The sequence below is a fragment of the Juglans regia genome, chromosome 5 (assembly GCF_001411555.2).
Source record: "Juglans regia cultivar Chandler chromosome 5, Walnut 2.0, whole genome shotgun sequence".
Classification (NCBI taxonomy): Eukaryota; Viridiplantae; Streptophyta; class Magnoliopsida; order Fagales; family Juglandaceae; genus Juglans; species Juglans regia.
Genome location: NC_049905.1, coordinates 18,517,620 through 18,589,708, shown reverse-complemented (window position 1 = coordinate 18,589,708; position 72,089 = coordinate 18,517,620). Strand labels below are relative to the sequence as shown.

At 34.5% G+C, this 72,089-nt stretch overlaps 3 protein-coding genes and 2 pseudogenes across 5 annotated transcripts in view; all 5 read left to right on the top strand.

Moving 5' to 3' along the window:
- Nucleotides 1–501, top strand: part of LOC109001073 — a 2,204-nt pseudogene extending 1,703 nt beyond the window's left edge.
- A 3,572-nt stretch (nucleotides 502–4,073) lies between these two features.
- On the top strand, nucleotides 4,074–5,897 carry LOC109001044 (annotated as a pseudogene).
- A 17,914-nt stretch (nucleotides 5,898–23,811) lies between these two features.
- Nucleotides 23,812–33,449, top strand: LOC109001076. Its single transcript, XM_035690302.1, has 4 exons — nucleotides 23,812–23,933; nucleotides 28,730–29,498; nucleotides 30,740–30,858; nucleotides 32,958–33,449. Exons 2-4 carry the CDS (start codon nucleotides 28,806–28,808, stop codon nucleotides 32,983–32,985), a joined length of 840 nt encoding a protein of 279 aa, XP_035546195.1. The 5' UTR covers nucleotides 23,812–23,933; nucleotides 28,730–28,805; the 3' UTR covers nucleotides 32,986–33,449.
- Nucleotides 33,450–43,211: 9,762 nt separating this feature from the next.
- LOC109001075 (cytochrome P450 705A22-like) lies at nucleotides 43,212–45,604 on the top strand. Its single transcript, XM_018978199.2, has 2 exons — nucleotides 43,212–44,148; nucleotides 44,674–45,604. Exons 1-2 carry the CDS (start codon nucleotides 43,240–43,242, stop codon nucleotides 45,367–45,369), a joined length of 1,605 nt encoding a protein of 534 aa, XP_018833744.1. The 5' UTR covers nucleotides 43,212–43,239; the 3' UTR covers nucleotides 45,370–45,604.
- Nucleotides 45,605–65,091: 19,487 nt separating this feature from the next.
- Nucleotides 65,092–72,089, top strand: part of LOC109001074 — a 7,297-nt gene continuing 299 nt past the window's right edge. The window contains exons 1-9 of one of the 3 annotated variants that reach the window (XM_018978198.2): nucleotides 65,092–65,227; nucleotides 65,379–65,897; nucleotides 66,005–67,027; nucleotides 67,764–67,882; nucleotides 69,228–70,079; nucleotides 70,165–70,471; nucleotides 70,801–70,966; nucleotides 71,833–71,941; nucleotides 72,080–72,089. The exon at nucleotides 72,080–72,089 is cut by the window's right edge and continues 299 nt beyond it. In XM_018978198.2, coding sequence (XP_018833743.1) covers nucleotides 66,206–67,027; nucleotides 67,764–67,882; nucleotides 69,228–70,079; nucleotides 70,165–70,471; nucleotides 70,801–70,966; nucleotides 71,833–71,941; nucleotides 72,080–72,089 — 2,385 coding nt within the window. In that variant the 5' untranslated portion in view covers nucleotides 65,092–65,227; nucleotides 65,379–65,897; nucleotides 66,005–66,205. The remainder of the gene's footprint in view (nucleotides 65,228–65,378; nucleotides 65,898–66,004; nucleotides 67,028–67,763; nucleotides 67,883–69,227; nucleotides 70,080–70,164; nucleotides 70,472–70,800; nucleotides 70,967–71,832; nucleotides 71,942–72,079) is intronic. The other 2 variants (XM_035690210.1, XM_018978197.2) reach the window with 2 other exon arrangements.

Here is a 72,089-nt window from a genome sequence, read left to right as displayed (position 1 = left end):
ATCCCAAAATACCATGTTGGCAATCAATCTGTACAGCATAATGCGAGACCCAGAAGTTTGGGACAATCCAAATGAGTTTTGACCAGAGAGGTTCTTGGTTTCTAATAATTCTAAGGTACTACATAAGCACCAAAATCATGAAAATGAACTTACAGGCCATCAAAGTTTGATTGATTTTGTTCCATTTGGGGCTGGAAGGAGTGGGTGCCCTAGCTCAACTTTAGCATACACCACAATAAATCAAACAATTGCGGCCATAGTTCAATGCTTTGATTGGAAGGTTGGAGGTGGAGGAGATGATCATGATCAGCCGCCGCCTAAGGTGGATATGGAAGTTGAGAATTCTGGCTTTGGTTTAACCAAGGCTCAATCACTTGTATGCCTTCCTATTGTTCACTTCAACCCCTTTGCTGCTAATTCAATGTAAATTCAAATATATGGACTAGAATAATTGCTCAAAGCATGCCCTACAAGGCTACAACAAGTTGAATGTACGTATAATATTTCTCCGGCCAACTTGCAGGATATATGTAATGTATTATTCCTGTAGGATAAGAAATAAACCATGGCCTTCACAAAAAAGCATGTGTTTTAATTTTGTTTGTTTGTTTTTAATAAACATGTTGCTTGTAATTTATATATATATGAGCACCAAAATGATCATTGGATGAATATTTTGAGTTAATTGCGCTCGCTCTTTCTATGTTCGAGTTCTCAAGTGTGTGTACGTGTGTGTATATATATATATATATATATTATATGTAGTGAGTATGTATTGATCATTAGATCAAAAACATAAGGAAAGCCCTACCCTAAAGCTTGAAGTTCTTTTTTTTTTTTTTTGTTCCAAACCACGAAAGTACTACCATATATAAAGCCTTTTTTTTTTTTTTTTTTTTTTATTATTATTATGGTTTACTGGCCTGAAATGCTTGTAGGAAAGAAAAAAATGATGACTTTAAAAAGCTCTCCAGTCTTTTTACTCAACCTTGAGCAATGTATTGTTTTTTTCAACACCTTGGCCATTTGAGTAAGGAAAATAAATATTTATGACGAATTATTTACGATAAAAACAAACTGATCATTTTATCAAGAAATAACAATAATTTTTATAGAAAATAACTGATCACAGATAAATAATTTTCATGTAGTGACTTTTTCATTCTTTTGTTGCACCTTAAAAACTATCACATGTTGCATGTGTGGTGCTTATTGGAATACATAAATATGTTTTTATTTTGATTTTCATTCTCATCAATAAATCCCATATATAGTTGTAGAAGGATGTATGCATAGATGATTAAATTCCAAATTAAATCATTTTTGCCGATGGTCTTTGGACCAAATGGCAGTACTAGCGCTGGTTTCTCAATGGGAGAGCCAGGGTTCAATCTACCTCCTCGTTATAAAAAAAAAAAAAATCATCATTGTTTCACTTGTGTGTGTGTATATATATATATACACATACATATATATATATATATATGTGGTACTATTTGTTTACATCAATGGTCTTATTCTTTGATATGCGTGCACATGTGAATGGCTTTTCAGGCTTGTTTAGGGCCGAACTCCGACTCTGAGTTAATATTTTGCTCCGATTCGGATTCTGATAGGAGGTCGGAGCTCAGAATGAAATCGGAGTCCCATTTTGAATGGAGGTCAGAGTTTCGAATTCTGATCCGAGCTTTGACTGTCTATTGAACTAAAAAAAATAAAAAATAAAATAATAATACTTAAATAAATAATGTGATCAATTTATTTTGTTAAATAAATTATATGCAAAAATAAACCATTAAGACTAATATGATCACCAAAGTCCAAGTCAAAATCTGTAAAAAAAAAAAATACTGAAAAGAAAAAATACAATAATTTAAAAACTAAATAACATGTATGATGTAACTATAAGTTATAACAATTCCATTTATAACGTAATAACAACATTGACATAAATATTAAATGCTCACGTCATTCAAATCTCAATGGTCTATTGATCTGTGATCATGCCTGAAATGAAGATAGAAAGTTGCAATCAATAAATGAAAAAAAGTTGATAAAAAAAATTGAAAACAGTAAAAGTAGAATTTCATTCTTGCCAAGAAAGGAGGTTCTCTCAACTCCATCCCAACTCTCAAGGGGCGTCCGTCTCAAACTCTTAGTCATTGGCAATTATGTTAGGGTTCACAATTAGATCTATAAAATCATAAAAAATAGAAGTTATAAATATTAAAAATAATTAAATAATCATTTAGAAACATATAAACTTATCCGATTCAAGCCTATAACTCTGGGTATCAACGCCAACGATATCTAGTCTAATGTGCGTTTCACTTATCCAATTCTGTGTGCAAACAAAGGCCTCCATGGTTGACGGTGACAATGAACTCCGATAAGCATCCAACACGCGACCTCTAGTGCTAAATGTCGACTCTGAGGCAACCGTAGTGACATGAATGGCTAGTACATCTCTGACTACACGAGAAATGATTTGATACTTGATGGAATTAACTTTCCACCAAGTTAATAGCTGAAATACATCATCAGGTGCATTGACAGCTTCTATAAAATATCGTTCAATCTCAGATGTACAATGCATAATATTCTTTGTTGACATGAGTTGAAAAAAATGAGTAAATACGAGATCCACATGAAAAAATAGTTAATTTTTTTTATAATAAATTACACTCTTTTTCAAAATGATTACATGACCTTTATACACTCCACAATTATATATAACATTACTCTTTGTGCTGTAATTTCCTCATGTGTAATTGCATAGTCCCAGGCATTTTGTAGTCTAGCTGTAAACATTTAACCAAAGACGGCTCAATACGTTGTAGAGTTTAGAGCAAAGATTTTAAGTGAGACTCTTTGTACTTTAAAAATGAAACTTTAGTAATTTATTTTAATTCTATTTTCTACATTATATTTTTATTTAAAAATTATTTCTATAGTTTTGCAAAATAAAATTACTAATTAAGATTTAATAGCACCTTTTCAATTAATAACAAACTTAATGTTTGTTAAAAAATATTTGTTTAGAAAAGATTTTATTAAATTTAGTTTTACAAGATGCACTTTAGACTATTTAGAAGCAATTATAACCATTATTGTCATTAAATTTCTATACATAACCTATGCATTTGGAAAAAAAGGCCCTTACCTCTTCAAAGGATTACACAAAATCCCAATTTTATGAATACTTGAAAATTCGATTTTGTTATTTATAATTTTCATATTATATATTAAAATAATAAATTAATAATAACAAAAGACAAGTGTATTCTTAGAACAAGAGTATGTGAAATAATTATTATGTGAAGATACTTTTAAAATTAATAATGACGTAAGATCTATTTGATGTTTTTGATGTTCTCTCATTGAATTAATCAATTTTTTTTCTAAATATTGGGGCTTTCTTTTGTTTTTTGTTTTTTGTTTTAAATCTACTTGGATTATTTTTGGGGGCCTTTAATTCTTTCACTAGCGCCTAAGTTTCAGAGTCGACCCTGCATTTAACTTGTAATATCGTACTTTTTTTTTACCCTAGCTATAAATATTTGACTTGTATCCTATTTAAATTAAGGGCAGTGCTAGCCGGCCAACGTTTATTAATATTAGTATAATTTTTTTTTCATTTTCTAAACATTTTTTAACAACTTTAATTATTAAAAAAAATATATATACAATTTTAATAATAATTACTTCTTTAATTATTAAATAAATAAATAAATAAAATACTTGAACGATAAATTTAAGCGGACCAAATATCATTTTCCTTAAATTAATCAAATGAAAGGTCTACACAAATGGAAAATTATTATTTATGAGTTTTACTATTTATCATTCCCACATATCACATATCAAATTTTTTTTTTTTAATTTTTTTAAATTAATTAAATTTTTCTACTTATCATTTATATACTACACACGTAAAATAAAAAAACAAATTATATATGGTGTGTAATTGTGGATAATGAGATGAATTTTTCATTATTTATTATTCCATGATTGACTTATTGTAGATCAATTTGTCACGCACACACACGTGCATGTGTATATAAGAGGCACGTATGTCATCATGTAGCTATGCAGAAAGATCGAGACTGCTAGCTACAAAGCCATGGCTTTCCCTGAGTTCCCTGACTAACACCCAATACTATTTTCTCTGCTTATTCCTATGGGTCATTTCTATCTTCCTACTTCGATCCGTTTTCGGAAAACCTACGAAGAAAGTCCACCTCCCTCCAAGCCCACCAGCCCTCCCACTCATCGGCCACCTACACCTCCTTGCAGGTTCTTCCATGTACAAATCCTTTCACAAACTCTCCCTCCAACATGTCCCCCTCTACGGCCTCCGGCTTGGCCCTTATCGGACCATGCTAGTAGTTTCATCGGCCTCCGTCGCCACCGAAGTGTTTAAAGCCAACGGCCTTGCTTTTGCAAACCGCCCCGCTCTTGCTGTCGCAGATGAAACACCTTATGCGGGTGCCGGATTCTTCAATGCTCCCTATGGCAAGTACTGGAGGTTCATGAAGAAGCTTTCCATGACACAATTGCTTAGTACTACGCAGATTGAACATTCACGCTCTATTCGACGCGAAGAACTTGTACTATTTTTGTGCAGACTGTTCGACAGTGCTCAGAGAAGTGAGCTGGTTGATCTGGGAACTGAGCTCTTGAGATTTACAAACAATATTTCCACGTGCAAGATGGCGCTGAGCTTGAAGGTTTCAGGTGATAGTAGTGAAGCTGAGCAGATTAGGGCGTTGGTGAAGGAGTCTTTTGCAGTTAGGGTCCAAGCTTTATTTAGGGGATGTCTTGGGGCCTTTCAAGAGGTTGAGTTTTTGGATGTATGGGAAGAAGGCTGTAGATGTTACCATGAGGTACGATGCGATTCTGGAAAGGTTATGGAAGGAGCACGAGGAAAGCGGGAAGCGAGACAATGAGGATTTCATGGTTATACTAATAAAGGTATATAAAGATGAGAAAGCTGAATTCAAGATGACCAGAACCCATATCAAGGCTTTCTTGCTTGTAAGTAGTTCTTTCAAATTGATATTGTACGTAGTTTTACATACATATTTTTGATGTCCCATTCGTTATTATTAATGTTCACACACACATATATATACACAGACAAATAAATTAATGGATCAGCTTCAATTGATATATAATATTTGAATAAATATAGATAGAAGTCACTATTGAGAACATCCATTTTGCACACATAATGTGGCATCATGTAGACTACACATCTCCCCAAGTGAGTGTTGGGAACAATTAACTAGAAGCAGCCACGCAGTGAGTGCAAAGTGTGCATTGCTATAGTGACTTCTCTCTAGCATTACTCATAATATTTATTGATCAATACTTTTCTTGTTTAGGATCTTTTCATTGCTGGCACTAGTACCTCGGCGGATATCCTGCAATGGACAATGTCGGAGCTCATCAATCGTCCTCAGATGTTCAAGAAGCTTAGAGATGAAATAGTTTCTGTCGTTGGCACTGGTACTAGACTGGTTGAGGAAATGGATGTCCCAAATCTCCCTTACTTGCAAGCAGTAGTCAAAGAAACACTAAGAATGTACCCACCAATTGTTGTGACAGCAAGAGAGTGCCGTGAAGATTGTAAGATAAAAGGCTACGACATATCCCAAAATACCATGTTGGCAATCAATCTGTACAGCATAATGCAAGACCTAGAAGTTTGGGACAATCCAAATGAGTTTCGACCAGAGAGGTTCTTGGTTTCTAATAATTCTAAGGTACTACATAAGCACCAAAATCATGAAAATGAACTCACAGGCCATCAAAGTTTGATTGATTTTGTTCCATCTGGGCTGGAAGGAGATCGGTGCCCTGTGTTGAACATGTCATCTCCAGCTCACAAATGATTCAGCAAGACTCCACCAAATCATCTCATCCACGGGAAGATTTGGAGTCACGTAGACTAGGCTGAGATTTTATTCTTGTAATTGGGTTGTAAGAATCTGATTGGTTGTATTGTAGTGCACTGAAATATTCTAACAAACTCTGTAAAGCATTCGGTTACAGCAGTGCACCAGCTGCTTGATATCATGCGCCTATGTACTTTGTTAAGGTTGCAATGTGTCTATAAATACTCTACTGTACATCCATAACATTTCAATGCAATTAGAATATTTTTCCAGAAAACTCTTTTCCTTCCTTTCTTTCAAAATCTATCATGGTATCAGAGATTGACTACGACTAGCGTCTATCCATGGCTGGCGAAAATCCTCCTCCCTCCTCTGATAAAGACCCACCCACTACCTTTTAGTTTCCAACTAATCTTTCTCATATTGTCTCTATCAAACTTGGATCTGATAACTACCTTCTCTGGAAAGCCCAGATTATTCCCTACCTCCATGGCCAAGAGCTGTATCAATTTATTGATGGTTATTTACCCCCACCACCTCCGATTCTACCAGCCCCCTCTCCCTCATCATCCATTTCTTCCTCAACCCAAACCAATCCTGCCTATCTTCACTAGTGTTGCACCGACCAATTCTTACTCAGTGCTCTTCTCTCTTCCCTTACAGAAACTGTTCTGGCTTAGGCTTTAACCTCTTGCACATCCAATAAACTCTGGATAAATCTTGAAACAATGTTTACCTCCCAGTCTCAAGCTAAAATTTTCCAAATCAGACATCAACTCACAAATCTTAAAAAGGGTTCTCTCAATCACAGACTATTATCGCAAGGTTCATCTCCCTTCTGACACTATGACTGCTGCGGGCGAACCATTGAGAGACTCTGAAGTTGTTTCCTATCTTCTAAATGGACTCAACTCTGAGTTTAAAACCTTTGTTATTTCTGTAACTACCCGTGCCACCCCAATCTCAACTGCGGAACTTTTTAATTTACTTCTCACCTTAGAAAGCCGCATCTCTCTTACATCAACGCAACCAGGTCTGCTTCCTAACCCTTCTGTTAATCTCACAACCAACTCCTCTCAAGCTCCCCGAGGCAAGCAACGTGGTGGTCGATATGGCCATTGCAATGGTCGCACTCGTGGTGGTCTTTCCTTTACTCCTTTTCAACAGACCTCTCGCATCTAGGACTGTTCATCTGACCCGATCCTACCCGAAAATAGCCCTTCCGACTAGACCCGACTCAGGGGTATTCCGTTTGGCCGAATGGCCAATTAGCCAAATACCCGACTTAAAAATATTTTCGAAAAACGGGTATTCCGACCTGACCCATTTTTTTTAATTTTTTAATTTTAAGTATTATTATTATTATTATTATTATTTATTTTTAAATTTTCTTTTATATATATTTTTATATTACCATCCTATACAAAAATGTTAGAGGGGGTTAGAGAAAATCATCCACCAATTTAAAGATGCATGAAGATTAAGAAATAATGCTAATATTTGACTAAGAATGTGCCACGTCTCCTACTAACCAGGTTACTTTATCAAATCCCCTCCCTCCTAACCATATCTCTGTTACCCTTCTCTCAATATTTCTTTCTACTATTGTCGTTCTCTCCAAAGCTATCTTTCTTTAAAGAACCTTTGAAAAGGATGTTGAAGTTCTTTGCTTCGATTTGCTAACCTAGCAAGACTCATCGAATTGCTTTGTTTTATGTTTGTGTTTTCACATTTGCTGATTTTCTCGTGTTCTCTATACGGGAATTGCCCCAATGGTTGAGGAGTGCAGATTCAGAATAGGATACGCCTTGGCGCCGAAGAAACGAAACAACTTCATCCGAGACTCTCTGCTGAATCTTGCGAGGACTAGACCAGTTTTCGGTTACGGGTATTAACCGACCCTAACTGTAGTATTTCAGAAGTAGAACGGAAGAGTTCCATTTCCGATTATTTCATTCCGGGTCGGGTAATTCGGTTCAAAAATTTTAGGTCGGTTTGGGGTGGCGGTTTAAATGTACAGCCCTACCCGCAACAACACAATAAGCCCACTTGCCAAGTGTGTCAAAAAATTGGCCATGTTGCCCTGCAATGTTATCACAGGTTCGACCAAGCATATTAATATGACCCTCCGCGTTCTTTGTCTGCCCACTACACAAATACTCAATCAGCAACTGACAAACAATGGTATCCCGACTCTGCTGCTATGAACCACATCACGTCGAACTTCCAAAATCTGAACATCTCATCTGATGCTTACTTTGGCCCTGAACAAATCAAAGTTGGAGATGATACTGCTCTACCCATTTCTCATTTCAGTGATTCCTCTCTCTCTTCCTCTCATTCCAAATTTCTTCTTCAAAATCTTTTATTTGTTCCGCAAATTACCAAAAATCTTGTTTCAGTCAATCGTTTTTGTTTTGATAATGCCGTCTTTTCTGAGTTTCATGACTTCTTTTTCTATGTGAAGGACAAACGGATGGGAGCAATTTTAATTCAAGGCCCTACGCATAATGGACTTTATCATTTCCCTCCTCCTTCCAGTTCTTCATCAGATCATCTAGTGCTTCTTGGTGAACGAACAACTGTGGATCAGTGGCACCACAGACTCGGTCATCCCTCTCTTCGGTTGGTCTCCCACATTTTCCAAACCAAATGTTTACCTTTTGTTCCTTCTCAGCCGAACTTCTTTTGTAATAGTTGTCCTCTTGCCAAGTGTAGTCAATTATCTTTTAAACATTCTGTTAATCGGTCCACAGGACGATGATGAATCCCAACATACGCCATAATACAGGAAAAGACAGCTTTGGACAATTACCTGATACCATTTGCAAAGTCAAAAGGACGTAAAAGGTTTATGCCTTCCAAAATCTAATAACTATATATATATATATATATATATATTGAAGTAGTAGTACAACAACTAGATCAAATCTAGAAGGCCAACGAAGGAGCAAAAAAATCGTAGATGAATGAAGGAGATCGATAGAATATCGTTGGTCATTGTCATCCTTGTAATAACAACAACGGCACTGGTTGGTCATTGTCTGCCTTGTGAAAGTTGGGAAACCTCCTTGGTTTCCTACGATCACGACCAACAAAACCTAGTGACACGAATCACGGTCGAGTGCATGAAAGGGATCGAGCATTCCTATATATGGCACTACAACACAATTGCTTTTTAGTGACGGTTGGGAAATTGTGACAGTCCCTAGACCGTCACTAAAAGGCATTTTCTGTGACAGTTTTTGGAAACCGTCACTAAAGATAGAATGAGATTTTTTTATATTCGAACGTATGGGAAATATGCGTTCGAACGTCACATATACGTTCGAACGTTATGTCTATTTACGTTGGAACGTAAAATGTTTTGGCGCAACCGTTCGAATGTTATTAATTTTACGTTCGAACGTAAAATGTTTGCACCAATGTTCGAACGTTAAGTAATAACATTCGAACGTTCATTGTAAATTTAAATTAAATGACTTTAATTTAAAAATTATGTATTTTTATTGTGCATAATTTGTGAACAAGTCTAAAAAATTGAATTGTATATATTTATATATACACACTTTGTAATATATAAATATATATTATTGATTTATATATATTTGAAATGCAGTGATTTAGTATTAAAGTTGAAAATTATAACATCAAAGAAGATTAAAAATTGAAATGAAAAAACGATAAAAATATTCCATAATATTTTTCGTTACAAATATTAAAAATAAAATACAAAAATTGATAGAACGTAGTAAACAACAGTCAGATGATAACGTTATCCGCAAAAGTCGAACTCCGTACTTCCTCAGTCAAGGTATCAACCTTGTCGTTGAGGATAGTTACACGATGGGTGAGTTCGGCAACAGACGCCGATATAGCCTCGAGCGATCGATCGATCTTATGATCAATATGCGCAGTCAGCTGTGAGATGACCGCATCAACCCAAGCAGGCCGCACATCTCCTGCAGATGTACTCGGCGTATGCTGACTACTACTCCCGACATGACCTGGCTCAGGCTGCGTCGGAGGAACTAGATCCTCTACAGGGGGTGGCTGACGTCCCCTCGCCTGTCCAATGCTACGCCGATGCGTGGTCATGTCGAGGGGGCTCATCTGATCTTTGACCCGCTCCTCTGGCTGGGTCGGCACTCCCCGTGCAAGTAATAGTCGGCTGATGAGGACACCATATGGGAGATTATCCGTGGAGACGATGCTCGCCTCGTAACGGATCCTCTCAAAAATGTGCAGTGGCAAATCTATAGGATCTCCACGTGCCACTCGTATCAAAAATTGTGCCCGAAGCCGACTAAATGTGGTTTTATGAGCCACAGGATCAACATTTGTTGCAACAATAAGGTGCAACATGCGGAAGAAATGCAGCAGATGGTTCTGGTTGAAGGCGTTCTTCCGCTCGATCTGCATGCGATCCCTCCCGGTGAGGATGTAGAAATCTTCGTCTCGGTCATCATCCCGAGCCTCGACGCCAGTATCCTCATCCTCTGACTGGCCTGCATCATCGGCTGATGCTGGCTCACATCCCCGGCCAGTAGATGATGCAGAAGTGCCTACATCCTCACGGGGTGTTGAGTGTGTAAATGTCTGAGCACCTCGATGAATCCCGATGTGCTCGCCGATGACATCTGCCGATACCTCAATGGAAACACCGCGTACAGTCACGGTGTGAGAGGATGCATCCGGAGGCATGTCACACATCCCCATATAGAATTCTTGAACCATTGAGGGGTATACCTTCCCCCTCAATGTGCAGATATTTCCCCAGCCTCTACTGAGGAAAACATCTCTTAGGTTCGTCTGCTGCCAACAGAGTTCGTCGAACTCATTAATTAAGACCTCTCTCTCTACCATAACAGTACGAGCTCCGATACGGGCAGTGTCCGACGTGGCTCCTTCCCTCCCTCGTTTTCGTGTATGCAGTGGAAGAGCCATATCCTGAAAATAGAAAAGGAAAAAAAAATTATTTAGAATAATGCATTTTTTTGTATTAATTTTAAGATGCTCTGGATTAACGTTCGAACGTTCTATCTTTAACGTTCGAACGTTAAAGATAAAAACGTTCGGACGTTAACTTATACGTTCGCACGTAAAATAATGTAAATAAATTTACGTTCAAACGTAAAACAAATACGTTCGAATGTACAGATGTACGTTCGAACATAAGCAGTAAACAAATACGTTCGAATTTAAGTTCGAACGTATTTGTTTTACGTGTGAACGTAAATATGAACGTCCGAACGTCGAAGCATGAATAATGTAGAAAATCACTACGTTCGGATGTTATAATTAAACGTCCGACCGTATGTGATTTACGTGCGAAAGTAAATATTAACGTTCGAACGTATGTCGTTTAATAATATTCACGTCCGAATGTAAGACGATTAACGTTCGAACGTGGAAGCCGTAACGGCTCGGTAATTTAAACGTCGTACGTTCGAATGTCTTGGTGAAACGTTCGAACGTTTCGACGCAGAATGGCTGAGTCGACTCAGCCATTATTGAAATCTCGAAAATTTCTCTACAAGGGTCTAAATGCCGAAATGTCACCATGTAAATGAAGTATACACTTCAAGAAACATTTCTACGGTGACTATTCGGCCAATGACTGGTCGTGGTGGCCGGAAAATGAAGTTGAAAATCCGGTAATATTTATCCGGTTTTAAACCAAACTCAATCCAAATGTCAATCTAAATCTCAATAAAATACATGTTATTTGCATAAAAGATGAATGCCTACCTTTTAGTGACGGTTGTGGCGGAGTTGACGGCGGCGGTGACGGCGGCGTGGCGGCAAATAACGGAGAAGACGATGGATACGGGCAGGGAAATGCGTTTCGACGTTCGGTTTTGGCCTTATATACATAGAACGTTCGAACGTACTTATTATTACGTTCGAACGTTTGTCAATATAATATATTATATTATAAATGTTTAAGTTATATATTAGGATGTTATATAATATTATTGACAATTAGATTATTGGTTTTTTTGTGAGTGCTTCTTATATTTATAAAGTTTAGCAATATATAAAATCCGCTCCGACTCCGACTCCGACTTGTCGGAGCGGAGTCGGAGCGGAGTCGGATTTTTTTATTATTTTTTTTTATCTTTTTTAACTTCATATTTGACCCACTTTTTTTTTTAAAAAAAATTTGTGAGCTTTTAAATTTCAATTTTCTCAACATTACAATCTAAATTAATTAAACTTTTGATTATAACAAGAAATACAACTAAATAAAACAAGTAACATAATAACATGCATTCAAAAATTAAAAAGAAAGTCCTATTGCAATAGAAACGACGCCGTATTGTATAGTAGTATACTAACTAATATAAATCTATTTTATATATTATATATATATGAAAATTTATAAAAAAAAAATATATGATATATATTATTATATATGAATATTAAAAAAAAGCACCGAAATATTAATAATAAACTAATATACTTGATATATATATATATTAAATCTCTAATCTCTTATACTTGATATATATATTAATATATATATAAATATTAGTTATACTAATAATTTTATTAGTATTAGTTATTATTAATACTATATATTATAGTATTATACTAATAGTGATATTAATACTATATCACTATTATAGTGATTAGTATAACTATATTAGTATTAGTTATAGTGATTTAGTATAACTATATAATATATTAGTATAAGTTATAATACTATAAGTTATAACTGTAGTCTATATTAGTATTAGTATTAGTTATAGCGATTAGCATAACTATATATTAATATTTGCTATAGTGATTTTAATTTAGTATAACTATATAATAGTATTAGTATAAATATTATTATATTACACTAGCTATATCACTGATAGTATTAGTATACTAATGTCTAATACTAATATATCACTATAGTTAATAGTATCACATAGTAATATAGTATTAGTAATTAATACTATAGTGCTTTATATAGTAATTTATATATAGGCTTAAAGTGGTTTACTAATAGTATTAGTATTAGGCCATAAATCTAATTATTATACTAATGTATATTAGAATTACTAATATATTTATCAAAATGAATATGTTGAGAATTTATTAGGTCAAAAAATATAATTAATACAAGATATTGTTATATAAAATTGATATGAATAATACTTTAGTTATTATACATTAGTATTATATGTTATTATAAATTTATAGATTAGTGTTTATCCATTAGTATATGTATTACAATATTACATGTTGATGTTATTATGCATCTTAGTGTTTATAGTATATTATATATACATTAGTATTACATGCTATTATATTTATACATTAGTAATTTAGAACAACATGGTAGTAATATTGTAAATTTTTAGTAGTATGATATTTACATATAGTCATATACTAAACTATTATTAGTAAATTTAGTCTTAATATTATAGTATAAATATATTATTTAACTAGTATAAATATAAGTAATTTAGAAAAACACATATTTTGTGCATAATATATAAATTATATTATGCACAAAATACTATACAATGTAGTATATATATTATACTATAAGTTAAGTATAGTAGGAATCTTACGTTCGAACGTTTGAAGTTAACGTTCGAACGTTAAACTAAGAGGCGGGAATTTTCCCGCTCGATGTTTAATATCTGTGTGATTATTCAGACGTAAGGACGTTTATACTATACGTTCGAACATCAAATCCGTCAACGTTCGAACGTTAGTTAAATTAGTGCGGGAGATTTCCCGCTCAAATATGGTAACACTTTCATGAAATGTACGTTCGGACGTTTAAGTAGTATGTTCGAACGTTTATCTATAAATCTACGAACGTTCGAACGAAAAATTGTGATACATTCGAACATATATGAGGAAAGTGCGGGAACTTTTCCACTAGATTTCATGTTATATCATAAGAAGGGTACGTTCGAACGTGTATTTTAAACGTCCGAACGTTCTGGGCGGGAATAATTTTAGAATTAACGTTCGGACGTTTAAAGTTAACGTTCGAACGTTTAAACTAATAATTTTAGAACTTAATCAGTACGCGCACGGGAGGATGCCCATTATTTCTTCTTCTCCCGTGCGCGACGAGAGAGAGAGAGAGAGAGAGAGTTAGAGTGAGAGAGAGTTGAGTTAGAGAGTGAGAGAGAGTTGAGTTTTGGTAAGATAATATTTTTATTTCTTGTCTTTATTTAAATTTTATGATATTTATAGAATGTGTTTTTGTTATAGAATATTTCTAATAAGTTTGTGTTGTATTTTTTTGAAGGATTGCTTGTTTTGGGAAGTTTGAAGATTTTGATTTGTAAGAGGATATTGTGAGTGCTAGGTATATTTCTAAACTTTATCAATATGTTGTTGTGATTTGATGCTTACTCTTTATCATATTGTGATTATTGTTTGTATAGTTTGTAAATAGTTTGTGAGTTATTCTAAATATGTTGTGATATAAATTTGAAATATTGTGTTTATTATTAAAAATATATTGTCATTAGGCTTTGTTAATACATGTTTATTGCTTACTCAAGTTTAGAAATATGTTAATACATGTGGCATGTTATTTTGTGAATATATTGTGAGTTATCACTTTTATATGTTGTGATATGGATTTGATATATTGTGATAATAATATTTGAAATTAAGTAATAACAAGCATAAAAGTAACTCTTTAAGAATTATAATAATTAAAATTATTGTATAACCATTGAAATTTAAGTATGATAATTAAATATTTATAATAATAATTAATATATAAGTAATAACAAGCATAAAAGTAACTCTTTAAGAATTATAATAATTAAAATTATTGTATAACCATTGAAATTTAAGTATGATAATTAAATATTTATAATAATAATTAATATATAAGTAATAACAAGCATAAAAGTAACTCTTTAAGAATTATAATAATTAAAATTATTGTATAACCATTGAAATTTAAGTATGATAATTAAATATTTATAATAATATTTAATATATAAGTAATAACAAGCATAAAAGTAACTATTTACGAATTATAATAATTAAAATTATTGTATAACCATTGAAATTTAAGTATGATAATTAAATATTTATAATAATATTTAATATATAAGTAATAACAAGCATAAAAGTAACTATTTACGAATTATAATAATTAAAATTATAGTATAACTTTTGAAATTAAGTATATCAATTAAAATTATACTTTAAGAATGATGATCTTGTACACAACGAGGAAATATTATCTTGAAGAAATGTTGAAATTTTAATTTCATTGCTTGACTGTCATAGTCTTTCCGGCCTTGAGAGTTGTCAAGGTCGGACAGTTTGTGACGGTTAAGTAATTAGACTAAAATTTAAACATTTCTTCAAGATAATTCTCCCTCGTTGTGTACAAGGCACGAAACTTAGGGTCACATAATTATCTTCCATCTCTCTTTAATTTAACAATATAACACTACTTGAAGGTGACATTGTTAATGTAAACAACATGGAGACATTGTTAGTATGATTTTTTGCTAGATGCGTGTGACATTGCATAAATACCCTTAGACCCGTTCGGGAATCAGTGTACATTTATGTGTCCACTGATTCCTGAATTGTCCAGTGTGGACAGTTTGAGATTATATTATCTGTATTACACATTTTTGTTACTCGCTACTTTCCACGTTTAATATGAAGTTACGGTATCTTCTTCTATTGTTCTTCGGGTATACTGTTCGTAGGGTCACAATCCCGATATTTGAACATGTATACTTGGAGAATTATGGGGAGGTGCTGCCGGAATTTCTACTAACGTGGAAATTAGTAGAGTGACGAGATTTGTGTAATATGGAGAATATAATCTCGAATGGGATAGGACCAACTACCTTATCAAAAAAGTAATGAGAATTGGAGGCAAGACATGCATGTGAATTTTCAATATACGTGTTATTAATATCTGGATGTTTTTAGAAATGGACAAAAATTGGATGCGTCTGGACGATAGACTTGGAAAGGATTACGTACCCTATGCATGTGGAGTAAGAACTTTCATTGATTTTGCACGGGCCTCTGCTGATAGTCGTGGTTACATTAAGTGTCCATGTCGAGGGTGTAAAAATTTGTGTGCGATAGGATTGGATGAAGTAGAGCGTCATATATTTGTGAACGGTATGGATCTGGGGTATACGCGATGGGTACTGCATGGTGAGCCGTATGAAGGGTCAGTAGATGTATTGGTCGATCATCACAATTATTTACGGCACACGGATGATGATTATGAACATGATGAGATGGAGGAGATGTTGGGTGACATTGGAGCTGGGATGTTTATGGATGAGGTTAACGACAATGCCTCAAGTGGTGGATCAGGGACTGATTGTGAAAATTTTCCTTCACTGTGGGAAGATACAAAGCGCGAGCTTTACCCAGGTTGTACAAAACATTCCAAAATGTCGTTTATTGTGCGGTTGCTTCACATAAAATCATTGTGTGGGATGTCGACGAAAGCAATAAACATGGTATTGGACTTATTTAACGAGGTGCTTCCCGAAGGGTCTGCATTGCCTAAGAACTTTTATGAAGCGAAACAGTTGAGAAAGGGATTAGGATTTGAGTACAAGTCCATACATGCATGCAAGAATGATTGTGTATTGTTCTGGAAGGAGAACGAGGAGATACAAGCATGTCCTGTATGTGGAGAGTCGAGGTGGAAAGGTAAGAAAAACGTGCCGGTTAAGGTGTTGCGGTATTTTCCCTTGAAACCTAGGTTGCAAAGACTATATATGTGTAAGAAAATAGCTCATGATATGAGGTGGCACGAGGAGAAAAGAGTTAAGAATGACGGGTATATGAGGCATCCAGCTGATTCACTTGCGTGGCAGTCTTTCGATAATCAGTATCCAGAGTTCGGGTTAGAAGCTCGGAACGTGCGCCTGGGACTCACAACCGATGGATTCAACCCTTTTGGGAATATGAGTACAAGTTATAGCACTTGGCCCGTTGTATTGATTCCGTACAATCTTCCACCATGGAGGTGCATGAAGGCGCCAAACTTTTTGTTAACTTTACTCATCCCTGGCCCTAGATCACCTGGGAATGATATTGACGTATTCATGCAGCCGTTGATTGAAGAGCTGAAAGAGTTATGGGAAACAGGGGTTAGAACTTATGATGCATCTAAGTCGACATCTTTTCAGATGCATGCTGCGGTAATGTGGACCATAAATGATTTTCCGGCGTATGAGAATCTTTCCGGCTGGAGTACGAAAGGGAAGTTAGCGTGTCCGACGTGTAATAAAGAAACTGCTAGTGAGTGGCTAAAATTTTCTCAGAAGTTGTGTTTCATGTGTCATCGACGTTATTTATCAGCAAATCATGCATGGAGAAGAGAATGTGCCAAGTTTGATGGGAGAGTAGAGGATAGGATTGCACCAAAAGAGTTGTCTGGAGAAGAGATAGTGGAACAACTGCAACATGTTAGAGCGAACAATTTTGGCAAAGGTCGAGGAAAGAACAAGAGAAAACGAGCCGTATCAGAATTGAATTGGACAAAACGTAGTATTTTTTTTTGATTTGGGTGGGTCTGTAACATACGTGATATTATCGGATTGAAATATCTGGGTGGGTCTGTAACATATGTCTTCAAATGTGATTGGTGGGATCTAGGCGGTGGTCGGGTTTCGATACATAGGGACAATCACTTTACGAGTGTCAATACTGCATCTAAATGGTACGAAGATGATCCATTCGTATTGGCTTGTCAAGCTACCCAAGTCTATTACTTGATTGATCTAATGAAAAGTGCTGATGAAGATAGTGGGGAGATAACTTGGCGAGTTGTACAAAAATTTGTTCCTCGAAATATATATGAAGCAGGAACGAGTGCAGATTACGAGAATAGTGGAGATGAAGATGACAATCCGATTGTTGAGGCATACCAGGAAGATGGAGAGGGTATTAACTTGTTTGTTGACCTCGGTGCACTCGAGTTGCTCCCCTTGTGTAGAGATGATGTCCCACCCGTACATCTCGACCCGTCTGTATTAAATGATCATTCAATTCAAGTCAGTTTGGAGGAAGATGAAGAAGACGAGTCAGAAGATGAATACGAATCAGAATCCGGGCAGGAGGTGGATAATGATGATGAAGATGTTATTGATGGAGATTCTGAAACAACTATGGAAAATTCATCTGAAGAGTAAAAGTACTAAATATTTTATTTATATAGGTGACTATAAAATATCTTAAATTTTCATAATTTCTTCTAATTAATTTTCTTTGATATAATTAATTATTTTAAAGAATGCCGCCAAAACGACAACGAAGAAATGTGCCTCCGCCAAGTCCAAGTCCTGAATCCATTGAGGACTCCCCACTCGAGGAATCCGTTCCTGAAGATCAAGCTAACACAGAAGAGAACAACAGCCAGTCGACACCTACCAGTAAGGAAATATTGTCGTTGATAATTATATATATAGTTAATAATTTTTTCTCAATAACTATATAATTATAATTATAGTATATCTATTATTATCATGTAGTTGATGCATCTGCACGTCGCGGTCGTGGCTATACACGTGGAATCTCTCTTGAAAAAAATAGAAGGCACGGTAAACTGAAGGTCACAATTCCTGATAATTCCACTGGAGGAGTGGATGATAGTGCAGCAGCGCTTTCCTCCTATATTGGCACAGTAGTTCGAGCTTATGCTCCATTTTATGTGCGCTCATGGCGAGATGTTCCGAATGAGATTAAGGAGCACATTCGAAGTCGTGTGCTGGTGAGTTTACTTTTCAGTACATTTTTTTCACTTAGATTAATCTATTATATTTTTTACCTGATTCCCTTGTTAGGATGAATTCGACCTCGACTTTAGCCGTAGCGAGGATTTGAGAACCGTGAATGAGTTGATGGCTACACTATTCCGACGTCACAAAGGACGATGTCATGACCACTTCAAGAAGTTTGAGGCGTTGGAAGAGGCTGCGCAGTCTCCTTTTCAGCAGATGAAGTTAGATGATTGGAGAAAGTGTTGTGATCTTTTCGCATCTCCAGATTATCAGGTATTTTACATTTATATCTTTAAATTATTTACATTCATATTCGTTTTATACATTATATGTATACATATTACAATTAACATTTTTAATATATTTTGTAGCACTTGAGTTCTACAAATGCACAGAATAGATCCGTTCTGACTGTCCACCATCGTGCCGGTTCAAGGTCATTCCACCGTCTTGCTAAAAAAATGGTAATTAAAAAATTATAGAATTCATTTATTTTCCTGATATTCTTTCTGATAAGTACTAACATTATCTTTTTAAAATTGCTAATATTGTCGCTTTGTTAGAAACGTGATGATCCTGAAAACTTTTCCCTCGTTCATGTCTATGCTGCTGCTCACACTAATGAGCATAGTGAGTGGATGGATCCTGTCGCTGCAGATAATTATGTAAGCAGTGTTAATTTTGTTAAATAAATTTTTTATAGAACATTTTAATAGTTTATTTCTTATTTCTATTTCTTTTAATACGTTACTAATTATTTACGATCATTACCTTTTAAATTGCAGAACAAAATGTTGGAGATGCAGTCGACTTCTGCGGAATCCTCTCCTAGTGACATAGACATATTCACCCAAGTGCTCGGGCCGCAGTCTAGTATGGCAAGAGGTTTGGGACGATCTATCAAGCATAAATGTTCATCCTCCTCAACCTCATCGGCTTCACAAATTAATAATCTTACAGCAGATTTAGAAGCTGCACGGCGTGAGAATGAGTATATGAGGTCGAGACAGCAAGAGTTAGAGTCTCTCTTAGAACGACAGTCTCATTTAGAGACGCGTTTGCAGGACCAACAGAGAGACCAGGAGGAAAGAATACGCAGTGAAGTGCAAGAGCAAGTGCAACGAGAGATGATGGTGCAAATGGAGCGTGTTATGTCGTTGCAACAGAATCCCCGTGGGCGAGGGAAAAAGAAGAAATAAATTTTATCAATATTTCTGACTAGTTTTAATATCTAATTTTGTACTTTTATAAGACATTGTTACTTCTTAATTGGGTATGTAATATGATACTATTGGTATTTTGTTTTTAAATTTTATGAAATTAGTATTTCTGATCTGTACGTTCAAATGTAAATAAAAATCGTTCGAACGTTGGTTCACACTGTACCAAACGTTCGAACGTAAATACAATTGAATCGTTCGAACGTTAAACCGACTAACATTCGAACAAAGAACTTGCATTCGGACGCTCCTTCGTTTACATTCGAAATAACGTCCGAACATTAAACGCGCTACGTTTGAACATTTACATTTACGTTCGAACAAATATTCGAACGTTTATTGTAATTAACGTTCGGACGCATTAACATGCGAACGTAAATATGATACGTTCGAACGATATACAACAAACGTCAACTTCTCTAATTCGAACGCCAATCGGGTCGGGTATAACGTCCGAACGTTTAATTGTACGTCCGAACGTGATTTTCTGTGACAGTTCATAACCGTCACAAAAAAAGGAACGTTTGAATGTTGTACCGAACGGAACACTTCCAACCGTCACTAAAAATATTTTTTGTGACGGTTGAACAGTAAACCGTCACCAAATGTTTTCTGTGACGCACTTTACGTGACGGTCATGGTGACGGTTTCAAACCGTCACCAAATATGTTTAGTGACGGTTTGCCATTTTTTTGTGACAGTTTTCTCTGTCACAAAATACACATTCTGTTATAGTGTGGGGTCTCTAAGTGGGGAAGAAAATGGTGCTTTTTAGCGGAAAAAAATGAAAAGAAAAAGAGAGAACCAAAGCAGATATATATCATGCATCGACAAAAATGGCAAGGAGTTAAGACGTCAACTTGAGAGTACAGCGTGGGGAGGTACATGATCAATCATACAAATGGATTTTCCCTATATATATATATATATATATATATATTAATTGCATGCTTTTTCCTGTCACATGCATGGATTATTGGTGGCCCTCCAATATCAGTGCTGCATGCAGCATGCTAGATATTTTCTGTGTTGATCGTAATAAACTTCGATCATTTGACAAATGAACACCAGTTATAGCTAGCTGTTTTACTGACATTACACGACTACCCATAAAGCATTTTGATAAAACTTATAATATCGTACGTACGTGTGTCTATACATGCAGCTCCCAATGAAAGAGGGCTTAGATAATAGATGTTCCAAAGACAGTATCCACAGGTCTAGATCAAGTACTGATTACTAATTTGAGCCCTTGCTGGCATGCATGTGCTGCAGATCAGTACCATGCGAAAACCAGCAAAGATATTGTGAAAAATTGGTATTATGATCACAGCTTGCGTATATACACATGTCATACATGTGTGACCTTAATTAATGCCAAAAGTATTCATTGGCATTTCCCTACTGATCTTCATGAACCCTAACATCGCAAAGGAAGCTGATCAGAGGTCGTTAATGCATGTGAAACAGGATCACACCTTTAATGTTGAGACAGGCAGAGGGGGCTAGAGCTAGTGTGTGTGTGTGTATAGAGTACTTGAAAGAGTCGCGCGTACTTAGCCAGCTAACATAATTAAACTATCTCAATTCCATCCCTAGAATTAGGGAATAAATATATACATGCGCAACGTTAGAAGTAATATATCTTAAATGATTAAAATTTCATTTCCCATTTATAATTAGTTTAAACTTTTGGAATAATTTCATGTGATCTAACATTTATGATCTTTTTCATTCCGCTTTATTATATATATATATATATATATATATATATTATATGATTGTAGTGATGATCAAGAAGTATCAAAATTAAGGTCATTGATTCTTAATGAGTTGATTTAATGCATGATTTATCTCATGATCGATCTAGATGTATATAGATCAGATCATGCTTTAATTAGCTTGTGCGAGTACTATATATATATATATATATATATATATATATATATATATATATTTTGATACAATAAACTCACGAGATCAAAATGTAACGAAGATAAGGTCAGTATGGGGCTATAGATCATAGAGCTGGGACCTTTAATATTTAACGTGACTCTAGGATCAGGATCATAGGATATTGAATATATCTGATCATTGATATATATTGGACAGATGCATGTACTACTGTGCATTTTACGTCGAAGTGTCTTTAAGAAAACAAGAAGCTGGAGAAGCTAAAGCAGTAGGGTCAAGCGCCTGTCATACTGTACCCCAAAAATGCGATCATAGTTTGAGGACCCCAATAGCAACGAAGTAATTAAGATGATCATCAAGCAGTTTTAATGCAGTGCATGATGCTTGTCCCCACCATGAAAATATCTGCTATATATTTACCCGGAAGGACTAGTACTCTAGCTAGCTATAATATATATACTGGTAAAATGTTACGTGCCTCAGGCATGTATGTGTAGTTCAAAGCACTAATATATTTTATTAAAATAAAAATAAAGTACGTATATCTTATTATTTTATTACTAATATATATCTTAAAAGTTATTGAAAAATAAGCTATTTATAAATTATTATAATATTTTCCTATTATAATGAATACAAAAAGATAAATTTATATAAATCTATTTTCCTATTATAACGTATTTTCAAATTGGAAATTGAATCCATGATTATTATTATTATAATAAATCTACTTTATTAGCATATTTAAATATATTAATAGTGGAATAGAAACCAACAGAAATCATAAAAGTAGCCATAAATAAAATGTAAATGAAAATACAATTATATCCTTGTGTTCTGTAATTATTACAAATAGATGTAAAGTTAATAAAAATCAGCATATTCCGTTAAAACAAGAAATTTTTGTTAAAATAAAAAAATTCCGTTTCATAGATTCTTTATATATATATATATATTTATATTTATATTTATATATATATATATAATGGTGGTAGATCTAGAATCACATGGCAATAGTCTCAACTATGGCTGATCCGTGTTGGCACCTTGTCGTAGTACTATTCTTTACCTTTTAAGTCGATTAGGTCCATAGCAGTTTGGTCGGAGTTGTACGTGACATTTTAACTTATAATAATAATAATAAAAATACTAAGAAATACCACATGCATGAATTCATGACTCATATATGAAGATGAAGATGCACGAGTCTCAATTGGTGGCGTACATGCAGGAGAAGATCGATGGAGTCAACGCATTCATTTCTTGTCTTTCACCAGGTAGCTGAGGATGTTCTGCATTAATTGCCGGTTTCTGCATATATACATAGAACATGCTACTGAAGTAGATAGATTAATTATAATGTGGTTGAGAATATAACACCTTCCCAAAAAAACTGTTTGATCTCCAACTGTTTGAGAATAATAGGGAGAAATTAAAAAGGCATTGAAGTTAAAAAGACAAGAGGAAGAAGAAGACGACGACTTATAAGTAGCATTACAATGGAAGAATGTAGTAAAGTTGGTAACTCCAATCACTGATTAATTATGGACAAACCCATCTATTTGAATTAATTAGTCATTTAAATGTTTATCTATTCCTCTGATCCAATACATCATGAGCAGCTTAGATCTAATTGCACTAGTAAAAAGATGAGATGATCGGTAGTTACAACCACGATCAATATCTCTAATCCCTAGAAAGCTTAAAGTCTCACAACTTATATATATATATATATATGTTAATAATTACTAGATAATTAATAGATTAATATTAACTTCATCAAAAGCTTAACGAAATATAAAATTTGATAAATTTCATTAAAATAAAATTATATTGAATTAGTCAAATAGATAAATATAAAATTTTAAATTATAATACATATATAGATTTTTTCAAATTTAAAAAGTTATTATTCATTTTTAATCTCTAAAAAATTTTTTTATTCATATTTAATCTCCAACCATCTATATATATTATATTTGTATTCAGAAATAAGTCGGAGCTAGTTCTTCCTCTTCCCTCACTCCTCTTCCTCTTCTCCTCTCTCTCTCTCTCTCTCTAACTTTTCCTTATTCTCTCTCCGTAACTTTCTTCACAGCTAGGGTTCCTTTTCCTTTACTTCAAAATCATATCTGGATTGAACTTCAGTGGTACGTCTCTTTTATCTTTCATACTCTATCTTGCGCTTTAATTTTTCAGAAACGAGTCTTGTGTACTTCAAATGCCGTGTTTGGTCTCTCTCTCTCTCTCAATGCGATATGTCTCGGGTTTTTTTTTTTTTAGTCATTCGATTGATATATTCTGCAGAATTTATTATTTTAGTCGGTTTTCGTCTTCCCTCTGCTTGGTTTCCGGGAAAGGTGGAGAGAGCAATGGAAAATATGAGTTTGAATCTTTCTTTTGGGATTCTGAAAGTAGCAATGTCCCGGTGGAGCCATTTGAGTGGGCCAAATAGTTTTTTCGGTCCCAATTTCGTGGAGTTTGGTCTATCTGGAATTCCAAATTCTATATGCAGGATTTTATTTTATTTGATTTTCTCGGCAACCAAATAGAGTATGAGAAAGTAAATGAACCTTTGGGGATTCTTACAAACAGAGAATTATTTACCCGTGGAGTCATTGGAGTGGGAAAAATAGCTTTTTCAGTCTCAATTCGGCGGTGGTTGATCTGTCAGGGATTCTAAATTCTAGAAATCTGATATGCAGGATTTTATTATATTTGATTTTCTTGGAAACCAAACAGAGTATTGAGAAATTGAATGGTTAGTTGCAGTGGTTTTTGACTATTGGAATTCAGCTAACTGCCTGCTAAATCTTTGTTTTTAAGGTATTGAAATTGGAAAAAAATATATTACAAGTTTGTTTGATGATTTTGAATTCAAGGCTAGATTAGGATTGAGTATAGTGGAGGTGACTGGATTTTAATTGCTGCAGAGAAAAGCATAGGACTCAGTTGCCCCTGGGATTCATGCTGGGTGCAATTCCAATTGTGATGAAAATGATGGCCTTGACACTGATGTAGATGCGATGATCAGATTTTAATGGAAACGATCCAATTTTACTTCCTTGGAATAACTGCGTTTTTTATGCATTTCAAGCTAACAGGTTGATTGATTGTAGTGTCAGATTAGAAGAATGGCTATTGCTGGCCTACACAACGTTACTGTGCTCGACTCTGATAAAATCTGAATCAAGACATGAAATCTTGATACAAGAAATGAAACTAAGCAAAAAAGAAGATAAAACAGAGTCGTGTAAACTTTGCTTCTGTATTGAATTGATTGCATGTAATTGTTTACATCATTCTATTTATAGAAGGAGCTGAGTGTAACTGACTAACTAACTTTTACATCAGCCAATGATATTAACCATTTGAGCCACATCATCATATACTTTAAGAGTCCCCCTCAAGATGGAGAATGAATGTCTAAAATTCCCATCTTGGATAGCAAACTATGAAACTGGTTGCAGCCAAGAGGTTTGGTAAAGATATCACTGAGTTGATGAGCGGAAGCAACATGTAGTGGCTTGATGAGGTTGGCTAACATCTTCTCTCTTACAATGTGGCAGTCTATTTCAATGTGTTTTGTTCTCTCATGAAACACGGGATTTGCTGCAATGTGAAGGGCAGCTTTGTTGTCACAAAACAGTAGAGCAGGTTGGGGATGATCAATCTGAAAGTCCTTCATTAGATTAAGTAACCAAGTCAATTCACAAGTGGTGGATGCCATAGCTCTATATTCAGCTTCGGCTGAAGATCTTGACACAGTTTGTTGCTTTTTAGATTTCCAAGATATAAGTGAGTCACCAAGGAAAACACAAAAGCCAGTTACTGATTTTCGAGAATCCACACACCTTGCCCAATCCGAGTCACAGAAAGCCTTGAGATGAAAATCTGAGTTTGCTGGAAAGAACAATCCTTGTGCAGGTGTTCCCTTTAAATATTTTATGACTCTATGAGCTGCATCTAGGTGAGGTTGCCGTGGTTTATCCATGTATTGGCTAAGAACTTGAACTGCATAAGTCAAGTCTGGTCGAGATATGGTGAGGTATATCAACCTACCAATTAACCTGCGATAGCTTGAAGCATCTTCAATTAAATCACCCTCAGATGAAGAGAGTTTGATGTTTTGTTCCATGGGAAACTGAATAGGTTTTGCTGCTAGTAAACCTGAGTCTTGGAGAATATCCAATGCGTATTTTCTTTGGCACAAAGTGATGCCTTTATCAGATCTGGCCACTTCCAAACCCAAAAAGTACTTCAATATCCCCAAATCTTTTATTTTGAATCTGTCATTTAAGAATGACTTTAGTGCAGTAATAGAATCAATGTCATTGCTTGCTAGTATTATGTCATCTACATAAACTAACAAGGCAATGAATGAAGAGGCAGTGGTTTTAATGAAGAGGGAGTGATCAGAATTTGACTTGGTGAATCCATAGTCAAGAATGGCAGAAGATAGTTTAGAAAACCATTGGCGTGAGGCTTGCCTTAGCCCATAAAGAGACTTGGTAAGTTTGCATACTCGAGTATCTCCTTTTTCTGCAAAGCCTGGTGGTATGTCCATATAGACTTCTTCATTGAGGTCACCATGCAAGAAGGCATTATTTACATCTAATTGATGTAAATGCCAGTTCTTAGCAGCTGCCAAAGCTAGTAAACATCTCACTGTGGTTAATTTTGCAACAGGAGAAAAAGTTTCCTGAAAATCCAATCCTTCAACTTGTGTATAGCCCTTTGCAACCAATCGGGCTTTATACCTTTCAATGCTCCCATCTGCCTTGTATTTTATACGATAAATCCACTTGCAGCCTATAGGTTTCTTTCCTACAGGTAAGGAAGTAAGAGTCCATGTTTTGTTTTGTTCAAGAGCTTTGATTTCAGCTTGCATAGCTTCTTGCCACTCAGAAATTTTTGTGGCTTGAGAAAATGACTTTGGTTCAGTGTGAGAAGAAATTGATAAAGTAAAACATCTATGAGAAGGTGAGAGTTTATGATAAGAAACAGAATTAGAAAGAGGATAACGTGTACCTTGAGAACTTTCTGCCATGAAATCCGATTGAGAAGATTGAAGAAAAGCTTGGTTGTTTTCTGTCAAAGCTAGTTGACAATGATAATCTTGCAAATAACTGGGTTGTTTTCTTTGTCTTGTGGACTGTCGAGGAGGAATGTGAGGTGAGGATAAAGGAATGGGAGATGTGGATAAAGGAATGGGATATGAAGATAAAGGAATGGGAGATGAGGATAAAGAAGAATTGTTTGAATCTGAATTATTGGAATCAGAAGAGGAGAATTCTGTAGACAGAATGCTATTTGCAATATGTGAATTTGTTGTTTCAGGAATGATGTTGGGTAGAACAAGAAAAGGATCAATATTAGAAGAAGAATTTGAGTCTATGGATGAAAAGGGAAAAATAGACTCATGAAATACCACATCACGAGACAGAAATGTTGTATGAGATTCAAGATCATACAATTTATATCCTTTTACAGCAAAAGGATATCCAATGAAAATACTCTTTTTGGCTCGGGGATCAAACTTTGATCTATTTCTGGTAAGAGTGGATGCAAAACAAAGACATCCGAATACTCTTAAATGATTATAAGAAGGAGGAGATGAATGAAGAACTTCATATGGTGATTTATTACCTAGTAAAGGTGTGGGAGTTAAATTGATTAAATGTGTTGCTGTTAAAATACAATCACCCCAAAACTGTAATGGTAATGAGGCCTGAAATCTAAGAGATCTAGCAACATTCAGCAAATGCTGATGTTTTCTTTCCACCACACCATTTTGTTGTGGTTTCTCAACACAACTCCTTTGATGAATCACACCTTTAGCTAAATAATAATCAGGCATATGGAATTCAGCCCCATTGTCTGTTCGAATGCATTTAATTTTGAGACTAAATTGATTTTCAACAAGGGAAAAGAATGATTGAAGGTACTGTCTAGTTTGAGATTTTTGCTTCATAAGATACACCCAAGTGCACTTAGAAAAATCATCCACAATTGTTAGAAAGAACTTAGAACCATCTAAGGAAGCAACTGAAAATGGTCCCCATATATCGCAATGCACAAGATGAAATGGAACCAAAGCATTGTTATTACTATGTTCAAATGGAAGACATTTCTGTTTTGCCAATGGACAAACATTACATGGAAAAGAATTGGAAATTGTAATGCTTGGTACAGATTTATTGAGAGCTTTTAGTCTAGAGAGGGAAAGATGGCCTAATCTATAATGCCAAAGATCAAATTCTTTATTGACTGAGAGAGCAATGGATGATGAATCAATTGAGGGTTTTTGCAAGAGATGATATAAACCAGCTATTTCTTCACCCATGCCAATCGTTTTCCATGTAGATAGGCCCTGTACAAAACAGAATTTAGAAATGAAAAGAAGACAGCAGTGAATGTCTTTAGTCAATTTACTTGCTGATATGAGATTATATGAGAAAGAGGGGACACAAAGAACATTATGCAATATCAAATCATTGGATAATTGTCTCCATAAAGGATAATTGTCTCCATTTAACTGCTGCGATACTAGCATCAAACCAGGATTCTCTCCATGATGCAAGTAGTAGGAATCTTCAACCAAACTCTGTTGATTTTGTAGAACTGGTGGAGTTGAATCCGTCATTTTGAAGGAGATCACGTAGATTCAGACTAAGCAAAGAAATCAGATTTCGTCTGATACCATGATAAAATCTGAATCAAGACATGAAATCTTGATACAAGAAATGAAACTAAGCAAAAAAGAAGATAAAACAGAGTCGTGTAAACTTTGCTTCTGTATTGAATTGATTGCATGTAATTGTTTACATCATTCTATTTATAGAAGGAGCTGAGTGTAACTAACTAACTAACTTTTACATCAGCCAATGATATTAACCATTTGAGCCACATCATCATATACTTTAAGAGACTCTTCTTTCCATAGGGTATCTCATTCTCAAGCATCAGGGCAGCAAGTTGATGAAGGGAGAGTCAGTTCCCAGGCATCCTCTTTATTGCAGATGTGGCGGGAGCTTGAGGATGAGCATGTGGTGAGTCGCTTTCCACAAGAAAGAGTTGTCCCACGAAGGAGTGACAGGTTGATTGCTGACCACTCAAAGGGTCAAGGTTCGGATACTGATAGTAATGAACATGGGGGTGGTTGGGAGGTCACAAGTCTGACTGAGAGCGAGTATGGAGCATGGTCTCAAATTCAAATTGGCTCACCAAATGAAAATATTGATCCAAGCAATTTTAACTGTGAACATTCTTCAGATTTTGGGGAAGTTGAAAGGGAGAGGGTGAGACAGATTTTTCGGGAATGGATGAACAGTGGTGTGAGGGAACATCCGTCAAATGTTTCTCATATTAACAACAGCCCAAGGGCAGAGTGGCTGGGTGAAACAGAGCAGGGGAGAGTGAGAATCATAAGGGAGTGGGTACAAATGAATAGCCGGCAGAGAGGTGCTTTTAGTGACATTAGAGAAGAGCAAGCTGCTGATATCAGTACTCAGATTGAGCAAATTCGTGATGGATTGGTTGTTAACCAGAATGAAGGCCGGAATGAGCATAGCAGGAGGGGCATTCGGAGATTATGTGGCAGACAAGCTTTGCTTGATATGATAAAGAAGGCTGAGAGGGAAAGGCAAACTGAGCTTCAAGGCTTGTTGCATTGTCGTGCTGTATCACAATTTGCTCACAGAAACCGTATTCAGGTTAATGGCTGAAAAGTTTCTATAAATTTTGCAATTTCTGTCTCTTCCTTGGTTTTTCACTTTTCTGCTCTTTCTACTTTTGTGCATAAACTTTGTCAACTGTTTTTTAAGTATAAACTTTGTCAACTGTTGTCCCATGAAATTGGTATAAAATTTGAAAGATATGGGGACTTGGAAAATATCAGTGAAGAATAGATTTTGGTCGTAGAAGTGTTTTTTTTATTATTCATTTATTGTATTGGAAAGTCCTAGAGTGGATGGAGGATATCCACGCTTTAATATAAAGATATTCACATATCGACTAGACAAACTTGTAACATGTTCCAGTTAAGAGTTCGATACAGAAAATCAGTTCTGCGGGTCCTCATAAAATGAATGACAACAAGAGATATGAAAGCTGTTAATTTTATAGGTTTTCTTTTAAGTAAAAATAAACTTTTGCTTTGTTTCCTTTGTATTAACTAAACTTCAATTTTCTCTCTTAACTTTTGTGACTTAAAAAAAAAAGACTTCCTTAAATTATGTATTGTAATTTGCATAAGAGAAAGGTACTGTTCTTTACTATTAAACCCAAATAGCTATTGCCTTTTCAAAATTGTAGGTTTGCCATCATTGAGAACAGAGAAAATTTTCTGTGTAATATGTAATATTCACAAGGAAAATGCAATAAAATGTGCACTGTTCTTGTCAAATGAGTTGCCTTTGAATCAGTCCTCAATGGCTCTGCAGTTTCTGGTGGAGGGGGGGCGTGAGTTGAAGTATTAGTTGTTGCTGTGAATCTCAAATTTAAGTGTTAACATCTTTGAGGGAAATATTAATCCATGATGTGGATATTCCTGTTTAATATGATATTACCAATAGAAAAAATCTGTTCAATGTGATATTGCTGAAGGACATATTAATCTATGTTTCTTTGATGGATATTGATGTGTATTTCATGTATTCATAAAACAAAAGCACAACTATATTTACCAATATCTTAGTTATTAGAAGATCATGGATAATTTCTATTTTTAAGTTTTTCTTTTGTCATATTAGTGGGCCAACTTGATTTGTTGATGCTTGCAAAAGGCTAGTTTGCATTGAGGTTTGTTCATTGTTATAGAGTTGCATTTAACCTTTCTGTTCCTTTGCTTGTTTATGGTGCAATTCTGTTATATTGCTTTTGTGATGCCGGAATTTACAGCATTGGAAAATTTGCATACAAAATGTAACACAACCATTTGATTAATTTTTTGCAGTCGTTACTTAGAGGTAGGTTTTTGCGAAATGATCAATTGGTAGAGAATGAGAGACCCGCTTCCCTGGCAGAAACTGAGCTAGGTTTGTTGAGACAAAGACATACTGTATCTGGTCTGAGGTACCACTTCTTTATACCATGATCATATCAAAGAGCTCGGTCAGTTGTTTTTATGTGATATATTGTGTTTTTGCTACTATATTGTGTCAATGTTAACTTCCGTTGAAACATTAAAAAAATGGCTGCAGACTGCTAGAAGTTTATATTGATAATATTCTTGTTTACACACCAGGATGCAAATTCCATGCAGGTACTAGCTCTGGAAATTTGTTTATAATTTAGTTGTTGATCAGGTGTTAACATTCGCATCCAGCTTAGTGGCACTGCCCTTTAATCCTTGCCTTAAGAGCATAAACCACTATCAATCTTTTTTTGATGACCTGAAGATAATTATGCTAGGTTCTGTACAAACTCTCTCTTAAAATCAAACATGAGTTTCTCTCTGTGTACTTTGGCTTTGCCTATTCTTATGAATAAAATTCTTGAATACCGATAAAAAAAAAAAAATATATTCAAACGTGAGTTTTTGACGCTTCACTTGCACAGGAGAGGAGTTTACCTAGAAAAGCATTTGCCTGACTTCTTTCCTTTATTCCTTGTGTTTAGGGTGGTAATCAAATTAATCCAAGTTATGTGTGTGAAGTCTAAAGTATCTCTCTTTCATAAATTCATTTGAAAGTTCCCCTGTAAAAATAGAATCATTAAATTTTATGTAGTGCATATTTTAGGCACATGCTGCAGGTTCCATTCCCATACAAACTGTTAATTCTTGTTTCTGCTGGGGACTTTATCCGACATTTCTAAAGATTTTAGATTTCTTTGCTAATAAATATACTTCGTGATTAATCACCAATAAATAGTTGCATATAAATGCTTAACAAAGCATGATTGCAGCGGAGACTCTTGTTGTGGCTTTCAAAAGTCCTGCATGATCGGGGGTCTTCCTTAAGTTTTATAGTTTATATTAGGAACATAGATTTTCTTTCATCTTGCAATAATACTGGGACCTGTATTTGCACAATAGCCTGGTAAAGTTGAACTAGTGGCATTGTTGATGTAGATGAATTTTGTCTCTTATTCCCTTCCATTATATAATTAGATATGCCGTGCATGGATTTTCAGTGGACCCCAGTAAATGATTTGATGTGAGAGGACAAGGTAAGGCACACTATGTTTCTGGTCATATTTGTATTTTGAAAATGGCACTGAGCAGTCCCTATTAAACAATTGATAAGATGACATAAGTGCCATGCTTACTTTGTCTTTTTCTTTCTATATTAGAAGAGTAATGCTAGATACAATCGTGGAGTGCGTAAGTGTCGCATAATTTTTTTAAAAAGAATGGAGTTCATCATTAAAAAATTAATTTTTTTTCACGTAGGTCCCATATTTACTCATTTTTTTTCAAAAGGATTGCGCACTCTTCGACTGCAAATATCATTTCTCATATTAGAATTCTACATTAAGTGCTTGTTTGAACACTTGGAATATCTCATATTATATGTGAATAGTAGTGAAATAGTTTGTGAATAATAGTAAAATGGTTTGAGTTAGAATGTTTTATTAGGTTTTGTGAATGAGAGAGAAAAAGTTGAATAAAAATATTATAAAGTTAAAAAATTGTTTTGAGTATAAATTTAATATTATTTTTGTTTTGAAAATTGAAAAAGTTGTATTGGTTTTTGTGTTTTGTTTGGGAGCTTGGGAAAGTTGTAATGATTAGATGAAAAAGTTAAAGATTTAAAATTAAAATGTGTTTTGTATTTGAGTGATGTTTGGGAAGGAAATATCTGAGAATAACTGAGATCACTTGTGTTCCCAAACTAGCCCTAACTCTTTCATGTGCTGGCAGTTGCCTTCTGAGCTTTAAAATTGAGACAAGTTACTGAGTGATAGCAATTATCAATTTTATGTAGAACTTTGGGCGTCTAAAAAACTGTAGTGAGACTTTATAACGGCTATTAATTTCCCAAATATATGATTCATACTATGGATAATATTGACTAGGCTTGTGATAGAAAAAATTTTCTGAAGCCTCTTTTTTCAAATATACTGCAACTTGTTGGTCCTTACAAATAAGTATTCTCTATGGAGTTTGATTTTTCTTTGAAGCTGTAATTTAGTGGTTTTATTTGTGTTGTTTGCTTCATTTTCTTTAGGGAGACAAGCATGTGGTGTAGCACGTGACAATCATGAGAGACAAGGCCGTCGTGGATACTAAGCACTGCTTTGCTAAGAAAAAGGTGAGGTTGCGAAAGAGGCTGGTGAAGGAGTTGAAGTCCAAGCTCGCCTCCTCCAATAAGGGTCTCGCTAGGCTCTCTTCTCAGATAATGGCGGCTAAAAAGGTCTGTAATCGAGCTTGGAGTTATGCGGATGTTTTGGGCCTAAAGAAAATGCAAGAGTTCCTACTATAGAACACCCAGGTCAACTTGGAGACCCTGGACTTAGAGATATTCAAGCTTGATTAGGAGGCTTGCGAGTTTCTCAACTCCTTGGGTAGAGACCTGTGCCTGACGCCTTCCCTCGTTCTACTGCCCAAAATTAATTTTATGTTGTTTTTTTTTCTTTTTGAGAATACATGTGTTTTACGTAAGTTTTTGGCTCCTATTGCTTTAATTAATATGCATATGTTCTAATTAAAACTTTTTTGATGTCTAGGAATTTGTGCACTCTTGCTTTCTTCCTCTTCTTCCCCTCCTTTTTGGGCGCTCACTTACTATGTTGACTGATGTCCCGTTGATTTGAATGAAAAGGCTATCGACAGTTGTTTGGGTGCGGAAACACTTAGGCTTAAGTGACTAGGCAGGAGAAGGACTCGAGTTCATTGGGTGGTTAGGAGAGATGAGATACTTAAGAGATGTGTTTCCTCCTTTATTCACTGTGTGCAAGCACAGAGCATTGACTTAAATAACCAGGTAAGAGATGGACTCGACTGCGCTGGGTGGTGAGAAGAGATGTGACACTTAGGAGAGGTGTTCCCTCCTTTGTTTTAGGTGTGAGTGCGAAACATCGACTTAAGTAACTAGGAGAGAGATGGCTTGACCGTGTTGGGTGGCTGCTACGATGTTTGTGCGGTAGTAAACATTCGACAACAAGAAATGAAATGTGATGGAGAGTCATGAAATGTAAAACAATTCTGTTGAGTAACAATTCGAGATGTTCGACTATGTCTTTAGATCCGTCGTACATCTCAATCTGCATGACTTGAATTTTGGTGAGAGCAGGACTTCCATAATTTCGGCGCTATAAGGGAGGTCCATGCTACTTAGCAGTTGGTTGATCAAGGAAGATGCTCTTATCTTTGTAGCCATCTCTTCGCACTTGCCCATGAGGCTACATAGCTCAAGGTGCATCTTTTTCTTTTCCTTTTCATCAAAGGCGACCCCTCATGCGCTGTGCAGCTCTACCACAATTCGCTTGATATGGCTCGTGCTAGCACCTTCCCCCGATCCCGAATTCCTATGCTTCATTATCTCGTTTTCTAGTTGGAGATTTTTTATTTCCAATGCTATCTTTTTAATTCGCTCATCCATTTCTGCAAACCTTCCATCCATGTTGGTTGAGGTAGCTTCCTATTCAGTTAGGACCTGAAAAACCAATCGGACCGGTCGGTTTTAGTCTTCCCTTTACAAAATTTTCGACTCTCATTCCAGTCCCGGGGTGGGGTTTTTCCACCCCAGACTGACCAAATATAATATACATATTTTAAAATATTTTTAATATATATTATTTTGTATAATAATTGTATAGTTAATTATGTAATTTTCATCTAATCTATCACAATTGACAATATAAATGTTAAATATCCAATTACTAATATGCTATCAATTAACTAATGTATTATATCAATTAATTAACTTATCACCATTAACTAATTATTAATATCTACATCTAATTAAAGTTCTTAGATAAAACTTTTGTAAAATATCGAAGTTATTGGATAAATCATCATTTTGTATTAGGTTAAACTGAATGGACCGACCGGACAAAATGGTTTTGGTCTGGTCCAGTCCATATGAGAGTTTGGTTTGGTCCCAAAAATCTCTTATGGACTGACCGAACCGAACCGAACCGAATTTACCCCTATCTGGGACCAGGTCGCAAGAGGCATACGAAAGGCACGTTAGTTTTACTTAAGTATCGCACAGATGACGCCAACTGTTAAGGATAAGCTTGATGGCCTGGAGTATAAAAAAAAAGCTCTGATACTTAAGTTAATTTATGTTTCAAAGTATGAGAGAGAGAGAGAGAGAGTGTGCGTGTGTGTGTGTGAGAGTGAGAGAGAGAGAGAGAGAGAGAGAGAGAGAGGAGAATAGGGAGAGAAAATGAATCCTTGAATTGTTCCTATATCGGGACCTTTATACTCCCTATTTCGGTGGGACTATTGTTCTCCTTGTGCCTGGGGTGTTCGTCCATACTCTGGACGACATGTTGTCTTATTTAATGCGGCAACCTCTATTAGGGGGTCTCAACCCACGTTGAGCCTTTGTGCCTGGGGGCGGCATCTTGTCGAATTTAATGCGGTACTCCTTATCAAGATGAGATCTCGACCCATATCGGGTCATTTAATGCGGCGTGGTTGGAGGAGTGCCCAAGCAATTTCTGTCCCGTCTTCCCCGACCTAGATTGGGCATTTTCCTTGCAATACGTTGAACCTTATAACACTAGGCTTTTAGCTATGGTAATTGGGCTGGGCCTAGCACGATGAGGCACAAATATGTCCTTCTAATTGAGATGATACATGACAGGGGTGAAATCGACACTATTAGTGTGGTTTCGGTCCAAAACCGAAATTGAACCAACATATTTTTTCAAAGGGTGGTGCCGATAGAAAATGATCGATTAAGGGGGACAAAATAGGCCGGTGTAATTTCGGTCAGTTATGATCGGTTCATTGGTGTTCTCGTCGGTTTTCCCTTCAAAACCCTATCAACACAACAACATCATAGACTTTCCTAAACTCCAAACATAAGAAAAATCATTTCAAAAACCAGATAAATTGAAATTAACATCATACCCAACGGCGAGAGAGTGAGACTTTGGGCCTTTTGGGCTTCTTTATGATCAGAGGGAGAGATCAGGGGTGGCAAAGAGGCAACAATGGCATTGGAGAGAGCGATGACATCAGGGCAAAATCTCTATGTGAGAGAGAGAGAGAGAGAGAGTTGAAAGTCTGAAATAGTGCAAATAGATGGGAGCTGGGGGTTTTGGGGTTAGGGCTCATGAAACTCTAACCGAAAACGGCTCTGTTTGGTATATAAAACCAAATGCGTCGTTTCATATTAAGGTTTTTTTTTTTTTTTTCGTAAGACTAAGTTATAAAACGACGTCGTCTAATTCACTTAAGTGAAACAACGTCATTTTATATACGATATATATATATATTTATATTTTGTCGACTAGTTTGACGGTTTGAACTTGAATCAGACCAGGATTGAATTGACCGACATCGATTTCATCAAATTTCTTCTGTCGGCCAATCGGTTCTCCACTGATTTCGGCCGGTTTCGAACTCTGACAGTCGATTCCTGTCGACAACGATCAATCCTGCCAGTTTCTGTACAGCCCTAATACATGAATATGTCAACATGCACGACTGGCATGACTCTCACTTTCCTCTTAGTGGTTCTTCCCATTACGTAATATGTCTAATTTGACTTTTCTAGATCCTTATTAATCTTATGCAGCTCCTTTTTGGTGAATTTTAAATCATGTCATTTTCTTCTTGGAGATATATTTTAGATGAATGAATGGGTAAATTTATGATATTTCATTTTCGTCTTATCATATAATATTTGTCACACTATCCTGCTAATGTTTTTTTATTTGGTTTTATATTCTTTTTCTTTAGATATGTTCCCGATTACATTTTCTTTATCAAGTTTCAAATATGACAGAAAAGTGCCATCTTTCAAAGGTACTGGTGGTGCTTACTGGTTTGTTGATCTGTCTCCCTCTGCTTTTTATATGGATCATTTAGAACCCTTATCATGAAATATTCATCCAATTTAGTATATTGACCTTGACTTCATTGGATTTCTAGCCTTTTATAAACAACTTAGATGCGTGTCAGATATATTTTATGATTTTCTTCATAGATATTTGGCTATGTTAGTATAGATTTCTGAATATTCTATTTATTTCTAGGTTTCCAATGTTATTTGTTGTCAACTTAATATATAAAGCATACAGGTCTTGGGTTGAAATTTACATTCAAATAAACATAAGTTATGGGCACTTTTGGCTTTTTCGGGATGGGTAAATCTATTCATCATCTATTTTCTCATCATTCCATGATGTGGCATTAGATGATAGGCTCACAAGTGAAATATAATAAATAGTCTCTAATCATGTAATGCCACATCATAAAATGATGAGAAGATGATAAAAATTAAGATGATAAATAGCATTACTCATTCGGGATATCTCATGGAAATCATCTATCATATGCTTTTGAACTTATCAGTTGTTTTCAATTACTGCATTTTAAAAGGTTAAAGCTGTTCCAGAGGAAATGAGAATCAGATTTCTACAAATTGGTTTCCAGCCTAAGTGGGGACTGAAATACATACACCTATAACGCCCAAGGTATTTTTTCTTGGGGTTTGCTATGCATCTGCCTACACCCGACACACACTTCACATATATATTTTTTTTTTTACACTCAATGCATTGAGTGTGTGCCGGTGTAGGCAGATGCAAAAATTTTTCTTTTTTTCTTCCCTACCTTACATGGAAAGGTACAAGTCTTTTAATTGGTTAAAAAAGTAACATTTATTAACAAAAGCTAGAGAAGAGTTTCTCCAATATATAATGCAAAGCCTTTGGAAGGAGGGAAGAGTACAGCAAGTGGAGCCTCTGGTCCATATTTATCTTAAATATGGCTGTTTTGTTGCCTTTCAAATGGATTTGCTCCTCTCCATATTTTTGATCTTGTGTCATATATATTACAGTTTTCAAGTATATCTTTTGTGTCATATATTTCTTGTGTCATATGTTTTATGCATGTAAATACATCTTTCGGGCATGTTTATTTTTGTCTTGACATGTTTTTTACGGCAGTTTTACATATCTGTTTCAGTCACGGTAGTATGAATGAAAGCCGCAAGCCACAACAATATGCCGTATAATATTTTTGCAAAAAATGAATAAATGCATAATTTATTTAAAAAAATTAATTTTTAATAATAAATAAATTTAATTTTTTTTTAAAATAATTATATGATATTTAACGTACTCCACAATTATATAATATTATTATTTTCACCTGATGCCGTAATTTCCTCATTTGTACGTAATTGCGTAGTCCCAGCCATGTGTCTAGCTTTCCATGCATAGCAGATACATAGCTATAAATTTTTGTAGTCTAGCTGTAAACATTTAACCAAAGATGGCTCAATAGGTTCATGTAGGGTTTAAAGCGAAGATTTTAAGTGAGACTTTTATTTTAAAAAAATTTTAAAAACGAAAATTTAGTAAATTTATTTTAATTTTATTTTCTACATTATATTTTTATTTAAAAATGATTCCTATTGTTTTGCAAAATAAAATTACTAATTAAGATTTAATAGCACCTTCTCAATTAATAACAAACTTAATATTTGCTAAAAAAATATTAGTTTAGAAAAGATTTTATCAAATTTAGTTTTTCAAGATGCCCTTTAGACTCTTAATTAGAAGCATTTATAACCATTATTATCAATAAAATTCTATATATAAACTATGCATTTGAGAAAATAAAAAGGACCTTACCTTTTTAAAGGATTATACAAAATTTTAATTTTATGAACATTTGAAAATTAGATTTGGTTATTTTTAATTTTCATATTATATATTAAAATAATAATAACAAATTACGAGTGTATTATTAAAACGAGAGTATGTGAAATAATTATTATGGGAAGACACTTTTAAAATTTATAATAATGACATAAGATGTATTTGATGTTTTTAATGTTTGGTCATTGAATTAATCAATTTTTTTTTCTAAATATTGGGGCTTTCTTTTCTGTTTTCGTTTTTTTTTAAAGTCTACTTGGATTATTTTTGGTGGCCTTTAATTCTTTCACTAGGGCCTAAGTTGTAGAGTCGACCCTGAATTATTTTGTAAATATTTGACTTGTATCCTATTTAATGAAGGGCAGTGCTAGCCGGCCAACGTTTATTATTATTAGTATTTTTTTTTCTTTTTTTTTAAATATTTTTTAACTTCTTTAATTATTAAAAAAATATAACTTTATTAATAATCATTTCTTTAATTATTAAAAAAATAAAAAATAAAATAAAATACTTGAACGATAAATTTGAGTGGACCAAATATAATTTTCTCTAAATTAATGAAATGAAAGGTCTACACAAACAGATTATTTACGAGTTTTGTTATTCTTCATCTTTATATAATATTACACATCACATTTTTTTAATTTTTTTTATTCTTCCTAAAATAATTGATTTTTTTTTACTTATTATATACTATACATGATTTGGTAAGAGAAAATAAATAAATAAATAATTATATCTGATGTGTAATATAAGGATGATGAGTATAATTTTTCATTATTTATTATTCGATTGTAGATCAATCTATCACGCACACACACATGCATGTGTATATAAGAGGCACGTATGTCATCATGTGGCTATGCAGAAAGATCGAGACTGCTAGCTACAAAGCCATGGCTTTTCCTAAGTACCCTGACTAACATCCAATACTATTTTCTCTGCTTATTCCTATGGGTTCTTTCTATCTTCCTACTTAGATCCATTTTTGGAAAACCTACGAAGAAAGTCCACCTCCTTCCAAGCCCACTAGCCCTCCCACTCATCGGCCGCCTACACCTCCTTGCAGGTTCTTCCATGTACAAATCCTTGTACAAACTCTCCCTCCAGCATGGCCCCCCTCGTTTGCCTCCGCCTTGGCCCTTATCGGACCATGCTAGTAGTTTCATCGGCCTCCGTCGCCAACGAAGTGTTTAAAGCCAATGACCTTGCTATTTCAAACTATCCCGCTCTTGCTGTTGCAGATAAAGCACCTTATGCGGTTGCCGGATTCTTCAATGCTCCCTATGGCAAGTACTGGAGGTTCATGAAGACGGCACAATAGGTTGTAGGGTAGTGAGACTTTTTTTAAAAAAAATTTTAAAAATGAAAATTTACTAAATTTATTTTAATTTCATTTTCTACATTATATTTTAGAAAATACTTTAACCACAAAGGGATTACACAAAATTAAACTTACAAGCTGATGTAGCTTGATGTAATACGTCAGATTGTAAAGTTACTTTTATTATAAAATAGATCTAACGGATTCTATGAAGTCACATCAGTTTGTGAGTTTATTTTGTATAATATCTTTGTATCTGTAGTAGTTCTCTTATATTTTTATTTAAAAATTATTCCTATTGTTTTGCAAAATAAAATTACTAATTAAGATTTAATAGCACTTCTCAATTAATAACAAACTTAATATTTGTTAAGAAAATATTAGTTTAGAAAAGATTTTATCAAATTTAGTTTTAGCACTTTAGACTCTTAGAATCAATTATAACCATTATTGTCAATAAAATTCTATTATAAACCATGCATTTGGGAAAATAAAAGGGGCCCTTATCTCTTCAAAGGATTACACGAAATTTTAATTTTATGAACAATTGAAAATTAGATTTTGTTATTTATAATTTTTATATTATATATTAAAATAATAATAATAAAAGATAAGTGTATTTTTAAAATGAGAGTATGTAAAATAATTATTATGAGGAGACACTTTTAAAATTAATAATAATGACATAAGATGTATTTGATGTTCTGTCATTGAATTAATCATTTTTTTTTCTAAATATTGGGGCTTCCTTTTCTTTTTTGTTTTTTTTTTTAAATCTACTTGGATTATTTTTGGGGGCCTTTAATTCTTTCACTAGGGCCTAAGTTGTAGAGTCGACCCTGAATTTAACTCGTAATATCGTACTTTTTTTTACCCTAGCCGTAAATATTTGACTTGTATCCTATTTAAATGAAGGGCAGTGCTAGCCGGCCAACGTTTATTATTATTAGTAATTTTTTTTCTTTTTTTTAAACATTTTTAAACATCTTTAATTATTAAAAAAATAAAAAAATATAACTTTATTAATAATCATTTCTTTAATTATTAAAAAAGTAAAAAAAAAAAAAAATACTTGAACGATAAATTTTTGTGGACCAAATATAATTTCCCTTAAATTAATGAAATGAAAGGTCTACACAAACAGGAAGCTATTATTTACGAGTTTTGCTATTCTTCATCTCTATATAATATTACACATCACATTTTTTTAATTTTTTTCATTCTTCCTAAACTAATTAAATTTTTTTACTTATTATATATACTATACATGATTTGGTAAGAGAAAATAAATAAATAAATAAATAAAAAATTATATGTGATGTGTAATATAAGGATGATGAGTGGATTTTTCATAATTTATTATTCGATTGTAGATCAATCTGTCACGCACACACACGTGCATGTGTATATAAGAGGCACGTATGTCATCATGTAGCTATGCAGAAAGATCGAGACTGCTAGCTACAAAGCCATGGCTTTCCCTGAGTACCCTGACTAACACCCAATACTATTTTCTCTGCTTATTCCTATGGGTCATTTCTATCTTCCTACTTCGATCCGTTTTCGGAAAACCTACGAAGAAAGTCCACCTCCCTCCAAGCCCACCAGCCCTCCCACTCATCGGCCACCTACACCTCCTTGCAGGTTCTTCCATGTACAAATCCTTTCACAAACTCTCCCTCCAACATGTCCCCCTCTACGGCCTCCGGCTTGGCCCTTATCGGACCATGCTAGTAGTTTCATCGGCCTCAGTCGCCACCGAAGTGTTTAAAGCCAATGACCTTGCTATTTCAAACCGCCCCGCTCTTGCTGTCGCAGATAAAGCACCTTATGCGGTTGCCGGATTCTTCAATGCTCCCTATGGCAAGTATTGGAGGTTCATGAAGACGGCACAATAGGTTGTAGGGTAGTGAGACTTTTTTTAAAAAAAAATTTTAAAAATGAAAATTTAGTAAATTTATTTTAATTTCATTTTCTACATTATATTTTGGAAAATACTTTAACCACAAATGGATTACGCAAATTAAACTCACAAACTGATGTAGCTTGATGTAGTACGTCAGATTGTAAAGTTACTTTTATTATAAAATAGATCTAACGGATTCTATGAAGTCACATCAGTTTGTGAGTTTATTTTGTATAATATCTTTGTATCTGTAGTAGTTCTCTTATATTTTTATTTAAAAATTATTCCTATTGTTTTGCAAAATAAAATTACTAATTAAGATTTAATAGCACCTTCTCAATTAATAACAAACTTAATATTTGTTAAGAAAATATTAGTTTAGAAAAGATTTTATCAAATTTAGTTTTAGCACTTTAGACTCTTAGAAGCAATTATAACCATTATTGTCAATAAAATTCTATTATAAACTATGCATTTGGGAAAATAAAAAGGGCCCTTACCTCTTCAAAGGATTACACGAAATTTTAATTTTATGAACAATTGAAAATTAGATTTTGTTATTTATAAATTTCATATTATATATTAAAATAATAATAATAAAAGATAAGTGTATTTTTAAAATGAGAGTATGTAAAATAATTATTATGTGGAGACACTTCTAAAATTAATAATAATGACATAAGATGTATTTGATGTTTTTGACGTTCTGTCATTGAATTAATCATTTTTTTTTTCTAAATATTGGGGCTTCCTTTTCTTTTTTGTTTTTATTTTTTAAATCTACTTGGATTATTTTTGGGGGACTTTAATTCTTTCACTAGGGCCTAAGTTGTAGAGTCGACCCTGAATTTAACTTGTAATATCTTACTTTTTTTTACCCTAGCCGTAAATATTTGACTTGTTCCTATTTAAATGAAGGTCAGTGCTAGCCGGCCAACGTTTATTATTATTAGTATTTTTTTTAAAACATCTTTAATTATTAAAAAAATAAAAAAATATAACTTTATTAATAATCATTTCTTTAATTATTAAAAAAGTAAAAATAAAATAAAATACTTGAACGATAAATTTGGGTGGACCAAATATAATTTTCCTTAAATTAATAAAATGAAAGGTTTACACAGACAGGAAGCTATTATTTACAAGTTTTGTTATTTATTATCTTCACATATTACATACCATATGTTTTTTTAGTTTTTTTAATTCTTTTTAAATTAATTGAATTTTAATACTTATCATCTATATACTATACATTTGGTAAGAAAAAAAAAATTATGTAGCGTGTAATGTGAGGATGATGAATATAATTTTTCATTATTTATTATTCGATGATTGACTTATTGTAGATCAATTGATCACGCATGTGTATATAAGAGGCACGTATGCCATCATGTAGCCATGCAGAAAGATCAAGACTGCTAGCTACAAAGCCATGGCTTCCCTAAGTACCCTGACTAACACCCAATACTATTTTCTCTGCTTATTCATATGGGTCCTTTCTATCTTCCTACTTCGATCCGTTTTCGGAAAACCTACGAAGAAAGTCCACCTCCCTCCAAGCCCACCAGCCCTCCCACTCATCGGCCACCTACACCTCCTTGCAGGTTCTTCCATTTACAAATCCTTGCACAAACTCTCCCTCCAACATGGCCCCCTCTTCTGCCTCCGGCTTGGCCCTTATCGGACCATGGTAGTAGTTTCATCAGCCTCCATCGCCACCGAAGTGTTTAAAGCCAACGACCTTGCTTTTTCAAACCGCCCCGCTCTCGCTATCGAAGATAAAGCACTTTATGCGGGTGCCGGGTTCTTCAATGCTCCCTATGGCAAGTACTGGAGGTTCATGAAGAAGCTTTCCATGACACAATTGCTTGGTACTGCGCAGATTGAACATTCACGCTCTATTCGACGTGAAGAACTTGTACAATTTTTGTGCAAACTGTTCGACAGTGCTCAGAGAAGAGAGCTGGTTGATCTGGGAACTGAGCTCATGAGATTTACAAACAATTCCACGTGCAAGATGGCGATGAGCGCGAAGGTTTCAGGTGATAGTAGTGAAGCTGAGCAGATTAGGGCGTTGGTGAAGGAGTCTTTGCAGTTAGGGTCCAAGCTTTATTTAGGGGATGTCCTGGGGCCTTTCAAGAGGTTGAGTTTTTGGATGTATGGGAAGAAGGCTATAGATCTTACCATGAGGTACGATGCGATTCTGGAAAGGTTATGGAAGGAGCACGAGGAAAGCGGGAAGCGAGACAATGAAGATTTGATGGATATACTAATAAAGGTATATAAAGATGAGAAAGCTGAATTCAAGATGACCAGAACCCATGTCAAGGCTTTCTTGCTTGTAAGTAATTCTTTCAAATGTTAGAGTTTTATTTAGTCATCCTCTTGCCTATCAATTTTGTTAAAATTTTATCTGTTAAGACGTTTAATTTAATTTAAACTTGGGTGTTAAGAGTTTCATTTTGAACAAATAGTAATGTATAAGTCCTCATATTTCTTGATGGGAGGAATAGTTCAAGTCTAACTCTGTTGGAGGCTGATCGACCCTAGTCTAACCTATAAATAAAGGGTCTGTGTACACCATCATTACGGTAATCAAAATGCATAGGCCAGAAGATTCACTTCCTACTCAAATATTTCTTTCTCTTAAGTGGATTTTCTTTTAGGCTCTTGCTCTTTCTTGAATCACCATGACAGGAGGTAATGCAATTTATTATCTTCGGTGTTGTCTATTCTTTATTTTTGATGTCCCATTCGTTATTATTAATGTTCATATATATATATATATATATATACAGACAATTAAATTAATGGATCAGCTTCAATTGATATATATTTATTGATCATTAATACTTTTCTTGTTTAGGATCTTTTCATTGCTGGCACTAGTACCTCGGCTGATATCATTCAATGGACGATGTCGGAGCTCATCAACCATCCTCAGATGTTCAAGAAGCTTAGAGATGAAATAGTTTCTGTCGTTGGCACTGGTACTAGACTGGTTGAGGAAATGGATGTCCCAAATCTCCCTTACTTGCAAGCAGTTGTCAAAGAAACACTAAGAATGTACCCAGCAATTGCTGTGACAGCAAGAGAGTGCCGTGAAGATTGTAAGATAAAAGGCTACGACATATCCCAAAATACTATGTTGGCAATCAATCTGTACAGCATAATGCGAGACCCAAAAGTATGGGACAATCCAAATGAGTTTCGACCAGAGAGGTTCTTGGTTTCTAATAATTCTAAGGTACTACATAAGCACCAAAATCATGAAAATGAACTCACAAGCCATCAAAGTTTGATTGATTTTGTTCCATTTGGGGCTGGAAGGAGAGGGTGCCCTGGCTCCACTTTAGCATACACCACAATAAATCAAACAATTGCGGCCATAGTTCAATGCTTTGATTGGAAGGTTAGAGATGGAGGAGATCATGATCATGATCAGGCGCCGCCTAAGGTGGATATGGAAGTTGAGAATTCTGGCTTTGGTTTAACCAAGGCTCAATCACTTGTATGCCTTCCTATTGTTCACTTCAACCCCTTTGCTGCTAATTCAATGTAACTTCAAATATATGGACTAGAATAATTGCTCAAAGCATGCCCTAAAACAAGTTGAATGTAAAATATTTAACTGGCCAGCTTGCAGGATATATATATATATATATATATGTAATGTATTATTCCTGCAGGATAAGAAATAAACCATGGACTTCACAAAAAACCATGCATGTGCTTTTGTTTTTTTGTTTTGAATAAACATGTTGCTTGTAATTTATATATATGAGCACCAAAATGATCATTGGATGAATATTTTGAGTTAATTGCGCTCGCTCTTTCTCTGTTCGAGTTCTCAGGTGTATATATATATATATATATATATATATATATTAATTATATATATGTAGTGAGTATGTATTGATCATTTGATAAAAAACATAAGAAAATCACTTCTCTAAAGCTTGGAGTTCTTTTTTTGTTCCATACCACAAAAGCAGTACTACCATAGGTCCATAAAGCCTTTTTTATTATGGTTTATTGGCCTGAAATGCTTGTAGGAAAGAAAAAAATGACTTTAAAAAGCTCTCTAGTCTTTTTACGTACTCAACCTTGAGCAATGTATTGTTTTTTTTAACACCTTGATCCTTCGAGTAAGAAAAATAAATATTTGTGACGGATTATTTACGATAAAAACAAACTCATTTTGTCAAGAAATATATAGTCTAATAACTGATCACAGATAAACTATTTTCTTATAGTAATGTTTTTCATTCTTTTGTACGTTGCACCTTAAAAACCATCACATGTTGGATGTGTGGTGCTAATTGGAACACATAAATATATTTTTATTTTATTTCTCATCAATCCCATATATAGTTGTAGAAAGATGTAAGCATAGATGATTAAATTTCAAATTAAATCATTTTTGCGAATGGCTTTTGGACCAAATATGGCACTACGTACTAGCCCTGGTTTCTGCATGCGAGAGCCAGGGTTCAACCTTCGGCCTCCTCGTTGTAAAAAAAAAAATAATCATTTTTGTCTTACAGCTTGTATATATATGGTACTATTAATTGTTTACGTTAATGGTCTTATTCTTTGGTATGTGTGCACATGTGAATGGGTTGTCAGACTTGTGTATGGTTTGCTGCTTATAATTTCATGATATTGGATGGTTTAATATTCTTTTCAATGCATATTGTTCGAAAATCTTTTTCTATATATAGATGCATAGGAGTAGTATTACTATTTGAAGAACTTTACACCACACACTATCTATATGATATAGTTTGATTCGTAAGACTTATAATTTTAACTTTATTTTTCAAATAAAATTATATCACGTGGATGGTGTTGTGAAATACTATGCAAAGCACACACACCAACGATGACAAATAAAGTAAAAGCAACACAATACAGTATTTACGTGGTTCGGCAAATTGCGTACATCCATAGGAGCTACAAAAATCTTTATTAACTAGAGCATATTACAATCACTTAATCTCAACTCACACTCTCGAGGGCTTTTTGCTCTCTCACACAATATGCACTCACAAGACAATTATTCTCTCTCAAAATATGCTTAAAGTCGTCCAACACAAGTTTAATATGATGTATTTATAGTGAGTGGCGCTGGTAACCCTAATTTGACAAAAATTGCGTACTTCGCTCAAGCGGAGTGTCGAGCGCTACTTGAGTGAACAACCGAATGAACATTGGCTCGAGCGGATTGTCGAACGAACACTAGGGTTTGCATCTGGCTCGAGCGGAGTGTCAAGCGAGACTCGAGCGAACTCTCTCTGACTTGCATTTGCTCGAGCTGTCTATCGAGCGATGTCGAGCGAACCTTGGCTCGAGCCAACAGTTGAGCCAACTTCTGCAAACACTTTTTCATCTCCAAAACCAGTCTTCACATATACCCCAACAATCTCCCACTTGGAGACTGGGTCTCCACATGCCAGCTACTGTTTCTAGCCAAGCCCTATCATCTTTGCAGCTCACAGCTCCCGTCTTCAAGCTAGAAAACGCACTGAAGTCAAGCCCAACTTTAGTCTTCCACATACATCGCCCTTAGGGCGACTCATAACTCCTACTGTACTAGGAGTATCTGGTCTCGAACAAATCTTGGCAACCTTAGCCAACTTTCTCAGGCTTTCATGAGGAACGGAAAAGCTGACTCCCTTTAGTTTCCTCACATGTTTCGCGCGATCAAGCCTGCCTTTTTGCATTCTTGTATTTCCATGCACATCATTGGATCCTGATGTCAAATACAAAGAATTAGATCTCTTACCATGCGCTAGGACCAGCACACCTTTAGTGATTTTCCAAACTCCTCCAAAGAACGCTACTGCAAAACCGCTGTCATCAAACTGTCCCACAGAGATAAGGTCTTTCTCCAGATTTGGAACATGTCTGACTTTCTGTAAAGTCCACACGCTCTTGTTTGGAAGTGTGATATGCACATCACCCACTCCCACTACATCCAATGCCTTTCCATTAGCCACATACATCTTCCCAAAATCACTAGGAACATAATTCTGCATGATTTCTCGATGTGAAGTGCTATGGAACGAAGACCCTGAATCCAACACCCAATCATCAATCGGACTGTGCACTGCAAGAAGTAAAGGCATCATGAATTTCTTCTGCCACTACATTCACAGCATCATCATAAGAACTTTCTTGATTCCTGCAATTTCTCTTGATGTGGCTCGGCTTGCCACAACTCCAGCACGTGATCTGCTGCCCAGATCTCGTCTTGCTATTTCCTTTGCTCTTAGAGCTTGACCTGCCATGTCCTCTGCCCCTATTGTCAACAATCAGGGCAGATCCTGAACCCGAGGACTCACCCATGTCTGTCCTACGTACTTCTTCAGCAAGCACCATGTCACATATGCCATCGTAGTTCAGTTTTGCCTTACCGGCTGAACTACTCACAGTCATCCACATGGATTCCCAACTATTTGGCAGCGATACCAATAAAATCAATGCTCTGATCTCATCATCAAATTCAATCTCTACAGAAGACAATTGATTTGTGATCGTATTGAATTCATTCTAGTGTTGAGCTATAAACATATCTTCAGATTGAACAATTTCTTCATCAAGTGCACCTTATTATTCGCAGACGGCTTTTCATACATTCCTGACAAAGTCACCATGAGATCCACCGTGGTTCTCTCCTTACTGACATTGTGTGCCACTTTTCTGGACAAGGTTAGTCGAACAAGACCTAAAACCTGTCAATCTAATAGGGTCCACTCAGCATCATCCATGCTCTCCGGCTTCTTTCCCAATAGTGGAAGGTGGAGCCTCTTCCCATAGAGATAATCCTCAATCTGCATCTTCCAGTATTCAAAATCAGTGCCGTCAAACTTCTCGATCCCTGGTGCATTCACTTTATCTCCAACCATTATTCTCCTTTAGATCCAACCTGACTCTGATACCAGTTGTTGTGAAATACTATGCAAAGCACACACACCAACAATGACAAATAAAGTAAAAGCAACACAATCAAGAACACGACACAATATTTACGTGGTTCGGCAAATTGCTTACGTCCACAGGAGCTGCATAAATCTTTATTAACCAAAGGAGATTACAATCACTTAATTTCAACTCACACTCTCTAGGGATTTTTGCTCTCTCACACAATATGCACTCACAAGACAATTGTTCTCTCTCAAAATATGCTTAAGGTCATCCAACACAAGTCTAATATGATGTATTTATAGTGAGTGGTGCTGGAAACCCTAAAACTGCGTATTTCGCTCTAGCAGAGTGTCGAATGTGACTCAAGCGAAAGCCAAATGAACATTGGCTCGAGTGAAGTGTCGAGCGAATACTAGGGTTTGCATCTGGCTCAAGCGAAGTGTCGAGCGGACTCGAGCGAACTCTCTCTGACTTGCATTTGCTTGAACGGCATGTCGAGCGAACCTTGGCTCGAGCTAATAGTCGAGCCAACTTCAGCAAACACTTTTTCAGCTCCAAAACCAGTCTCCACATATACCCCAACAGATGGTGTGTGCATAATGTAAAAGTTTTTAAATAGAATTATTCAGCTGCATAAATAAGCTTGTAACATGCTTTTTTAACCACTAGTACAACTCTCCCCGTGTGCAAAATTTTCCTTTGGGTGGTCATGGATCTCTACTGAGGTTTGCATTCATCGACTTTCTATCTTCATCAACTTTCGAATTTAGTTACAATTGCTTTATATGGTTCTATGATTCTTTAAAACAACTTTTCTCTTGAAATAATACATGAGACCCTATTTTTTCTTGAAAAAATCTACACAACCTCTCATTCTCCATACACTATATATTTTTTAATTTTTATTATTTTTTTCTTTCATCAAATTTTTAATATATGAATAATGAATAGAAAAATAAAATTATTTTAAAAAGAATAAACTCAAAAAAAAAAAAAAATTTAAAAAAATATTAAAAAATATAAAGATTTTAAAAAAAGGTGGTGTATGGAAGTTGAGGAGTTTGTGTAGCATTGCTCTTTTTTCTTTGCTTTGATATTGGAATTTCTGAAAGCCATGCAGTTTGGGCACTTTCAACTTGTGGTTTGGCAAGGTTGGTAAATCAGATATAGAAACTTGGATTGAAGACAGGCGGGTGCATGAGGATATATATTGTTAATTATCCTTCTACTGTTTTTTGGATCCCACAAGACACTACAAGAAATTTGGCATTTTCCAGCGGTCAAAATGGTCACAAATACCTCTCGGAATCGCTGCATTTGATCACTTGCAGCGATTTATAAATCGCTGCAGGTTCGCCACTATCCTAAAGCCATTTTTGATCAATTTCGACGATAGGCAAAAATCGTCACAAAGACTACTGTTTCCGGCGATTTTAGTCTGCCGAAAATGTTAAAAAAATAGACAGAAATGGCCCTCCGGTTTACCTTTAAAATCGCTGAGAACTACTATTTCCGGCGATATTTATTGTCACAAAAACTTAATAAATCGCCGCAATAACTTATTATTTTTCTCAGTGATTTAAAATAATCGCCGTTATGGAGTATTTTGCAGCGTGTCATTTTCGCCGTAAAAAACTATTTGTGGCGATTTTATGTCGCCGAAAATACATTTCTGCTGTGAAAAATTATTTCCGGCGAGTAAAAATCGCCAGAAAAGATGTTTCAGAAAATAAAAAAAAATGCACAAAACAGTATAGAGAAAATATTATACACATCTAAGTTTTGCAGGCTTCACAATTTTACCTTACACTATGGATTGCCCTAATATTCTTTTTACATACTCAAAAAGGATCCAAAAATCTATAGTAACTATACTAAGACTATACTAAGCATATTAAGGTAATAATCACGAGAAGGAGAGACCAGTTCAAAGGACAAGCAGCAGAATAAATCAAATAAGCTCATGGATATTTCATCCTAATATTTTAAATGACAATTCTCTCTCAAAAAAATGATAACAGGCAAAACAAGGGTAACGATACCTGTAGAGACCTCACAAACCTTCATTTTTGCCTATTTCTCGAAGGGTGTGAAATACATTGTCATATTGGTTTATAGATCCTGGAATCTGCATAACATCCACCAAGAAGCAAAAACAGTCATGTGTGAATGGTGTGCTAATGAAGATATAGAACTTGAAAATATAAACATGGTTGTATTGGTTTGAAGCATTTTATAGGATCAATCTATAATGTCACCTAAACCCGCCTTGTTGGCCAGGCAGGTCTATTTCTGAACTCGCTCATATAGGCGTACAATAAGAGTTAGGCATTGGGATATGACATTAACAGAAAAAAGCCAATCTGTGGAAAGTCTTACAGGGAGGAAAAAAACTCTTTCTAATCTAGCCAAAGAATAAATTAATCTGACTTCATACTCATCTCACAAATCTAGTCCAGGAAAACAGCATAGATAATGCTCATGTATATTTTACTGAATGGTGTACTAATTGCAACACAAAGGGCTTATTGAATCCAATAAAGCATGTGGGCAAACCCACAGGACAAACTTGTCACTCATGAATAGATCATTTTCTAGAAATGGGGATGATAATGGAGTGGACGAGCCAAGAATGCCAAACATGTAAAAAACAGATTCCCAACCAAAATTCTGGATAAGGGGAGGAGCCAAAAGAAGCCTGCATGTTTTTCCTGTGTTAGAATAACCAATAAACGACTATACACTCAATCAACTTAAAATAAGAGTGACCAAGGAATATGTAAGTTTGCTACACTTGGCAAACCTAAAATAATGCAAATGGAATAACAGCATGCCTCTGTTTTGCTGGCGCAGGAGAAGTCTTAACTGACAGTTGATGTAAGATTTTTTTTTTACAACTTATTGTTTTATTAATAATAAAAAAAATAGGCATAGCCTTGGTACACGGGTCATATACAAGAAAAACACTTAGTTTGAGTTTGAAACTGATACAAGGTTGTCATGGAGACTTAGTCCATTAAAATCTATAGCAATATAGCCCAAAGAATCAAAGCTTCATCGAAAAAGGTTTCGAGTTCATCCAATTTACTCACAATCTTCAAAATACTCTCTCCAGATGCACAACAGTAGACAGACATGAGCCATCAACAGCTAACAGTAGAGATGATTTCTTACATATTTTAGAAGTGTTTTATTGAAACATACCCTGTAACACTTCCAACACTCAGACTAGAAAAAACAAATGCTACAGCCCGTGACCGCTCTGACAATGGTATTGACCTGCAAATGATTTGGACGATGACAATCAAGTTACATTATAGAAAAGAATAATTTTGATAGTGTAAGACATAATCAATACTGAATCACCAGCAACAAAAAAGCCAAACAAACCACCAGTTTAACATCACAGATAATTGCAAAAATTTAAAACCAGATATTAAGCCAAGAAACTAGATGTTACTAACAAGCCAAATTCTTGTCTAGTTTCCAACAAAGTTCACCCCAAAATTTATAAGACCTCTTTTATAATAAGTAGACTCAAATGTGCTTATTAGTCATGAACTTAATCAAATAATTAGCAGTGATAGCCTGTGATAGAGAAAAGGAATTTCCAAAAACTAATAAGAAAATAAACAAATCAAATCAAATTTTAGCAAGAACAAGTGATAATTGAAAAATCATTTATCAGATAAACATGCTTCTGGACTAATTTGGATGTCATAAATGCCTGGCGATAAGATCCATTGCAGTTGAAGGGGAAACGCCTTCACCTATTCCAACCTAGATATAAAGAGGAAGGGAAATTCTTAGTCAGTTAGTCATATAATAAAAAATCAACATTATGGGCATGAGAGAGAGAGAGAGAGAGAAAGAGAGAGAGAGCTGCGCGAGGGGGGGGGGGGAATGACTAGACTATCATGTCTATAATGCATGGGCAAATCAAAAGAATCAAGAAATCAACTTAGGAAGGTCTACAAGAATTCTGCTGAAGAAATGGAAGGAAGATGACTGGCTGAGATAATTGTAACACTAGCACATGGACAGAATAAACAAATAAGATAAAATAAGAAACTTATTGAAATATTACAGCTAGCACATCATTTGAGAGGAACTAAAACCCTGCCCTGGGTGGCTGTGGATGCCTTTGATCCTTTACCTTTATATTTAAACAACTACATTCATAGACATAAATATACAAATACAACAATCTCCAGATCATATGGCACTTCCTGGGTTTGTTCAAGTGCAGATTTAATTAAATTTTGATATTCTTCTTTGAATATGATGCATGCAGAAGCATATAGAGTACAATTAAATGTAGGAAAGATCAATAATTACACATTTCGAGCAAGGGGCCAACCTAAAACAAAAACAACTGTAGGCTTCTTCTCAGCTACAGTTCCATTAGCTTCCTGCAGTCAAATAAACTTGTTATGCGATATCATCAAAACAAGATATATCCCCACATTAGGAAAAAAAAATTGACTCATAAGAGAAGCCATGTTCTCGCATCCATGAGACTAAGCTCACTAATTGATCACCATTTCCTCAATTTAGAAAACTCTAATCAATCCTAATTTCAGAAAGGTTTTTGCGCCAAACTAAAAAAACATAATGTCTCTTGTCTACAATTTATTTGTCGTTCTAGTTTTTTCTGTACTTATTTTCCATCCAAAAACTCAGTTTTCCTAATAAGCTCTATGAAAGAATATTAGTAGAGATGGTCACAGCACAGAATTTTGAATGTATTGCAATTTCATAGTGAAGGAAAAAAACATAGAAAATATTTATACATGAATGAGAGAAGATGAGAGAAGAGAGAGAAACAAAACAAAATATTTATACGATAGATGAAATGAACATGAGTTCGATCTACTAAATATGTCGAGTCATTAATGTAGAAAGATTAATGCAAATTATTATTATTATTATTTTTAACGCGTAAACAATCATGGAAAACATATTTTCAACCATTTAGATTAAACTATATATATATATGACTCAGTTTAATTTGCTTGAGGAAATTAATAAATAAATAAATAAATGAATATTGATAGTGAGATTAGATTGTGATGATGATTAGTGTGTAAAATTTTCCTAATATGGAAGAGGAAGATGCGAGAAAGATAAGATTCGCTATGTATTAGTTTCAAACTTATAAATATATTCTCCATTTTGTAATGTGAATTTTTCCCACTTTCTAGGGAAAGTTCACAGTTACGACAAATTGATCATAAGAAGCGAGTATAAACAAGAACCAAAAAGAAAATCCTTACGATATCATCAGACCACATGCAATTAATTAGAGGATGATCAGTGGAACAAATTGCTTAAAGAACTAGCATATTCCAGTGGCAAAATCCCAAGATCATCTACTTTCCCCACTACAAACTGGAATCCAAATTCATCAAGGAAACAGAACCTAATACTTCGAACTTTCTTGAATCAGATTTCTTGCACCACAAACACTGTCTTGGGACCTTATTAATTCTAACCACAAATTAAGCATCGAAGCATGGATGGAGAAATTTGTTTCCAATTAATGGAGCCGAAATGATTCGAATTTATTCTTTTCCAAGAGGTCATTGATTAATACCCAACTATGTTAGAATCGTAATCTCTAGTGAGAGGACCATAATATTATTGAAGTATTGATTGAGTTTCCAAGCCAATAAATTACATAAATGGTTTCAGATTTATATCCTATGGGAGATAAAAAGAAATTAATAAAACACAGGAACTCAATCAATGACAGGAGCAGAAACTAAGTGAAACTAACCCAACAATAAAGGCACAATCACCAATTTGGCATGAAACGAAAATCTAAGGAAATACATAACACAATGCACAAAACCTCACAATATAAATCCCAAACTATTTAGGCAGCACATTCTGCTGCAACAACGCAACAACTCACAATATGAAAACAGATTGTAATAGCTCACTATGAGAAAATGAGAATAATAGCAAATATCATCTTCCAATATCAGTGTGGCTTTTATGCAAACAGCTTGAATCCTCTATCTCTCTTCACTCTTCAACACAAACTGATCTTACCTAAGTTACCACTAGGAAACTAAATACAGTATCTTTAAACTTCTTTCAAACTTGATGGAATCATATCTCAAGTCCAACTTTTTAGGACATTATTTGAAGCATTGTCTTTCTAATTGCCTAGGTATGAGTTTATAACAAAAAAAAAAAAAAAAAAGGAAACATTAACAACAGTATTAGAATTTCAAGGATGAAATCATAAGTTAATGGAAAGTTATTGAAACATCCTTTGTGGACCTTTCAAATGTGCAACGGTTTATATATATGTCTCATTACATAATAGAGAGAAACATTACAAGTATATTCAGAATTTAGTACCATCAATTTTTTTGCAAGATTTTCTTCACTTTGCTTACATCCGATATATTGAGAATAGATTTCTGCATGCACAAGCAAGCCAAAAATAAAAACATAAAGCAAAGGTAAATACTACTAAAATGGAATCAAATACCAAGCTTAAGATGAGTACTAAACGAGCACCTGGAAAATGGAATCAAATTGAGTACTAAATGCCTGTTAAATGAGTACCTGGAAACGAGCACTTGGAAAATGGAATCAATTTTAGTACTAAATGAGTACTAAAATGGAATCAAATACTACTAAAGGCCTGTTAACGAAACGAGGGGAAAACCTCAGTTGCCTCATGGATGAATACGGAAAAATATTGTCCAAAGCAATATATAAAGACAGAAAATTAATAAATATTGTCCAACGCAATATATAAAGATAGAAAATACCCAATAAAATTGGCAAGCCTCAGTTGCCTCATCTGCCATACTCCCCGCGCCTCCTCCTCATTTGGTGGCAGTGAGTTGCAAACAGAGCAAGGGAGGGTCTCGGGCTGCTGGGCTAGGCGTAGAGGAGAAGGGACTCCGACGGAGGACTGGCAACGGCGTCGAGGTGTGGGTGGTTGCGAACGGCGCCCCCAGCGACGGCGATATAAAGAAATCCGAGAGAGAGAGAGAGAGAGAGAGAGAGAGAGAGAGAGAGAGAGAGAGAGAGGTGAGGCCAGAAAGAGATTGGCGTGGGGGCTGGGGGAGAAGGAGGGGGTGGCCGTATAGGTGAGATCGTGGTGGCGTGCTGGGGCCGTTGGCGACGGGCTGTGCGCGGCGGAGGCCTGAGGGAGAAGAGGGACTGGGTAGAGAGAGGGTGAAGGGGGAGAGACGGCTGCAGGAGGGAACGAAATGAGGGGAAAACCTGACGCGGGGGTTTTAAATTTAAAGGTTATTTCCGGCGCTTTTGACTCGCCGCTAATAAGTTTAAATGAGCATCTTGTTTTTACAGCGACAATGTTCGCCGCAAATAGTACATATTGTGGCGATTTTATTTAATCGACGGAAATTTAATGCGCTACAGTTAATAGAACATTGTTGTGACGACACAAATCGCTGCAACAGGTACAAATTTCGCCGCAAAAAATAATTTGTACATTTTTCCTCCCTGATTTCCCATCATCGCATCGAAATTAAGCAGCGACTTAAAAATCCCCAGAAATAAGCTATATTTGTGGCGATTTTTGTTGCGACGATTTTAAAATCGCTGCAAAATGTCAGATTTCTTGTAGTGAGATCAATATCATGTGTGAACAATGGAATGTTTTTGTATTTTCTCTTTTTTTTTTTTTGCCCTTTTTAATGAGTTTTTTTTCATTGCTATTTTATTATTTTGTAAAAGAATATTTTCTGCTAGCAAAGCTCCATGGAAATATTATTTTGGTCTCTAATTATTATTAAAACTTGCCGCAAATAAGTATTTGCGAGGAAATCTTTCAATAGAATGAATGACTTGTGTGGGCCTGTGGCAAAAAGAAATCGCCGCAAAAAAAATTATTTGTCCGGAGAAATATATATATATATATTTTTTTTTTCGGTGGTGCATAAGGAAGGTTGATGATTTGTTTGCGACAAAAATTGAGACACTTTTCGGTGATAATTAATAGTCGCTGCAAAAAAGTTTATTTACGACCAGTACTTCCATAAATTGCCAGAATTGAGACGGGTTATTTTCAGGTATCTTTTCACCGCAAATGCATGGATTGTCGCTGCGGTATGATTTTGTCGCCGCAAAAAGCGTATATAATATATGTTGTAGTGTTCACTGTTCACACAATCTACGATAAAAATCGCCTAGTCTTCATGATCACTGTTCTTACATGTTGTTTTCCCGGTTTCCAACGACATGTGACACTAGTTTGCATGCAGCTGACATCATCATCGATCATGCATGCCCCAGTACCTCTTGATCATGGTGCGTTTTGGGCCAGTTTCACCATCAAAATTAGTTGTCTTCGCTGCAAACCCTTTAATTTCTGACAATCTCCCGATGTCTGATGATCCTTTTCTAGTTATTATTCTTCTTTTTCCTTCCTTTTTATTATTCTTTATTTCTTATTTTTCTGTAGGCGCTGTTTTTGTTATAATTGTTTCATGAACTGCACGCATCGACCTCTCTATATATCATGTATTTTCATCATCAAATTTTTATCGATCATGATCATTATTTCTTTTCTTGAATTATAAGAATTCAAACGTCGACGTACGTAATAATTTATTTATATATGTATTGATGATGAACCCAACATACGCCATAATACACGGAAAGACAGTTTTGGACTTATCTGATACCATTTGGAAAGTCAAAAGGGCGTCAAAGGTTTATGCCTTCCAAAATCTAATAACTATATATATATATATTGAAGTAGTAGTACAGCAACTAGATCAAATCTAGAAGGCCAACGAAGGAGCAAACAAATCGTAGATGAATGAAGGAGATCGATAGAATATCGTTGGTCATTGTCATCCTTGTAATAACAACAACGGCACTGCATGGTTGGTCATTGTCTGCCTTGTGAAAGTTGGGAAACCTCCTTGGTCTCCTACGATCACGACCAACAAAACCTAGTGTCACAAATCACGGTCGAGTGCATGAAAGGGATCGAGCATTCCTATATATGGGGTCTGTAAGTGGGGAAGAAAATGGTGCTTTTTAGCGGAAAAAAATGAAAAGAAAAAGAGAGAACCAAAGCAGATATATATCATGCATCGACAAAAATGGCAAGGAGTTAAGACGTCAACTTGAGAGTACCGCGTGGGAAGGTACATCAATCATACAAATGGATTTTCCCCATATATATATAAATATATATATATATATATATATATTAATTGCATGCTTTTTCCTGTCACATGCATGGATTATTGGTGGCCCTCCAATATCAGTGCTGCATGCAGCATGCTAGATATTTTCTGTGTTGATCGTAATAAACTTCGATCATTTGACAAATGAACACCAGTTATAGCTAGCTGTTTTACTGACATTCCACGACTACCCATAAAGCATTTTGATAAAACTTATAATATCGTACGTACGTGTGTCTATACATAGAGCTCCCAATGAAAGAGGGCTTAGATAATAGATGTTCCAAAGACAGTATCCACAGGTCTAGATCAAGTACTGATTACTAATTTGAGCCCTCGCTGGCATGCATGTGTTGCAGATCAGTACCATGGGAAAACCAGCAAAGACATTGTGAAAAATTGGTACTATGATCACAGCTTGCGTATATACACATGTCATGCATGCGTGACCTTAATTAATGCCAAAAGTATTCATTGGCATTTCCCTACTGATCTTCATGAACCCTAACATCGCAAAGGAAGCTGATCAGAGGTCGTTAATGCATGTGAAACAGGATCACACCTTTCATTATAAAAGAGTACTTGAAAGAGTACTAGAGCGTGTGTGTGTGTGTGTGTATATAGAGTACTTGAAAGAGTCGCGCGTAGCCAGCTAACATAATTATAAAACTATCTCAATTCCATCCCTAGAATTAGGGAATAAATATATACATGCGCAACGTTAGAAGTAATATATCTTAAATGATTAAAATTTCATTTCCCATTTATAATTAGTTTAAACTTTTGGAATAATTTCATGTGATCTAACATTTATGATCTTTTTCATTCCGCTTTATTATATATATATACACTACAAGAAAAATGGACTTTTGTGGCCATTTAATTGCGGCGAAAATATTATTTGTGACCAAAATAGATTCATTTTGACTGTAAATAGTCATTTCGCTGGAATTAAATGGCCACAAATAAGCAGTTTTCTTGTAGTGATATATATATATATTATATGATTGTAGTGATGATCAAGAAGTATCAAAATTAAGGTCATTGATTCTTAATGAGTTGATTTAATGCATGATTTATCTCATGATCGATCTAGATGTATATAGATCAGATCATGCTTTAATTAGCTTCTGCGAGTACTATATATATATATTGATACAATAAACTCACGAGATCAAAATGTAACGAAGATAAGGTCAGTATGGGGCTATAGATCATAGAGCTGGGACCTTTAATATTTAACGTGACTCTAGGAACAGGATCATAGGATATTGAATATATCTGATCATTGATATATATTGGACAGATGCATGTACTACTGTGCATTTTACGTCGAAGTGTCTTTAAGAAAACAAGAAGCTGGAGAAGCTAAAGCAGTAGGGTCAAGCGCCTGTCATACTGTACCCCAAAAATGCGATCATAGTTTGAGGACCCCAATAACAACAAAGTAATTAAGATGATCATCAAGCAGTTTTAATGCAGTGCATGATGCTTGTCCCCACCATGAAAATATCTACTATATATTTACCCGGAAGGACTATTAATCTAGCTATATAATATATATATATATATATATATATATATATATATATATATATAATTGATCGTGTCACATGCCATTACTGGTGGTCGATCTAGAATCACATGGCAATAGCCTCAACTATGGCGGATCCATGTTGGCACCTTGTCGTAGTACTACTCTTTTACCTTTTAAGTCGATTAGGTCCATAGCACTTTGGTCGGAGTTGTACGTGACATTTTAACTTATAATAATAATAAAAATACTAATTAAGAAATACCACATGCATGAAGTCATGACTCATATGTGAAGATGCACGAGTCTCAGTACCCGGTACCATCATTAATATAAAATATTGGTGGCATACATGCATGAGAAGATCGAAGGAGTCAACGCATGCATTTCTTGTCTTTCACCAGGTAGCTGAGGATGTTTTGCATTAATTGCCGGTTTCTGCATATATACATAGAACATGCTACTGAAGTAGATAGATTAATTATAATGTGGTTGAGAATATAATTAACATCTTGCCAAAAAAACTGTTTGATCTTTAGCTGCACATGAAGAATAATAGGGAGAAATTAAAAAGGCATTCAAGTTAAAAAGACAAGAGGAGGAAGAAGAAGAAGATTTATAAGTAGCATTACAATGGAAGAATGGATATATATATGCAGTGCTGGAGAACTAGGGAATCATATTTTATATATATATATATATATGTAGTAAAGTTGCTAACTCCAATCACTGATTAATTATGGACAAATCCATCTATTTGAATTAATTAGTCATTTAAATGTTTATCCATTCCTCTGATCCAATACATCATGAGCAGCTTAGATCTAATTGCACCAGTAAAAAGATGACATGATCAGTAGTTACAACCATGATCAATATCTCTAATTCCTAGAAAGCTAAAAGTCCCACAACTTTTATATATATATATATATATATATATATATGTTAATAATTACAACTTCATGGACAATTAAGCTCCGATTTGGATTGGAAACTCATCTCATCTCATCATTATAAGTTTTTCAAATTTACACACAAAATATAATAAATGATTCAACTTTTTCAAATCTCAAAATAATAATAATATTAAAAAAATAATATTCTAATAATATTTTATTCAAATCATCTAAAACTATCTCAACTCATTTATAAATCTAAATAAGACATAAAGTATATTACATGAATTTCATTAGTTGGGTTCCTTTTGGTCCCAGTACAGAATAAACCTTTTTTTCAAATTAATCAAGATTATCATTATCAATTAAGGTTGAATCTTTGCCCCCATGATTGAAACATGATAAGAAGATCCTAATTGGATTTCTATATTCATAATTATCATTATTTTAGTAGTAATTAAGGCTAGAAATCATTGCTGTTTTTATGATCTTTAATAGTATGGTTCTGTCCTTAACCTACTCCCATTCATCATGCTCATGATCAGTCTATTTAAGAGTTATTTTAAATCATAACATATTTTATATAAATAAAGATAAAAAAAAAATTAGCAACTCTCAACATAATTAAAGGAATGAATGGATTTCTTAAATACTTATGGGTTTCTTGAAAAGTTAGATTAGATGAGAAATTCTCATCTCATTTCAAAATCTCTCATAATTTCCTCATCAAACATCAGTTAAATATAAAATATTTTTCAATTTCATATTTTCAACTTTTTTTTTTATCTAATCATTACAACTTTCTTAAGCTTTCAAACAAAACTAAAAAATAATATAATTTTTTCAAACGTCAAAACAAAAATAATATTAAAAATTTATATATTCAAATTTTTTTTTAATATTTTTATTCAAACTTTTCTTTCTACTTTCTCAAAATTTAATAAAATAACTTAACTCAAACTATTTCACTATTATTTATAAATTATTTTATTACTATTTATATATTTTTTTTTATCTCACCTCATTATCTAAATATCCCTTTAATCTAAATTGTTTATCGTAGAAGTTACTTCGCAAATTAATGGATGTGTCCAAATTAAAGTAACTTTTTTACTCCAGCAAAAATAAAGTGCCAAAAGTCACCTACAACCTAATTATCATCACTGTTTACATGCTGTGTGCATAGAAATACCACATTATAATAATGAATGATGGAGTTACCTGATCCTAAAGCAACCCTTTTCACCTACCTTACTCTTCCCACGTCCCAAAGCCCACTTTTGGTGTAATTCTTTTGATCTACTCTTTCCAGCGACCTTTTCACATCTGAAATTGAATCCCCAACCTAATTCACCAATTACCACCATATCTAGACCTTGATGCTAATTATTTTCTGAAAAATCAATGGTTGATATCATAAATACACTTAGGGTGAATATGTGTTTTTTAAGTTTGTTGGACTATTCAAATTTATAATCAATCAATCAATTAGATAGTATATAATCAGCACATCAGTTTTGGCAATGAAGTAAAAACTCATGATCATTTGAAAAATATCTTTAAAATCTAAAATCATTTCGAGTGTAAGTCACAATCTAAAATTCACTATATAAATTAAGTTTGTCACAATAAATTAAGAAACACTAACAAGACCATTGAAGTAACTAAATTTGACTTGTAACACCATGAGTATCTCTATTCGATCTCTTCACCTTGGTAGTTCCAGACTATCGACATTTTTATAGTTTCACTATGAGTACCAACTCGATTTTTGCATCAACGACATCACTAAAAATCCTTCTTGTTAATGAACACGTCCACACCAATGGACTCGGCAATATTCTAACATAATCACAATATAATGAAGGTCTATTTATCAAGAGAGAATCGAACTTCAATGCGCAATGAATCATCTTAGAGCTTTCTCTCAAGAATACAATAAATATTGCAATTATAGCCTCTCTCCACGACCGTGCATATTATTTTATATATACTTACGGCTTGAGTAGACCACCTAGAGAGTCTATACCCTAATAAAAAGGGAATCTTGAAATTTTCGTTCGGGTGAAATGTTGAGTGAACTATTTGTCCAATTTGTTGGTCGTGATATTTTTGAACTCTTTACATTAGAATTCAAAAATCATTGTGAAACATGAATTTGTAGATAATTGGATTAGCTTTCTAATGACACTATCAAGTTAATCCTATATGGAAATCAAAGTGATGACCGATTTATTCCAGCTTCATTGGATCTTGCGAGTTTGTCATTCTTGCACTTTTTGTTTCGATTGCAACCTAAACTAATTTACTCAACTATTTACAACTCAATTTGATTAATTTTTTTTCATAAAAACGTGGCAACATATTATTTTTATACTAACAATTTCTATAATATTTTTTTTCTTTTTTTGCAGGTCAAAGGAACATTGTTTTGTAGAAAGTATAAATAAATTTATGTTTTATTTCATATATGTTCCATTGGTTCCAATTATGAAATTATGTTTTAATGTGTATATATATAACATTACCCATATCAATTTATAGGTTTTTTAAAAATAATTTTTCAGCGAGCTTTAGATATTTTAAAATTTACAAATTACATTACATTGTACGTATAGGTAAAAATATAAATAATGGGCTTCATTGAAAAATACAGGAAAAATAATTGACACGTTATAAGCATCATCCTCATATATGTGTGTGTGTATATATATATATATATATATATATAAACGTACCACTATCCTATCTTTATTTCGAAGGAGTTCCGATAATGGATCTCGACATTTTTTTTTTAACTTAATGATTAATAATGTTGTGAATTTCTGTTTTTAAAAATGTTTTAGAGGACTAAAAAAGGTAAAAAAAAAAAAAAAAAAAAAAAAAAGCCAAATGGCCTTCTCGGTGACTTCTCTCGGGCGGTGCAGCTTTGTCCTATTCGTTCGTTTTTTTTTGCCATAAACAAACAAAAAATATTACTAAATTTAAAACAAATCAATAAAAATAAAAACAAATGATATATATGACTAATGCTAAACATAGTTTTAGCGCATGCAAGTTCCTCGTACTACTTTTGAAAAAAAATAATATAGATTTTAAATTTATCTATTTTTTAAGAGTAGTGTTATAATCACAAAAAAATTTCATAAAAATAAATTAACAAACTGACATAATTTAATATAATACATTAAATCTTATTTACAATAAAAATAATTTTGGACTCGATTTGATTTGCCAGATCATAAGATAAAATTATCTCATCTGATTTGTACAAATGAGATAGTTTTATCTATCTAAATAGTTAATTTCATATCTTTATTTCATCTCTAAATTTTCAAATTCATCTCATTATTTTTTGACATAAACAATAAAAAGAATTCCATACAGTATTAAAATTCCTTTGTGATTAAAATAAAATAATCAATAAGTCATTATTAGAATAATATATTTTTACAAAGAAATTAATAATAATTTTGTGTGTATTGAATAGAAGTGCATTTTGGGATTTTATTAGAAAATTCAAAATTAATAAATTATTTAAAACAAACCTACAATATAATTCATATTCTTATTTATTACAATAATCAAAATTATTATAATTTATAATTAGATTAAAAAATGAAGAATTTCTTATATATAGATAAAAATATCTTTTAAAAAAGAGGAATTATAAATTTTGGCCAACAACTTCTCAATATATTTTGGGATTTAAATTTATTTATGATAGATTTTTCAATTACTCATAAATATTATTTTTTATTAATATATTCATAACTATTAATCATTCATTAGTGAAATCTACTCCTTTATCAAATAGTGTTTCTACACCCACAAATGGGGAATCCCGACTAGTTTCCACCCCAATGTGTTTCTTATTTATTTTTTTTTTTTCATGCATTTTTTGTTATCATTTTTAAATATTTTTTTTTAAAAATTCACGACATCAATAAAAAATATTTATTTAATTATTAAGTAAAAAAAAAAGCCAATCGGGAATATCCGGTTTTGATTTTAGTATTTTCCTTTGTCAAATTTCAAAAAGTCAAAACTATTTGATCTTATCTTAACTCAAAAAACCTCACTATTATTCAAAATATCTCATATCATCTGATCTGAACTGTGTATCCAAATCGGGCCTTACAATCTAATATACTACATTAAATTATATCAATTTGTAGACTTACTTTCATGAAATTATTTTTAACTAAAACATTTCTCTCTCTGTTTTTTAAAGAGAATATGCAAACTTATATGTCTAAAAACTATACAAATTATTTCTCATTTTATATTGAATAAGAAAATTTATATATATAAATTATATAACTATAATTTTTAATTCTTTCTGTTTAAAAGTTTTCAAATGATTAAAAAACATTTAGAGACAATAACGCAATACCAACTATATTAAAACTTAATTATTATTGCATATTAAAATATTAACATTTTCTATTTTAATAAAAAATTTCTGAACTTGCAACAGTTTAAAAATAAATAAATAATAATTTTTTTATATTCAGTTGTAAACAAAGTGTAATAATATAGCTGTGATCATATCATTTTTCCAACATTTAATACAATGTTACTGTTTAGAAAGCTAATCTCAAGAAATTTCCGAGAAAGTGAAATCCGCCACGTGTCGGTACCTCGTCCTTCCCAAAGTTTGTAGACGTTGGTGTTACGGCAATCTATATATATTATATTTATATTCAGAAATAAGTCGCAGCTAGCTCTTCCTCTTCCCTCCCTCCTCTTCCTCTTCTCCTCTCTCTCTCTCTCTGTAACTTTTCCTTATTCTCTCTCCGTAACTTTCTTCACAGCTAGGGTTCCTTTTCCTTTACTTCAAAATCATATCTGGATTGAACTTCTGTGGTACGTCTCTTTTATCTTTCATACTCTATCTTGCGCTTTAATTTTTCAGAAACGAGTCTTGTGTACTTCAAATGCCGTGTTTGGTCTCTCTCTCTCAATGCGATATGTCTCGGGTTTTTTTTTTGAGTCATTCGATTGATATATTCTGCAGAATTTATTATGTTAGTCGGTTTTCGTCTTCCCTCTGCTTGGTTTCCGGGAAAGGTGGAGAGAGCAATGGAAAATATGAGTTTGAATCTTTCTTTTGGGATTCTGAAAGTAGCAATGTCCCGGTGGAGCCATTTGAGTGGGCCAAATAGTTTTTTCGGTCCCAATTTCGTGGAGTTTGGTCTATCTGGAATTCCAAATTCTATATGCAGGATTTTATTTTATTTGATTTTCTCGGCAACCAAATAGAGTATGAGAAAGTAAATGAACCTTTGGGGATTCTTACAAACAGAGATTTATTTACCCGCGGAGTCATTGGAGTGGGAAAAATAGCTTTTTCAGGCTCAATTCGGCGGTGGTTGATCTGTCAGGGATTCTAAATTCTAGAAATCTAATATGCAGGATTTTATTATATTTGATTTTCTTGGAAACCAAACAGAGTATTGAGAAATTGAATGGTTAGTTGCAGTGGTTTTTGACTATTGGAATTCAGCTAACTGCCTGCTAAATCTTTGTTTTTAAGGTATTGAAATTGGAAAAAAATATATTACAAGTTTGTTTGATGATTTTGAATTCAAGGCTAGATTAGGATTGAGTATAGAGGAGGTGACTGGTTTTTAATTGCTGCAGAGAAAAGCATAGGACTCAGTTGCCCCTGGGATTCATGCTGGGTGCAATTCCGATTGTGATGAAAATGATGGCCTTGACACTGATGCAGATGCGATGATCAGATTTTAATGGAAACGATCCAATTTTACTTCCTTGGAATAAATGCGTTTTTTATGCATTTCAAGCTAACAGGTTGATTGATTGTAGTGTCAGATTAGAAGAATGGCTATTGCTGGCCTACACAACGTTACTGTGCTCGACTCTTCTTTCCATAGGGTATCTCATTCTCAAGCATCAGGGCAGCAAGTTGATGAAGGGAGAGTCAGTTCCCAGGCATCCTCGTTATTGCAGATGTGGCGGGAGCTTGAGGATGAGCATGTGGCGAGTCGCTTCCCGCAAGAAAGAGTTGTCCCACGAAGGAGTGATAGGTTGATTGCTGACCACTCAAAGGGTCAAGGTTCGGATACTGATAGTAATGAACATGGGGGTGGTTGGGAGGTCACAAGTCTGACTGAGAGCGAGTATGGAGCATGGTCTCAAATTCAAATTGGCTCACCAAATGAAAATATTGATTCAAGCAATTTTAGCTGTGAACACTCTTCAGATTTTGGGGAAGTTGAAAGGGAGAGGGTGAGACAGATTTTTAGGGAATGGATGAACAGTGGTGTGAGGGAACATCCGTCAAATGTTTCTCATATTAACAACAGCCCAAGGGCAGAGTGGCTGGGTGAAACAGAGCAGGAGAGAGTGAGAATCATAAGGGAGTGGGTACAAATGAATAGCCGGCAGAGAGGTGCTTTTAGTGACATTAGAGAAGAGCAAGCTGCTGATATCAGTACTCAGATTGAGCAAATTCGTGATGGATTGGTTGTTAACCAGAATGAAGGCCGGAATGAGCATAGCAGGAGGGGCATTCGGAGATTATGTGGTAGACAAGCTTTGCTTGATATGATAAAGAAAGCTGAGAGAGAAAGGCAAACTGAGCTTCAAGGCTTGTTGCATTGTCGTGCTGTATCACAATTTGCTCACAGAAACCGTATTCAGGTTAATGGCTGAAAAGTTTCTATAAATTTTGCAATTTCTGTCTCTTCCTTGGTTTTTCACTTTTCTGCTCTTTCTACTTTTGTGCATAAACTTTGTCAACTGTTTTTTTACGTAAAAACTTTGTCAACTGTTGTCCCATGAAATTGGTATAAAATATGTAAGATATGGGGACTTGGAAAATATCAGTGAAGACTAGATTTTGATAGTAGAAGTGCTTTTTTTTTTTTTTTTTATTCATTTATTGAATTGGAAATATTAATTTGTTGCTGTGAATCTCAAATTTAAGTGTTAACATCTTTGAGGGAAATATTAATCCATGATGTGAATATTTCTGTTTAATATGATATTACCAATAGAAAAAATCTGTTCAATGTGATATTGCTGAAGGACATATTAATCTGTGTTTCTTTGATGGATATTGATGTGTATTTCATGTATTCATAAAACAAAAGCTCAGCTATATTTACCAATATCTTAGTTATCAGAAGATCATGGATAATTACTATTGTTTAGTTTTTCTTTTGTCATATTAGTGGGCCAACTTGATTTGTTGATGCTTGCAAAAGGCTAGTTTGCATTGAGGTTTGTTCATTGTTATAGAGTTGCATTTAACCTTTCTGTTCCTTTGCTTGTTTATGGTGCAATTCTGTTATATTGCTTTTGTGATGCTGGAATTTACAGCATTGGAAAATTTGCATACAAAATGTAACACAACCATTTGATTAATTTTTTGCAGTCTTTACTTAGAGGTAGGTTTTTGCGAAATGATCAATTGGTAGAGAATGAGAGACCCGCTTCCCTGGCAGAAACTGAGCTAGGTTTGTTGAGACAAAGACATACTGTATCTGGTCTGAGGTACCACTTCTTTATACCATGATCATATCAAAGAGCTCGGTCAATTGTTTTTATGTGATATATTGTGTTTTTGCTACAATATTGTGTCAATGTTAACTACCGTTGAAACATTAAAAAAATGGCTGCAGACTGCTAGAAGTTTATATTGATAATATTCTTGTTTACACACCAGGATGCAAATTCCATGCAGGTACTAGCTCTGGAAATTTGTTTATAATTTAGTTGTTGATCAGGTTTTGACATTCGCATCCAGCTTAGTGGCACTGCCCTTTAATCCTTGCCTTAAGAGCATAAACCGCTATCAATCTTTTTTTGATGACCTCTAGAAGATAATTATGCTAGGTTCTGTACAAACTCTCTCTTAAAATCAAACATGAGTTTCTCCCTGTGTACTTGGGCTTTTGCCTATTCTTATGAATAAAATTTCTTGATTTCCGATAAAAAAAAAAAAAAAAAAATCAAACGTGAGTTTATGACGCTTCACTTGCACAGGAGAGGAGTTTATCTAGAAAAGCATTTGCCTGACTTCTTTCCTTTATTCCTTGTGTTTAGGGTGGTAATCAAATTAATCCAAGTTATGTGTGTGAAGTATAAAGTATCTCTCTTTCATAAATTCATTTGAAAGTTCCCCTGTAAAAATAGAATCATTAAATTTTATGTAGTGCATATTTTAGGCACATGCTGCAGGTTCCATTCCCATACAAACTGTTAATTCTTGTTTCTGCTGGGGACTTTATCAGACATTTCTAAAGATTTTAGATTTCTTTGCTAATAAATATACTTTGTGATTAATCACCAATAAATAGTTGCATATAAATGCTTAACAAAGCATGATTGCCGCGGAGAGAGACTCTTGTTGTGGCTTTCAAAAGTCCTGCATGAACGGGGTCTCATGGTTGTAGTAAGATTTTCTCACCTCGACTAGATTGCAAGTCACGTATTTAACTACTTTTCTTGGATTTATCGCAAGTGTAGAATTCACTTTTTCTAAGGCAAAAGTATATGTGTAATGAGTAACTGTTAACATATTTTCAGATATCATTTAGTTATATGTTATCACTTGCCAAGTACTATTGTAGTGATTGTTCTCATACTATATGTGTCTTGGTTTACCTTCCAGTCCATTTTGATTTTGATCTTAAGTCAACAATGATCTTATACAGAGTCATTGCATTCTTTATATCTTATGACTTGTCTTTTCTGGATCCTATTGTTACTATGCGACTTTATGCCGAATTGTGCTGAGAATTTTAGCTTGTTAAATGTATATATTTCCAATTATTTAGTAGGGATGGTTGTTTTACTTCTTTTCAATAACACTATAGAAGCCGTTTCTTGGAATCAGGGAAGAAATTTGCTCCAGATTGGACACTTCTGTATGTGGTCAAGTAAGCTGCAGCCAATCTGATACCTCATATGACAATGAAATTAATGGCAACAGAAACAATCAATCTCAAGCAAACAATGCACAGGACGTTCTAGATAAACCTAGTGAACAATCTGAAAGTAATTATGAGGAGAGTATTAACCACAGGTTGGCAGATATTCAGAATGATTTAGAAGATGGTACTGTGGAAGGTATTGGATGGCATGGATCTAGTGCTTCTGAAGAACAGATTTCAGAGAATGAAGAATTTCTTTATAGGACAGATGGCACTGATCAAAGCTTGAGTGGAAACTCGCAAGAAAACACTGTTAGTGAGTCCAATGAATTGGGAGAACATAGTCATATGCAAGAATCTGATACAGAAATTAACAGACAATCTGATCCAGTTATTGTGGAAAGTTTGACTCATGGGTTGTCTGATCGTGATTCTAATTTGGATATTAATTGGCAAGAATCTGCCGCACAGGCGGAACTGTTGCCCGAACAAAATATGGAAACTGAGGAAAGAGATTCACAACATTCAAATGCTGAATATCATGAATGGAGGGATGGCATTAGAGAAGTCATGGATGAAAACCTGTTGGGAATTACTTCCAACTTCCAAGGGTTTGGGAATGAAGATATAGAACAGGTTCAACTGCAAGAAGCCCCAGAAGTGTGGAACGAGGATAATGGTGTTCAAGGGGCTGTGCAACATTGGTTAGAAGGGACTTCTGATCTGGAAGCTGTTCCAGTTCGAGGGGTTGCTACATTTTATTTTCCTGATGATGAAAATGTTTACAATGTGGAACTGAGAGAACTGCTAAACAGGTATGATATTCGCCACAGAAGGGCTTGTGCACTGAAGTGCTTTTAGATAAGCTTGTTATTCATAGAGTTGTGGCTAATTTTTCAGGAGAAGAGTTTCCAATCTTCTTCACAGCGGGTTCCGTGAGAGTCTTGACCAAGTGTTACAATCATACGTGGAAAGACGGGAAAGTAATGCTCCTATTGACTGGGAACTGCCTGGAACATTATCTTCTCATGAATCAGATGAACCAGATCTGGAGCATCAGAGTCAGAATCAGAATGAAGGTCAGGGGGATACTGTTGAGAGCCCACTTCCATTACCTTCACAGGCAATACCTTCTCGTCCACTCTACTATCTGGAGTCGTACCGTGACAACTGGCCACAGCCTGACATGCACCAGCGTTCAGGAATTGTATGTTCATTTTTATTTTTTGGGATGAAGAAATTGTGTTCATTGTTCGATAATAATTATTTGAAATTGAATCCTTTCTAAAAGATATGTCCAACCTGGAAAAATAGATCATTGCATGAACCTCATTTTTTTGAACTTTTTATTTCTTACGAAGCTTGAAAGTACCATCATATTGTCCTTTTTTCCTGTTGGTCACCTGAGTTGATATCTAAAGTGAAAAAATAGATGGACTTGTGGTATTTGACTAATTAATACCACAAGTTATCCACTATGGTTTCATAACTGTCAACTTAATTTAATTTGTAGTTCACATCATCCATTTGGTGCAGGAGTGGGAGATTGTTAATGATTTACGGATTGACATGGCTAGGCTACAGCAGAGGATGAATAGCATGCAGAGGATGATGGAAGCCTGTATGGATATGCAACTTGAGTTGCAACGCTCAATACGACAAGAAGTCTCAGCTGCCCTGAATCGCTCGTCTCCTATAGAAGGTCTGTATGGAATATTAATCTAGTTGTTTTTATTTTCTTTGTTTTGCTCCTTTTCTGTTCTTTTTTTCCTTCTCCCAATTCATTCTCCTACTGTTCCCTACTCCCTGTAATACCCCAGATTGTTTGTGATTTTGAATAAGATGGTGAATGAGAGAATCCCATATTTTCTTGGGAAGAAGAAGGAATTTTAAGAAACTCCAATTATAACCTTAATTAATCATTTTGGAGTATGGGCCCGGATGTGGCTTGGGCTACGTTTGGGTTGTTATAAATAGTAGCAACGTTGATCCCAACCAGAAGTATAAGACTTCAGCTGTGCCCCCTATGATAGAATTGGCCCGAACGATGAGGAGTTAAGGGGAGAGATTGTAATACCCCGGATTTTGTGTATGATTGTGTAAACGAAGGTGGTGGATGAGATCCTACATTGCTTGTGAAGAAGTTTTTGTCCTTTATAATGAATTTCAAGGGATTTCAACTGTAACCTTGACTAGGTCTTTTGGATTATGGGTTCAACTGCAGCTTGGGCCTTCTTTGAGTCATTACAACCCCCTCCACAATAAGATATTCTTCACTTTCTCAGGGAGCAGTAGTTCATGTAGTGCTTTAGAGTGAGATTTATTGATTTGTACTTTCTTCGGGTGCAATTACCACTGTAGACGTTTTAACTTAGATATTGGATTCATTGACGATGTCTCTCAATGAGCTTTAGGAATTACAATAATTTCTTTTCAGATTTTTTCCTTCCATTTTTATATGGTTCTTTAGTTATGTTGCTGAACTTTATCTAGCGCTAGCAGCCGGTTGCAGTGTCTGTCTTGATTGTCTGTCACTTAACCGCATTAATTGTCATGGGGTTGTTGCAGGAGGGTCTGGGGATGATGGTCATCTAAAACATGAACCTCAATGGGATTGTGTGAGGAAAGGAATCTGCTGTATATGTTGTGATAGCAACATTGATTCTTTACTCTACAGGTAAATTAAATTTAAGTAGATCTGTATACAAAGCTGAGGTGGATTTACATAGAATGGCAGGATAATATATACTTGGTATTGCTGCTCATATATAAATAAATAAGCTAATGCTGTTTTCCTTTAATTTCTCTGTTACAGATGTGGACAC

What these genes read in the sequence shown, in the direction of transcription:
- LOC109001076 (XM_035690302.1), top strand. Translation starts at nt 28,806, where the DNA reads ATGTGGCGGGAGCTTGAGGATGAGCATGTGGTGAGTCGCTTTCCACAA. An exon ending in CTCACAGAAACCGTATTCAG is followed by an intron (nt 29,499 to 30,739) that starts GTTAATGGCTGA and finishes AATTTTTTGCAG; the next exon opens with TCGTTACTTAGAGGTAGGTT. An exon ending in CATACTGTATCTGGTCTGAG is followed by an intron (nt 30,859 to 32,957) that starts GTACCACTTCTT and finishes CATTTTCTTTAG; the next exon opens with GGAGACAAGCATGTGGTGTA.
- LOC109001075 (XM_018978199.2), top strand. Translation starts at nt 43,240, where the DNA reads ATGGCTTCCCTAAGTACCCTGACTAACACCCAATACTATTTTCTCTGC. An exon ending in ATGTCAAGGCTTTCTTGCTT is followed by an intron (nt 44,149 to 44,673) that starts GTAAGTAATTCT and finishes TTTCTTGTTTAG; the next exon opens with GATCTTTTCATTGCTGGCAC.